The sequence below is a fragment of the Akebia trifoliata genome, chromosome 7, assembly GCF_017979445.1.
Source record: "Akebia trifoliata isolate Shusen 1 chromosome 7, ASM1797944v1, whole genome shotgun sequence".
Lineage (NCBI taxonomy): Eukaryota > Viridiplantae > Streptophyta > Magnoliopsida > Ranunculales > Lardizabalaceae > Akebia > Akebia trifoliata.
The window spans coordinates 20,373,373-20,445,461 of NC_141381.1; the positions used below are offsets into that span (position 1 = coordinate 20,373,373).

The 72,089-nt window shown below is 35.4% G+C and overlaps 3 protein-coding genes across 6 annotated transcripts; 2 read left to right on the plus strand and 1 right to left on the minus strand.

Moving 5' to 3' along the window:
* Positions 1-698: 698 nt before the first annotated feature.
* Positions 699-36,967, plus strand: LOC147398361 (ADP-ribosylation factor GTPase-activating protein AGD3-like). Of its 3 annotated transcripts, XM_086447541.1 has the most exons (20): positions 699-1,119; positions 1,332-1,404; positions 6,056-6,132; positions 8,224-8,324; positions 10,446-10,516; positions 13,677-13,739; positions 18,575-18,619; positions 20,613-20,678; positions 20,793-20,840; positions 20,960-21,055; positions 21,137-21,178; positions 22,341-22,556; positions 22,760-22,891; positions 23,005-23,232; positions 23,438-23,524; positions 23,654-23,995; positions 33,897-34,042; positions 34,130-34,223; positions 35,352-35,845; positions 36,386-36,967. In XM_086447541.1, the coding sequence occupies exons 2-20, from the start codon at positions 1,360-1,362 to the stop codon at positions 36,498-36,500; spliced, it is 2,508 nt and encodes an 835-aa protein (XP_086303667.1). In that variant the 5' UTR covers positions 699-1,119; positions 1,332-1,359; the 3' UTR covers positions 36,501-36,967. The 3 variants fall into 3 exon arrangements, with proteins under 3 accessions (XP_086303667.1, XP_086303666.1, XP_086303668.1); XM_086447540.1 differs by having other exon boundaries at positions 699-1,404; XM_086447542.1 differs by lacking the exon at positions 13,677-13,739 and having other exon boundaries at positions 699-1,404.
* Positions 36,968-42,736: 5,769 nt separating this feature from the next.
* Positions 42,737-46,064, plus strand: CRN (Protein kinase superfamily protein). The gene is made up of 2 exons (XM_086447543.1): positions 42,737-44,300; positions 45,525-46,064. The coding sequence occupies exons 1-2, from the start codon at positions 43,420-43,422 to the stop codon at positions 45,832-45,834; spliced, it is 1,191 nt and encodes a 396-aa protein (XP_086303669.1). The 5' UTR covers positions 42,737-43,419; the 3' UTR covers positions 45,835-46,064.
* A 19,521-nt stretch (positions 46,065-65,585) lies between these two features.
* Positions 65,586-72,076, minus strand: LOC147398363 (tRNA dimethylallyltransferase). 2 transcript variants are annotated; one of them, XM_086447544.1, is made up of 7 exons: positions 71,915-72,076; positions 71,665-71,782; positions 71,512-71,555; positions 71,310-71,420; positions 66,832-66,924; positions 66,625-66,743; positions 65,586-65,885 (listed from the first exon to the last, which is right to left on the minus strand). In XM_086447544.1, the coding sequence occupies exons 1-7, from the start codon at positions 71,995-71,997 to the stop codon at positions 65,752-65,754; spliced, it is 702 nt and encodes a 233-aa protein (XP_086303670.1). In that variant the 5' UTR covers positions 71,998-72,076; the 3' UTR covers positions 65,586-65,751. The 2 variants fall into 2 exon arrangements, with proteins under 2 accessions (XP_086303670.1, XP_086303671.1); XM_086447545.1 differs by lacking the exon at positions 71,512-71,555 and having other exon boundaries at positions 71,310-71,425.
* Between the last annotated feature and the right edge of the window lie 13 nt (positions 72,077-72,089).

The window sequence follows — 72,089 nt, forward strand, 5'->3', positions numbered from 1 at the left end:
TGTTTGGATTGAGAGAAGTGGAGAGAAGATAAACTCAATTTCTCTCCACCATGTTTGGATTGACAAGAGAGAACTTAGGACAATTTTAGAATTTTAAAATATCTTAAAAGAGATCTAGGGGCATAATTGGTATTATAAAATATTTTAGAAGGATTTCTTTCCATTTCTTTCAACTTCTAATGAAAACTCACATTTTTTTTTTATCCTCTTTTTTTTAATTCTTTTCTCTTGTCTCCCCACTTAATAATCCAAACAGGAAAAATGGAGAGAAACTCATTTATTTTCTCTTTTTATCATTTCTCTCAATCCAAACACAGTGTTAGTGTCAAGTCAAGTTCACTTGTTTTTAAATGTACCGTTAAGTTAAATAGGAAAACTTATGAATTATTTAAAAAAAACCCTCAATGAGGGTCTTTTAAATAATTTTCCCAACTTTCATCATCTTGGAATCGTTGGAGGTATATCGAATATCCACCAAAGCGTGGAGGGGGCATATCTAAATGACCATTTTTATCTTATGTGAGGAACTCTTTTTCGGATTAAGGAAAGTGGGTTTACGTTGTGCGTGGGCCCCATGTCAAAAGATAGAAGCCAAGTGGGCCCAAATGAATGATTTCGAGAGAGGGTATTTTGAGTGGGACCCACATAGTTGTCCTGTAAAGGTGCGAGCATCTCTATTAAACAACACCACCTTCTCTAGGTTGGTGGAGTTGGAAAGTGAGAGAGAGAGAGAGAGAGAGGTTGTATTTTGAGGGGGTCTTTTAAGTAACTAATGAAATTCGCAGAGGTTCCGATGTTTAAGAACAAAACACCGTCTAATCCGGTCAAAAACTAAAGAAAAAAAAAAAAAGAGCTTCATCTCTCTCTCTCACTTTTGGGGGTTCTCTCTCTTCTGAATACGAATTTAACTTGATTTATCCTTCCAATTCCCGAGAATCCATTAATGCGAGACTGATCTAGTTACCAGGTTCTGATTTAGTGCTTTTCTAGGGTTTTTTGTTCGATCTTCTTGATTACTGTTTAGGGTTTTTGAAGTAACAGAGGTGAAGAAGGTTTGATGGAACTTTCACGATCTTATAGATTTTATCGAATGACCTGAAAACGAAGGAAATCGAGCTGGTTAGTTATGTTTGTTGTGATCCTGGTTTCGAGATGATTTTCCCTTTAAATTCGAGAGCTTTTTTGGGTCAATGAGGTTTTTGATGGGGAAAGCTGCGTCATATTGTTGATTTTGAAAGCTTTTGATGATTCATGGATGCTGTGGAGGTTGATTTAGATTGAATTCTAGGTGATTGAACATCGGTGTTGATGTTAATGAGAATTTGTTGCAGAAAGTAGGAAAAAGAACGTGGTTTCATCATGCATTTCGCGAAACTCGACGATTCTCCGATGTTTCGGAAACAGGTGAGATTTTTCTCTCTCCATCTCTTCTTTTTTCTCGAGAAATGTTTGTGTTTTTAATGATTTGACGTGCTATTCGATGTTTTCGATCATTTACTAGTTTTTTTTTCCCTTTCTTGCATCGTGAGAATCTCCAAAATATCTTATTTTGATTGAAATTCTAAGAAAAAGCTCGTCTTGATTCGTATAATCTCATTGAAGTTTCTCAAAAGCTTGACAACAAAGATGCAAGTTATCCCATTGATTCTTAGCTACCTTGGGAGTTAAAGTTTAAATCAAATAGCTGTTCCAATACTTTCCAGTTGATTGGTGTTGTTTATCTATTATGAAAAGATACGCACAAAAATAAATGGGAAAAAATACAGAAAAACAAATACAACTTTGGTCTGAACTCTCTCTACTACCAAACCATCCCCTAAATGGTGACATCTTGGATTCCTATATAATATTTGATTATGTTATAGTAAAATACTTCTGAAGTAGAGCTCAATAATCATGATCCTAACCTAACTTTTATCAACGAACTTCTAAATATATCAATTAAGGTTCTATCCATTCTGTCAAGAATCAATTCTTAACCAAGACTACGTGGATTTAACATTTAATGGGTTAACTACTTTCTCTGTAGAACACTTGGTTCCCTTTATCAGATATGCATATAGGGTTTAGACCCATAGCTCAATTGGTTGACATATTGTAATACAACTTTGAGGTCGTGGGTTCAAATTCAGCTTATCCATATAAAAAAAGTTGTTCATATATGTAATATTTTTGTAAAGCATTGTATATGATTGTGGTATATATTTTGTATGTGCGAGCATTTTATTGGTTTTTTTTTTTCTCTTTTTCCCTAGGTTTCTATGGTGAATGGTCCTTATAAGACTCATTTTTGACCTTTATGCCAATCCTCTTATGAGTTTTGAGTGGGTTGTAGTTCCCACAAGTGCCATCTCCTAGTAGTTCCGACAATTATGTAATCGGGACATGAGATTCAAGCACTTGGTTGGTCAATAGAACCATTGAGTGAATGGAAATTTGAAGCCCAAAACTCCCTTTCCTTTTGATGGATAAGCTGGATTAAACCCATGATCTCGGAGTTACATTGATATATGTCAACTGATTGAACTAAGGATCCAAGCTCCATGAAGCCCAAAATACCTACTTGCAATGTTACTGTGTTATGCTCATTCATGAGCAAATGTAGACCCGTATACCAAAGAAGAAATGGATGAGTGGGATACACATACATGGTTCTAGCTATTGTTAATTTAAGCTTGAGGAAGGACTATAAGAGACCATAGACTCGGTGCCACCCACACTATGGCACACGACACTATGCTGGGTTGGACTTGAGCATGGTCATCGACAATGTTTTAAAGTACCTAAGGCGTACTTGAGGCGAGGCGTAAGCCTCAATTAATTTAAAAAAATCCTAAAAAATATATCTAAATTATAATAAATTAAAAAAAAATATAAAAACAAGTAAATAACTTTCAAGCATCAAATAAAAATTAAACATTAAAAATGTAGGGAAGTAGCAATGTAATATATTAGCAAAATAACAATGTATCATCACTCATAGGGTATCAAACATCAAATAAACAACTATTGTAGGCCTAGGAATGGAGTTTTAGACCCTATTATAAACTGGAGAAGAATTAAAACAACTAAAAATAGGTAGAATATAACAAAAAACAAAAGAATCAAACACAATATGAGTTTTTGAAAAAAAAAAAAAAAAAGGTAAAAAGTTCAAGAATGTACATAGAAAAATCACATACTTCAAAACCTTAGAAAATCATTGATTTCTTGGTTCTATTTGATCTCAATCTTTGTAAAAAAATTGTAGGAACCGACGGATTTGAATTCGGATGAGTATTGGAGTCTCTAGAAAGAAATCTTGGAGTAGGGAGACTTTAGGGTTTCAAAGAGAGATTTTGAGAGATCTCTTGATAATCTAAGTTTAGTGGACAAAAAATTCTTCTATTTAGTAGGGTTATGTAAATTAGAGACATGGGGGGGGGGGTATTTGTATAATAAAGCAAGAATAAAAAAACAAATTGAATTTTCTGACCCATGATTTTTGGGTTCTGCCAAACCTATTGAGGTGTGAGACGTACGCATCATACTTCTAAGGGGTAAGCCTTACTAATGTTTGATGAGTCTTAAGCCTCAAGGCATAAAGCCTACTTATGGCCTTGAGGCGTAGGTTTTTTAAAACACTGGGCCGGTGCTTGTCCACTTCGATGTGCTTGGTTCTGTCACAAAGGATTGGATTATGAGCAATGATAATGACTGCCTTATTATCACAATGAAGCTTTATGCTCCCCTCCCGAACAAGTAAACCTAACTCTTCCTTCAGAGTTCTAAGCCACATCATCTCACAAGAACTGTGTGCCATTGCCCTAAACTCTACTTCATAGCTCAACCTGACGACGATAAGTTGGTATTTACTCCTCTAAGTAACAAGATTACCACGTAAGAGGGCATCATAACTTGAGGTAGATTGTGAAAGCATCTATACGAAAGTGTCTATTAGTCTTGAAAAGAATGTCACGTCCTTGTGAGGCCTTCAAATGCCTAAGAATCCTCTCAACTTTCCTCCAAATGGCTAGTTCTTGGTGAATGCATGAATTGGCTAATGGCTCTAATAACAAAAACAATATTTGGACATGTGAGAGATAGCTAAATTAATCTCCCTTCTAACCTTTGGAACATACCAATGTCGTCAGGTGCTTTATCCTCTTTTTGTCCAATTTTCATTTGGTTTTCATAGGAGTGTTAGCTGGTTTTACACCCAACTTTCTTGTGTCCTTTAAAAGATCAATAACATACTTTATTTAGGAGATGAAGATGCCCTTTTTTGACTAAACAACCTCAATCCTGAGAAAGTATTTAAGGGGTAATTTCAAACTCTTGCAAGGAATTTCTTCAACTTAAGAATCTCATTAGCATTGTAGCTCTACACAACAATATAATCTGCATAAACCAAGAGGGTTGAACTATTGCCCCCATGATGCCTTACAAATGTAATATGGTTTGCTTGAAGTTGCTTGTACCCAATCATTGCCTACTAAATCTTTCAAACCAAGCCTGGGAGATTGTTTGAGGCCATATAATGACTTCTTAAGCTTGCAAAACTTTCCATCTTGTTTTGGAACACTAAATCCAGGAGGGGGTGTCATGTACACTTCTTGTAGATCCCTATGAAGAAAGACATTCTTTACATCAAGTTGATAAAGTGGCCATGATAGATTTGCCACAATTGATAACAAAATTCTCACTGAGTTCATCTTTGCTACTGGTGCAAATGTTTCTTGGTAGTCAATTCCATTTGACTGTGTAAAGCCCTTAGTCACTAGACGCACCTTGAACTTGTTAATCATCCCATCCTCTTTACACTTAATGTTGAATACCAACTTGCATCCAACTACTTTCTTCTCATTAGGAAGTGGTATAAGATCCCAAGTATCATTCTTCATTAATGCATTGCCTTCCTCCACCATGGATGATGAAGGGCCTCTACAATACTAGTAGGAATGGACACTGAAGAAAGAGATGAGATCAAAGATTGTAAACACAAAGGCAAAAAATAAGAAACAACATTAGAAATAGGATGTCTAGTGGTACAAGAATACTTCTCTTTGCGTAAGGCAATGAGAGGGTCATCTAATGGGAGTAAGGGAGTAGGATTACTTGGATATTCAGAGGCCGACTAAACAGGTAGCTCAGATGAAGTGGTTGGTACCTTAGGACGTCTCGAGTAACTTCTCAGCTCCTTACCCTCGTCTCCAGTAGTAGTGTTAGCCAAGGAGGGTGGTGAACCATAGAAGACGAACACGGGGAGATAGAGATATCAAACAAAGGAATTGGGAGAGGCACCTCATCACTACTATTTTCTCTCTGAAGAGGTATTGGAGTAGGACCATCAAAGAAAGAAGTCGACTAAAAAGATGTTACATCCATAGTTACAAAGCATTTGAGTGATTTTGCATCCAATTTGGTCCTCGAGGGACCCAACACATGAGCAAAACACACACATCCAAAAATACGTAAAGGAAGCAACAACTACTGTGGAGATCGCATATTCAACGGGACTTGAGCTTTTGAATTCAGTAGAAATTTCATCATGCTTACCTTTCTAAACGTAGGGTAGAAAATTTGTTTTCTTTTGGGTAATACTAGACAGAGAGAACATATTGTGACCTGAAGTAAGTTTAAAATGGTGCTCTCTAGTTGAACTTTGTTTTATAATCACCGGCATTCACATAATACCAATCTCAAGTGCAAAGATGGGCCCCATGAAGATGTTCTCCCAAAACTGTTACTCGAAAATTTTTTGGTGCACATTCGCATCTATTGGAACCGTTGAATGGGGGAATGGTGTGACCAAATCACAGTGGTTTAAGATTGTTTGGGGTCTTTGTGATTGCAGGGGATTTGTTTTCAAGAGAAATTGAATTCTTGGGAGAAGTGGAATTTGTTTTAAGATTGTTCAGGGTCTGTATCTTTTACTTGGAAACTTTTTTTTTCTTAGTTTTTTATTTTCATGTTAGATTCCAATGCATATGCATAAGTTTCCTTGCTTCCATTTATGAATTTTAAGTTTGTGCAGTAATATTGATTATTGATTAGTCTGTTTCTTTTGTCACAGATTGAGTCTCTTGAGGAAAGTGCTGAAGCATTGAGGGAGAGAAGTCAAAAGTTTTACAAAGGATGTCGAAAGTATACGTATGTCTACTACATATGTACTTTTTTTGCATCATGCCTTTCTCCATGACTACAGTTTCTCCAAATACTTGCTTTTGGAGAGGTGTTCCGCCAAGCAATTGGTTTAATCTGTCTATATATGCATCTCCATTTTTATTACTGGACATGTTCAATTCTTTTAAATAATTTATGGGAAAAGGTTGCATGGCGTGTTATAGCCAACCTTTGTTCTCCATTAAGATGGTTTTTTGTTGATGTTAAGGAGCCACATGTAAATTGGTCCGGCCATTTGATACAGAATCTCTGGATTGGTCACACGAATGGTGCCCTTGTCGAATTTACTGCCATTACCCCTTGTATTTCTCTATTCTCAGTGCATGCTGGCCTAGTATTTCTTATAACAAAAATACAAAGAATGAAAACAAGAAAAACCTCTCTATTTTCCACATGTCCTATGTAACAAATACGTGTCTCAATGTCTGAGATTGTTACAATGTGTCATACACAATGACCCCCACAAACCCGACTCACTGGCATGCCATTATGTTTATTCCTTATATTGAGAGGTATACTTTTTGCAATACTTCAGTTTAAGCATGCACTAAAGAAAGAACATATTTATATAAGTTGGTTGACATTAGAATCATACAAATAATTTAAAATGATAGCTGAAAAATATTTTAATAAATAAATTTTTTGGGACTGTAGTTGCAGATCACCTAGTACTTGGTTGCTCTCGATCACTTAAAAAATTCCCATTTTCACTCCATTAGTACAATTGTACTCTCTAAAAGTTGTACTCATTTTTAGTTTCCATTATTATTCTTGAAAATCAGAGAGGAATCCCTACACCAAAGCTTCATCAACTCTATATTCGATGTTCAAAGCTTAATGATCTTCAAGCAGGGTAAACATCTGCAAGAGCTCCTGTTAACGATGGGCTTGGTGTAAAATTTGCAGGAACACCTACTAATGATATTCTTTATCGTCATCTTTGGTTTAAAATTTTTAACTCTTCTTTTAACTAAAGAGTCAAGATTCTATCTCCTTGAATCTTTGGGTGGATGTAGCAAGAGATTTCATACCTACCAAGTAGGATAAAAATCCCGATCTTGAGCTCTTGCTTGATGGTCTTGAAGAAAGCTAATCTGCAAGAACTTCCCAAAAATGCAGAATCTAGGGGTTTTGCTAAATATGTAAGGATTTCTTTGGTTTGAACCTTGAATCTTGAAGGTTTAATGCTAAATTAGTTGCCATGGATTCAATTTGTTAAGCTTGATTGCTTGGTTTTTGAAGAATAGAGTTATCGATGAACTCTATAGTGGGGTACACCAAGTAGGGGTGGGATAATTTAAAAAAAAAAACTAAAAAAATAAGCATTTTTTTTGGTTGGAGTGCAATCAGGTATTAGGTGATCTACAATGGGTCGGTCCCCTTTTCTTTTTTTCCAGTGAAGTGTGTATGTGTCTGGCAAGTGAGTTGGGCTCAAACTTGCCATGTAGAGAGGGTAAGATGTGGAAATGGGTAAAACCCCTGTGGCCCTGCCACCTCTGCTGCCATGTCTAAAGCCTTTTCAGGAATTGACTCTGTTCTGTCATCCATGGAGTACTTGTACTCTATTTTTATTAACCTTCAGTTTTATTCCTTATCATTGTAAAAACTTTCATGATGGGCCTTTTCCCCATTGATTTTATCTATTATGGTGGTGTTGGATGCTAAGTTCTAAAGTTATTTTTATTATGGACATGAGCTCTGTTGATATGTTGTGTATATATGAAAACGTCTATTTTCTCCATTGATATTTTTATTAGCTTATTGGATCATATTTTGAACCAAAGAGTGGGTGGGGATAGCAATGATATTTTAATTTGTCACCTTATAGCTATGGATGTCAACTGAAATGCTTTTAAAATTTCACACTTCTTGCGCACAGTATGCACATTACCGGTAATTTTCCCTAATAACTTTTTTTGTGGAAAGTTATTCCAAAAAATAAAACCAGTAGTTACTTTGAGCTTGTATTTTAGGTTTAAAAAAAAAAAAAAAATGTTCTTGTACCTTTAGGCCTTGTACTTTGCGAAGATTTTCATTTACTTTTTGCTTTTTGAACAGAGAAGGGCTTGGGGAAGCTTATGATGGGGACATCGCTTTTGCAAGCACCCTTGAAACATTTGGTGGAGGGCATAATGATCCTATTAGTGTTGCTTTTGGAGGTAAGCCCCATGCTTATTTTCTCCCACCCACATACATGCAAGAAAATGCATTTTGTTCTGTAGGCAAGTTCAATAAATAAAATTTTCAATTGTTGGAGTTTCCTCCAAGAAAGGTATCATATACAATAATTTCACTATGCCAGGAAACCTGTAAAACAGTTAGAGAATGGGTTAAACTAGGAACTCAAACTCACTACTCCTATGGAATGCACAAATCACGGCAATAGATAATCATCATGAATTGAATTACTTTACCACCTAGAGATTTCACACATTTAAAGCATGCAATGAAAAACAACATTAAACTCTTCATCCATTTAATCAAATTTCAAAATAAGAATTGTCCTCATATTATAGGAATTTTAATACCTGAACATGAAGAGAGAGTCATCAAACCCTTATCCGGAAAATCTGGTGTTTCCAGAATGAATTGAATTCCTCCATTCAATTCTATGTAAATCCATGTCTTCTGTTAGTTCAAGAGTCTTCAAATCTGTTTTCACTGCTCAATTCATGCCCATTTTAGTATTCCTTTTGTTCTTTGAGAATCTTCAATTTGGATTTACCTTCTAATTGGTGTGGTTCTTGATACATGGCCAAACCATCTTAATCAGTTTTCCCTTAGTTCAGTGATCTACAATTTCAATGAACGTGTTCATTTTTAATTTATCTTTCATGGTTTTTCCACTCATGCATCTCAACACCTCTCTCTGCTAAGATCAATATATAAATATGTTGTTTCTTGATTGCCCAACTTCCAGCTCCATAAAGCTTAATTGATCTACTGCTGTCTTACATATTTTTTTATTTTTAATTTAATTGGGTTGTGTTGGACTCATAAACCCATAAGCACACCTCTACTTTAACAATCCAACTATACTTATGGGCCACTTCCTCCTCAATTTCTCTAAACTAGTGGATAACAGAACCAAGATAGAAAAATGTCGCTTTGGAGTATTTCCTGGCCATCAATTTTTAATGGACCTTCCACTGAGTTGTTACAAAAGTTGTACTCATGAACCATAAGTCCTTGAATTCCAAAGCAACTCCTCCAAAGGTCTAGTTTGTGTTGGATCCTTCTCTAGTCTCATCAACTGCACACATCATTTGCAAATAGCGTACACCAAGGGACACACTCTTACATTTCTCAGACTAGACTAGACAAAGTGTGGGATGCACACCATGGGCTTGATGAGTTGTAATGCCCATTACATGAGCTGGACAAATTATGAGTTCTATCTAATGGGGGTATTATGCACAACGTGGCGCACACCTGTGCCAATGGCTACAGGTGGTATTCTGAGGTCCACAGGCCCATCATCATTTTGCTTGTATTTCAATTCTGTTGCTTCCAGCATTATCATTGGCAAGAAATTACAAATGCTTAATTTTGCAAAACTTGATAGCTTCGTTGTAAGGTGGGATAGGGTGTGCAATCTTAGTGCGGAATGGTGCACTTAAGGTTGTGGTTGTTTTAGATGTTGTTGTGTTTGTTGTTTTCTTCTCTTTCTTGGGTTGGTCACCTCAACCTCCTTTTTTAATAAAATCATCTTTACTTATCTAAAAAGAAACTTGATAGTCTTTCCAAGCAGAAACCTAGGTATCATGGTAGGATTGCTGTCTTTAATTCATGGATGGACATTGGCTTAGTAGCGTGTATGGTGCTTTAGACTTCTTTTGTGGTTTATCTCTACGTTTCACCTAATGGTTTATGGGCTCATGAAGGTCACTGCTTCTGTCCAGAGGCACTTCTTAATAAGTGCACCATGTTGGAAATCTTATGCCTTTAGATAAGTTTGACATAATTGTTTATGCGGCAAACATAATTTCTTCCTCATGCATACAAACACAAATACATACATGTATTAACATTTGCTAAGAATTATTGCTACGAACCTACTTATAGATCAAAATATTGTATCTGATTGTAAAATACAATATGAAGTCATGTTTCCCCCCATTTCCTCCAAAATGGACGACACTTTAATATGACAATTCACACTGGATTGGTCCTGTTTACTTGTCATACTTTTATATCAGAGATAAATTTTTCCCTTTTCTATTTTAACTTCTAGTGGTGTAATAAGTTTGCAACTAATAATAAAAATTGTGTTTCTTTAGGCCCTGTTATGACTAAATTTACAATTGCTTTGAGAGAAATTGGGACATACAAAGAAGTTCTTCGGTCTCAGGTAAAGATTCTCTCGCTTTTATGTGCATAAAAACCTCCAGCTTCTCTTTTTGACAACCAATCAGCTGTGGTTTTATAAGTAAAAGCCTGTATGGTATTTACTAACTGCAATCACTGAAATCAGTACTTGAATAGACATTAATGAGTAATCTTGATGTTCTTTCCATCAAAGAGGAAATGTATATAGATTGGCCACCCGGGTAACAAATTGTATCTGAAAAGTAAGTCTTCAAAGAAGACATCCTTGAACTCCTCAAATAACTTACACCATACGAACATAAAACCTAAGATGGTAATAATAGTTTTTTGAACCTATTTATCATTCCCTATGAACACTTGATAGTTTCTTTCCTTCCATAAGCCCCAACTAACAATAAAAGGTTGTAGATACCATAGAATCCTTTCTGCTACTTGAAAGGCCTGACATTGCCAACTCTCATAAAATGAAAGGATTGATAAGGAGAAACATCTCGAAAATTGAGATAGAGGCATGAAATAAGGCCACATAACATATGCAAAATTGTAATGGATTAGGATGTGCATGGAGCAAAATTTAACTGAAATGGTTCCCAAATACATAAGATTATCGGGAGTTAGGATTTTGTTCGCAATTACAGACCATATAAAGAAGAGAACCTTGGAGGGTAATTTTTTTTTTACTCCAGAAGGCAGAACTGAGAATTTTGATTGGCTTGACACTTCCAGTTGGGATTTATAAGAGGATTTGACAAAACCTTATCCCTTGTGACTACCCAAATTAGCCGGTCCTTTTCGCTTGGGGTTATGGTGTCATGGGAAAATAGATCCTTAAGGTCAACAACAAAAAGTATTTCGCAGTCGTAGAAATATCTTCTAAAACCAAAATCCCATGAGAACCCCTTTCTTCTTTGCCTCATGAACCTCTTAATCGAATGCTGCTTCAAAGATGATATAGCGTACAAATTGGCAATTGTTCCTATAGGGATGACGTGCCATACCATCTATCTTACCAGAATCAGATTTCTTTTATTCATCTTATCTTTTATGATATAATTTTCCTAAACTTTGGGAGATTCTTTTGGGTCCCTTTCCAAATCCTGCACCTGAACGACGACCTCGGTTCTTCAATGTCTCAGCCATAGTTCTTAACCCCAAATTTGGTCTTGATAACTCTAAGTTATAGACATTGATGCTCCACCCTGAATCACAACTATATTTCCAACAAAGCCACATTCATTTCTTTGAGCTTATGGATACCCAATCTGCCTTCCTCTTTTGTTGATAAATATCTTTCCACTTCACCAAGTGGAACTCACGATTGCCAAGCTTGTTGCACCAAAGAAAGTCTTGAATCAGATTATCTATTATTATCTCTGCACTCATAGGGATTGTGAATAGAGATGGAAAGTAGATTGGCATACTGGCAAGGGAGCTCTGTATCAAGGTCGATTTTTCCTCTTCTAAAGGGTCTTTAACTTTCCACGTTCTTATATTTTCCACGTAATGTTATATATTGTTTTGTATGATTATAATGTATAGCAGATAGCAATATCAGCTTATCTGAATACCTTATATATATATATAATATGAAAAACTAGAGTTTTTAAATTGAGTATCTAAACGAATGGTATCAAGTATATGGGTGTGTTGGCATATCGGATTTGTTGAGATCAGTGTTGTCTACACTCCTTATCAGTGTTTAACACCGACAAGTTACATAGCTCAATAGAAAGCAGGAATTTACTCCTCTTTTCAAGGCTCTGAAATATCTGATGGATTTAATCTATGTGCTAAACCCGCTTTGTATGTACCTAGTTGCAAAGAATATATATGTTTTTGGTGGGGGGCGGAGTCTTATGGTTCATGATCCACCACCTCCTGCCCATCAAAGCTTGGCAATGGTTCATGATCCTGCTTGCTTTTAAGATTTGAATTTTACTGGGAACTGGAAGTTAGCGGTAAGCAGTCACTGGTTTCTCAAGAAATAGTGAGATTCAAGAAGTTGGGCTAAAGGTATTGCAGGTTCTGTATTGCTAAGGTCTGACCGGGTTGGGTAGTTATGTTGGGTGGCTTCCCTATCATGCAAAACCTTTCCTCTGTTTGAATGGTAGATCAATTACAGGCGTCTTGTTTCGTAGTGCAAACCACACAAGGATCATGTTGGACAATCCAACCAAGTGCCCATTGTGCAGAGACCGTGAGAACAAAAAGAATCAGCCCAGTCATAATTGTATTTATTTTTGTGTCTCCCCTGTTTTCAAAAAATGAATCTCTGATCTTGTACATGATTTTAAATGGCTTAATAACATGGCAATCTAGAACAGAAAATTCTCTCCTCTTCCCTCAACCATATTGCCTTTGGAGAGATGTCCTGTTTTGTAGATAGTGGTTAGGTCTCTCTCTCTCTCTCTCTCTCCCCTCCCATGAAGCGCTCTATGGAGTCTTCTTTCGCTATTTTTGGGGCCCATGGGAGGAAAGAAATGGCAGTTGATTCAAAGATGTAGAGAGTAGTATTCGGGTCATCATTTAACAGATCTTATATGCTCACGTGTTCCAACCATTTCAATGTGTAAGGGCCTTTCCTTTTAAGATTTTGTATTTAGATGGAAGATTCGTGTAATTGTGGTGTGTAGGGTTGACATTTAGGTGGAGGGGATTCTCCTTTGTAGGTCATCTTGAGCTCCTAGACCTCTTGTTTTTCCAATATATCTTCATTTGCTCTTTTGTCAAGAAAGTTTTTTTACTTCTCAAAATATAGCTGCTACTTATTGGATGTTGACTTTTACAAGGATTGTTTTATTTACAATCTCTTATACTCCATGCCTGTGCAACATGGGCACATACCCATGTTGTTCTCCGTTGCTTGTATGAAATGTCAAACTTACTGACCTAATAAACCCTACACCGACCTGTCCATGCAATCTATTCTCTATGTTGACAATATAGATAGGATGCATTTTTCTTGTAAGTGTGTTGGTATTTGTCTAAAATTTGAGATAAGCACCACATGATATTCAGTAAGACAATTTGTTAGGATATAGGGAGTCAATACATGGCTCCGTACCTGCATGTTTGAGCTCTTCTTTTACCATATACATATATATCAAAGAAATATATTAGCAAGTAATGGTAACATCTTCTAGCTGTTTCCCTCAGTTGACTGTTTCGATTGGCTTTGTCAGGTTGAGCACATGCTAAATGACAGGTTAATTCAATTTGTCAACATTGATTTGCATGATGTCAAGGTACCTTATCTTACTGCTAAATTTGATGTTCCATATATGATAGAACAAGGCCACGTCAATTCTTGGTGTAACGTGAAATATTTGAGTCATTTAGATAAATAATAAAATAGTGGAATTGCCACTGCAAGTTGCTTTTGTTAAATGATACCAGGCAAATTGTTTATCAGAGGATACAGCTAGTAACTATTTCTAATTGTTGGAGGATATAGTAATACAGCCTCTTTGTTATCTTATTTTTGATGAGTTATAAAGCTGAGAACTTGTATAAGGCAATAGAGGAAAAAATTTCCCTACTTAATATGCATTTCACCACTTTTTGAAAGAGAATCCACTACATCATGAGCAAACCAAAGAGGCAAGGGGAGAGGAGGAATAGAAAAACAAGAGAATATTATATTTTTAAGTTATTATAACATGTCGTAACTAGTATATGCACAGAAAAGTTGGACACTAGTCACATGGAAATTAGAATAGATATTTCTACACAAGTAGTCCATTGTTTTCAAGGTCTTAGTGGATGATTTGTGTCAAGGTAAAAATCGAGGCAGCCATCCATGCCATGAGATTTACACCTTTCCTTGAATCATTTGTATTAACACCTTACTCTAGAAACATGAGAGGTTCATACATCCAAAATTGGTTCGTATTAATACCTTTCCTTGGGAAAAGGATAAGTTTGTATTTACACCAGGGATCAGTTCGTATTAAAAACTTATCGTAGAAACGGGATTGGTTCGTATGTACACCTAGAATTGGTTCGTATTAATAACTTGGCCTTTACATGGGATAGGTTTGTATTTACAATCGGAATGAGACTTGTATTTGGTACTCCAAGACTCATATCTGTGCTTGTCGTATTTGCGCCTAACTTCGAGACTCGTGTTTGTGCTCAATTTTAGGACTAGTATTCACACTCATCTCTAACAAAAAGATGAGATGGGTTTCAATATACACTCATCCCTGGCAACAAGATGCGTTCAGATTTACACCCATCTGCGGCAAAAATAGAGGTTTTTAAGTGAAAAAGGATTGCATGCCTTGCTACTGACGATTATGATGCTCGAAAATAAGAAATGGAATTTTTAACAATGAAAAAAATAATGTTACCTCAAGCAACCTAGTTAAACAATGTTGTGGTATACAACAAAAAAAATGAACATCCTTGACACCAGACCATGATTACATAATGCTCACCTCTGAGAGGCGATTGACTATGGGAGTAATAAATTATATTCAATCTGGGCTGATCATGTGATACCTCGATATATGAGTCAGACCCAATAGTAAATGGACACAACCTGATTGCAATGTCGATAAGGCTTGAATCGACTTAATCCTTCTTGATATATGTACTTTCGGTACAAAGAACTTATAAACGTAGCAGTCCTTGGGTGGAAGACTATTTGATCTCGAGGCCGATGATTGCTAAAGTAGAGTTGGAAATCGGTTTAGAGATACTTTTCTCTCAGTAGGAGTTGGGAGTCATTCCAAGCACTAAATGTACAAAAATTGCAATTTTCAATTAAGGCATGGTGTAATTAGTCGGGTAACATCCAATTAATCTAGGAGCATGACATGATAAGACATTTTGATATCTCACTCTCTTGCATGCAACACTTATTTTAATATTTTATATATCCATCCCACTATAAGGAATGTAAGGGAAGGGGAGGGCTTCTGGGAAATTAGAGATTTTTAATTTGTAATACAATCTGTTCTAATGAAATTGGGTTTGAGATCCTAGGGATGTGGTCAATATTTGCAACAGACCCTGTCAAAAAGCTATGGAGAATGGGAATTTGTTAGGGTTCAAAGTGGGTATCCAGGGTCGTATTGTGTCCAATCTTCACTTAGTCGATGATACACTTGTGTTTCTTGGTCATTCAACCACCCAGTTGAGATTTCTTAGTGGTATCTTGGGTTGTTTTGAGGCAATATCGGGCATCCCAGTGAACCTGAAGAAAAAAAGAGTTTTTGGGGTAAATGTAGCTAGTGGTTTGGAGTTATTTCTGGCTTCAATTGGCTTTAAAATCGGTGTTTTTCCTACTACCTACTTGGGCCACCCTCTAGGTGTGCCTTGTAGGAGTAAGACAATCTGGGATCCTGTTTTAGAAAGAATGCGCAAGAGGTTGAGTCTGTGGAAAACATAGTATCTAACCAAAGGGGAACGTAATTTTGATTAAGAGCACTCTGGCAAGCATCCCCAATTACTCTCTCACTTTTCTCTATGCCTCGGATTGTGGAAATTCAGATGGATAAGATATGTAGGGATTTGTTTTGGCATGACAAGGATAATAACAAAAAGTACCATATGGTGAGATGGAAGAAAATCTGCTTACCTAAACAAAGAGGTGGCTTGGGCATTAGAGATTTTGGTTCTATGAATTCAGATCTATTGGCTAAATTGCTCTAGAGATTCAGGGTATAAGAAGATAGCTTATGGAAGGATGTGGTGATTCACAAATACGGGGTGAAAGAGTATTGGTGGGAAAGTGGCGAGGGTAGAGGCGCTTTAAGTTGCGGGTTGTGAAAGGGCATATTGAGGAGTACCGGCTTTCCATAAGAGAGTTAAGTTCAAAGTGGGGAGGGGCAACAAAATTCGCTTTTGGGAAGACAGGTGGTGCGGGGAGACTTCTTTGGAGGAACAATTTCGGGACCTTTTTGCTATTTCTACCAAAAAGGGTAGGCCAATAATGGAATTCTTAGTAGGGAACATGTCAAGGTTTTGGGACTTTGGTTTCAGACGGAATTTTAATGATTGGGAGATCATTAGTGTGGGAAGACTTTTGAAATTGGTCAAGACAACTATCATACGCGAGGACAAGGTTGATGTTATGCATTAGGATGGTACGAGAGATGAAGCTTATTTGGTGAGGCCTATGTATGCAATAGAGTGTCGTTCTCCTAATTTTACCTTCCCAACATCTTAGGTTTGGGGTGTAAAAGTTCCTTCCAAGGTTTTGGTCTTTGTGTGGCAAGCTTTGTTAGAGAAAATCACCACATTGGATCAGTTAATAAAGAGGGTCTTCATACTCCGAATGTATGCTTGTTATGCTTAAGGGAGGGGGAGACGGCGAACCATTTGCTTATTTACTGTGATCTTGCTCACGAGGTTTGGTAATGCGGAATGCAAATCAAGTCAATGGTGAAGGGTTCCGACGCAAAATTTGTAATTATTTAGGTTTTCACTTAATTGGGTCTAGATTTATTGTTTTGTCATTTAAGATTATTTCAAATTAGTTATTTTTTAGTTTTGAGTTGTTTTAGGGCTTTATTTTTATGTTTTTTGAGCTTATTTTCATGTTTTATTGGCCCATGGTCTTAGTATAATATTTAGGGGCAATTTAGTAACTTTAGTTTGTCTTTTATTAAAATTTATTAGGATTGAAAAATTAGGAGAGAGAAAGTTATGAAAATTAGGTTATTTTATTTGGTATTTTAGTTTTATTAGGACTCTTGGTTGTTTTTCCTTATTTATAGATTGTATTAGGGTTTATTGATATAAAATGAATAGAATAAACAAAATTATAGAAGTTTCTGTTTTCTTTTGAATGTTGTTGCATTCAACATGGTTAATGCCATGAAAATCATTGGAGTGATTTCAAGGTAAATATCAATTTTTTTTAAAAATCTTTTTCTTATCCTCTATCTTCTTTTGTTTATTTGTGAGAGATTAAGAAACCATCAAAAACCCTCTAATCCTTTCAAGATCCCAACCCATAAATTTTGTTTTCTTGATTTTTCAAAAAATCTTGAATTCTTGATTCTTGAAGTCTTGGATTCTTGAATCTTGAAACCCCTTTCTTAATTCTTAAAACCTACAAACCTCAACTCTTAATCCTTTCTCCATTCTCTTTACTTTTAATCATTTCCCTATAAAACTTAACCTTTAACCCTTTTCACCCATCCCGTCGTAATTGTGAGAAAAAAAATATTTTACTTTTCGGTTGACCCTATTCTAGCCCAAATCCATAACCCAATCCTAAACTAAAATTCTTTAAAACCCTTTATTTTCTTTTCTCCTCTCACCGTCCTGCATTATTCTCTAGGCCTTTTTGGTTTGAAGGGTTGTTTTCCGAGGACGATTGAGGAGATTTTTGAGACTGGGGAGCGTGGGGTAACTTTTTCTGAGGCGCGAAAAGGATCCTTTGGAGCCTCACCCCGATCACCATTTGTTGGGGTATTTGGAAGGAGAGATAGACACGTTTTTTAGGGAAGAGAATTAGTGATTATCGATTTTTTGCTGTCTATTCTAGGTCTTTTGTTCTTTTGGGGTAAATTGTTTAAAGTCTTTAAAGGAATATTTTTTTAAGACTTCGTTGTTTGGTGGGACATGGTTTGTAATCTAGTGGATGCCTAATTGGCCCTCACATCTTTTTTTTTTAAGTTTGTATTTCGAGGCCATCTTGGTCCCCTTTTTCTAATAAAATTCAACTTATCAAAAAAAAATAAAAAATTTATGCCTCTCTTTCATCTTCAATTTGTTGTGTTTGGTAAATATTCTCCATTAAATCGTGAAAGTGGGGTAGTTCGTGTCATGGATGGCTGCCTAATTTTTTACCTCAACAATTTGTATGCCTTTTAAGATTTTATGCTTTTTAGTAAGTTGATCAATGTTTATGCCCATGTAAGGGCATAAGCCTCAAATGCTTTTTAGAACACTTACTGTAGATTAATCAAGTCTAGATATTTATGGCTTGATGAGCCTTACTCTCCAATACATGTCAAACAATGATTCTTGTGTCCGAGTTCATGTGACACTGGTCCGTGCTACTATTGGGCAGCTCAAGTTAATTTTTAAGTTTTTGCTGTTAAGGATTCTTGGCTTGGTGCAGGAAACTCGAAAGCGTTTTGACAAGGCTAGCCTTCTTTATGACCAGGTATGTGTTCGTTTTTTTATATACTTTATTTTTGTAATTTAATGGTTACAAGTTTCGCATTCTCGTACATTTATATTCTGCAATTTCCATTTATATTCCTTTCATTAGTTAGATATGTCTTGGGACTTGGCGTCCCTTCGTTATAAGGGATTAAAAGTGGAAAAAAAAATAAAGTTAGGGGGTATTATTAAATTTTTTTGAGGTTAAGGGGTAAAATATGAAAAACATTAAAGTGGGTTAAAGGAGTAAAAAAGGAAATATACTAAAGTTAGAGGGAGTGAAGAGGAAAGGAATAAAGTGGGCCCCATAAAAACTGTAGTTGGATGGGATGTGTATCCTAGCTGGATGGATATATTTTGGGGGCGGTTCATGGGATAATAATTGTGACAAAATCTATAGCAATGGTTTTTTGTAAATCACTTTTGATGGGGTTAGAAGTTTCGGAATGGGCTGATTTTGGTGAGGATGATCTCCTCATCATAGAGATCATCCTCACAAAAAATCAGCCCATTTCGAAACTTCTAACCCATACATTGAAAAAATGTTTGGCTCTCTTTAGGGTGGCTGATTTTTTGTGAGGATGATCTCTATGATGAGGAGATCATCCTCAACAAAAATCAGCCCATTCCGAAACTTCTAACCCCATCAAAAGTGGTTTACAAAAATCGGATGGTCCACAATTCTTCAATTTGTAAACTAGGGTTAGAAGTTTCGGAATGAGATGATTTTTGGTGACGATGATCTCTTCACCATAGAGATCATCCTCACAAAAAATCAGCCCATTCCGAAACTTCTAACCCTTATTTTGAAAATTGTTTGGCTCTTTTTAGGGCCTCCGAACTCCACCCATATATATATATATGGGAATGTTAATGTCCAAGATCTCATGGGGGTGTTAGCATTTTCCATCACATTCAGTTTCTAATAATACCTCTATCCATTTTATCTTTTAGTGAAAAAGACAAGGGTATGTTGGTCTTTTACATAATAAATGCTAAGGACATTTTAGTCTTTGGATTTAAATGCTTCATTCGCAGTAAATGCTTTGACAATCAATGCCAACAAACATTTATTATGTAAAAGCCCAATATATCCTTGCCTTTTTCATTAAAAGATAAAATGTGTAGGGGGATTATTGAAAAGTGAATGTGGAAGAGAATGCTTATGTCCCCCCATGAGGTCTTGGACGTTAACATTCCCCATATATATATTGATGATTCCCTTAAGAATTGATTGTTCTAGGTCCATCAGAGTTCTGTAATTACCATTGATTTTGGAATATAACCTGTGGGTAGTGTTGACTTGGCTTACCTTAGATGCAGTTACTTCAAGCAAGCAAAGTAGGTTTGGCTTGTGAATAACATACTAATAGAGCAACAAGACATAATAAATAAACAGATCACATGCCTTTCTGGTTGACTTGTAACTGCTGGATTAACCTAACCATGAAAGTGAAAGCTGCATATCACGAAGTATCTTTGCATGCAAAACTACTATGTGACAAACTCAGCTGGATATAATAAACTAAAAGATTACTGGTCATTTTTGTTGAACTTTAATTATGGGATAATCATTCAAATAAAGTGAAAACTGTTTTATCTTGAAGATGTTTGGCATTCAAAACCACTGTGCAACCATGCCCTAGTAAAAATCCGTTCTTTTGCAAAACAAAAACTTATTATTGTGCATCTGTTCTTTGCGTGTGCTTCTCATAGTAGTATATCTCCACAAAAAAATTCCCCAGCTTGGTCATTGGTAGCCATGAAGTCCATTACAATGGTGCTTGGCATGTGCTACTTAAAATTGTACACCTCCATTGTGAATTTGAAATTTAGACCTTCAATTGGGATTGACAGGAACTATTCTGTAAAGAGTGTAGATATTAGATATAATTGGAAGCTGATTTGAATGGACGATTGCGTGGGTGTAATGTTATTTAAACAAATATGTAGGAGTTACATTTCTTCAATGCATTGTTCATTCTGTGCAACAGGCTCGTGAAAAGTTTCTGTCACTGAGAAAAGGCACTAAGATGGATGTAGCTACTGTCTTAGAGGAGGTATTGTCTAAAATTGAATTTTTAAAAGGCTTTATTTTTTCCAATGCACAAAATTATATTATAATTTACTATAATATCATTCTCTAAATTCTGATCTAGTTAGAGATATTCCAGGAACTTCACAATGCAAGGTCTACATTTGAGCAAGCTCGTTTCAATCTGGTATATGAGTTTCTTGCTCCCATATGTTTTGTCCTGTACCAATTTTTCCTGAGGAGATATACGAGATTCAGATAAGACACCATGAAGCATAGCTTAACTTAGCTCATCTTTGTATCCAGGTTTCGGCTATTTCTAATGTTGAGGCCAAAAAGAGATTTGAATTTTTGGAGGCTGTTAGTGGGACAATGGATGCTCATCTTCGTTACTTCAAACAGGTTGGTCATGTGATATCCTCTTCTCCTTTTTAACATACTTCATTGCTTATTTGCTACTGCTGAGCCTTGAATTTTATGCAGGGTTATGAGCTATTGCATCAGATGGAGCCATATATCAACCAGGTTTTTCAATTTATTTCTCTGTATTTTGTGGCAGATCTGGTTCATTTTCCTTGCTTATTCAGATTGAATGCATTGTCAACATCATTATTGATGTCATCATCATTGCATTATCCAATCTAGTTTGGGTAGGTTATTTAACAATTGAATTCATAGTTCGGTATTTTGTTCATGAAAAAGTCGATTCCTAAAAAATCCATCAAAATGACCTTAGAAAAATCTGAAAAGTAAGGACATTGCCAGAATAATCGGATCTTCAACCCTAGGTATTTTTTTGACCTAGGGTTTCTGTACCTCTGGTACGACTGCTGACTTCAACAGTACTTCTGAAACTTATCTCTGTGTTTTTTGAAGACTTCTTGTTGATCTGGATCCTTCTAGGCTCTGATACCAAGTTGTAAATCAAGGAATAAACCAGGAAAAAAATTAGAGAAAAGACAAGGAAAGAGAAAAGGAGAGAAGAAAAAGAGGAGAAATAGAAAACTTGAGTACTCACATAATTCATAACTTGATGGTCATATCTCAAAACAAATATTAAAATGGGAAGAAGATCAAGGAATAATCTGATTTGCGATAGATCGAACCTTCAATGCATCCCAATTCTAGTTGGCGGCAAGCCTCCAATATCTGTTGCATACTTATTTTCTAAATTTTTATTGCATGTTTTGTATTTTGTGTCCTTTTTGATAAGTGTAAGCAGGTGAAGGCGGTGGTTTTGATCCCAGATCTGTGTTATTACCACTCACAGGCTTTACCAACTCACTGTCTTTGTAGTTGTAATCTTATAAACAGTAAGCTTATCGATATGTTAAAACACAACTGTAGGACCCACTTTCGTGGGGGACAAACTTCCATCCAGCTAGGATAAACATCCCATCCAACTATGTGGGGCCCACTTTAGTCCTTTCCTCTTCACCCCCTCTAAACTTTACTATATTTCCTCTTCTACTCTTTTAACCCACTTTATTATTTTTATATTTTACCCCTTAACCACAATTTTTTTTTAATAATATCCCCAACTTTATTTATTTTTCTGCTTTTACCCCCTTAATCCCAAAGAGGATGCCCATGCCGTAGGCACGGGCAAACTCTAGTGTATCAATAATTCAGTATATTTGCCTCTTCAAAATTGAGACATAAAGTTCTTGTATTTGTTGCTTTGAAGGTATTGACTTATGCACAACAGTCAAGAGAAAGGTCCAATTATGAGCAGGCAGCTCTAGCTGAAAGGATGCAGGACTACAAAAGACAAATCGCTCGAGAAAGTCGATGGTCTTCAAATGGCTCGCATGGTTCTCCTAATGGGGATGGAATACAAACCATTGGTAGAAGTTCACATAAAATGATAGATGCAGTTATGCAATCTGCTGCAAAGGGGAAGGTATCTATGAAATAACTCTTTAATTATCAAGTAGCACCCATTACAAGTATAAGGTTTCATAAGAAAATTGCTGATTGATGAGTTGGCCAACTAGATAGCTCCTCTTTATAAAATTTATTTTCCTTAAGAAATGTTTCAAGTTTTTACAAATTGTTCTGGCTTTACTTGCACGGCTGAGGCAAAAAAAATTACATGATATTTAGGTTCAAACAATTCGACAAGGTTACCTTTCAAAACGTTCCTCAAACTTGCGAGGTGACTGGAAGAGAAGGTTTTTCGTTCTTGATAGCCGAGGAATGCTGTACTACTATCGCAAGCAATGGAGCAAACCATCTGTGAGTCATTTGCTGAAAACATAATGTGGGCTGTGGACTTCTTAAAATTCTTTTTTTCCCCTCTTGGGATCTACCTCTTCAATCTGTGGTTAAGGCCCAGTGTAATCATTTAGGGAGCTGGGGGTCAACTTTCCAGTCAAAGGAATAACTCCTCCGAACTTAGTTCTGGGTTGCTGAGCCGGTGGCTTTCTTCTCATTATCATGGAGGGGTGCATGATGAGAAATCTGTTGCTCATCACACTGTGAACCTTCTTACATCAACCATTAAAGTTGATGCAGACCAATCAGATTTGAGATTCTGCTTCAGGATTATTTCGCCATCAAAGAACTACACTTTGCAGGTATGATTTTGAAGGTCAGCATGAATGCATTAATTCGTTTATTTCCTTTATTTGATATGTAACATAAATTCATTGTATGGAATCCCTCCAAATACTCATTGGATTGTGAATCAATCTTTTTTGGAATAAATCTTTTGATTTTTACTAAAATTTTCATCTATCAAAAGAAAAAAAAATATATTGAGTATTTACTTTGTTGACACAGGCAGAGAGTGCAATGGATCAAATGGATTGGATTGAAAAGATAACAGGAGTTATAGCTTCGCTACTTAGCTCCCAGACACCTGAGCAAGTAAATATTACGAATGTTTGCATTACCACTGTTATAGTCTTATTTTAGCACTATTTTATTAAATTGGAAAGTATCTCTAGATTCCTTTCATTTATTAATAAATTTACCTATAGAAGTATCACCTTTCAGCACCTCCCTGCTAGTCCCATGGGCATTGGTTATCATCGGTCTGTTAGTGACAGTAGTTCGTTCGAGAATTCTTCTGATTTTGATCATCCAGCAATTGAAGAATTCACATCTGAGAGGAACCTCATTACTGGCCATCGTGAACGGTCATCTAGAAGTTTACAACAACAACGTTTGAGCATGAAAAGTGAGAAACCAATAGATCTGTTGAGAAAAGTATGTGGAAACGATAAATGTGCTGATTGTGGAGCTCCTGAGCCAGACTGGGCATCTTTAAACCTTGGTGTTCTTGTATGCATTGAATGTTCAGGTGTTCATCGTAATCTTGGTGTACACATTTCAAAGGTAAAACCAAGTTTCACCATTTTTTTAGTTGAAGGTTACAATATAGAAATAGTTCATTTCATTCAATTATTCATACACTATCTCTTTCTTACATACTTGTCAAATAAGAATCAGCCATGGTTGTTTCTGTTACATATTATGGCTTACACCTAATTTTGAGAAGTGGCATAGGCCCAAATGTGATATATACTAGTGATGAGCTGTAAATTTAATTAGGGTAAAATCCAGATATAGCAAATAACTTCCAGTAGCAATATTCTAGTTCACTCCGTATAAAATAGTTGGAACAACGCTAAGGGAGGAGAGTTAGAACTGAATTAGGGTTGAAGGATAGTGCTGGGTAGTTTTAGGGGGTTTGGTTGGGATTTTAAGGTTGGTTAAGGTTTGGCTGTGTTATAGGGGCTGGGGTTCAATTGGCTGGTGTGTTTAGGGAGGTTGGGCTGAGATATGGGTGTTGTAGGGAGGTTTAGGGAAACCTAAGGTGTTAGGTTTAGAGGAATCTAGGGTGCTTCGGCTGGGGCAGTTTTAGGTTTAGATCAGGTTTCAACAGGGTTTGGGACGATTTGGCCAGATTTAGGGTTCGGTAAATCCAAAGTCTTTAAAGAAAAGAAGATTAAGAAGTGGAGGGAGAAGAGAGTAATACTTAGAATCAAGAAGAAAACTAAGAAATCTTCCTTGGACTCGCACCAAATTTGGCTTCACACCCATCCATTATCTAGAGAACTCAAGAAACATTTGTAAATTTTATTCATCAATCTCTAAAATAAAGTCTTAACATACGTGCGCACACACATACACATGTTAAATCTATCCTATTGGTCAAGATTCAAATATTATATAACCAACAAACAAGTAGTTAATTAAAACTCCCTAACCCACCCATGATACTAAATAATCACATGGTTGAAAAATAAATAATAATAGGTCCCTAACTGAGAATAATTAATGAAACATAAATTAATCTTAAAATGTGGCCCAATGGGTTCTCAATGCTCAATGAAAGGAGTCCAATGTATTTTTCCATGAGGAGTTTTCCTAGTGTTATGCAAATGAGATCTTTTATCTCTAATGCTCCATAAAATCCCAATTTAAGCCCAAATAGAGATCATCCATCCACAATGATTGTAGCGGGGCTCTCCTCCTCTGGTATACCCTATATTGTGTATTCTGATGTCGTACTCAATTCTCTCTTTGACCTATTATCCTAGGTCAGAGTAGGTCAAAGAGAGAATCCACAAGCTTCACAATTCACACTAACAGTAGTAACCACCTTCCACTACATAGAAACTACCATAGAACTTACCTGGAACAACACCAAACCACTAAAATTCTGTCGAAACTTGATCACTTGAGGGTATATATGCAACCATGACTAAAAATGATCATCTATATTGAGGCTTTAAACACCAATAAAATCGCAAGCTTCAATCAAGTCAAGAAAAATTGATCCTTTAAAATCAAAGGAAAAAAAAAACGTCAAAAAGAAGGGAAAAAATTTACCCCTTTATTACATGATGTGCCTTGATATTATGTAGTTTAAGAGTTTAAGGAAGAGAGAATAAGAGAAGTGAATAGTGAAAATGGGGAAAAGTTAAAATGACTCCAACCCTAGCCATTAGCCCCATATATGTATATGTGTGTGTGTGTGGGATATGGATGAGGTCTTAGATGGTGACGTTGATAATAATCAGGGTAGAGGGAAGATGGTGGCTAAAGATGAGAGAAGGAAATGAAATTAGGTTTGTAGAAGTGAATCCCCCTCCCCTTTGTGGCCTTAGTTTCTTATTTATAATCAAAATGGAAATGAAATGACTTAAATGCCCTCTCCTCATTTTGCACCATCTACATTAGCCCCCTGTACGATGTAGAGGTTATGAAAACCTCCACAATAGGCAATCCTTGGTGAAAATTATGGCAACGTGCATGAAACGAAGAATGCTCTTGAGAATGTGAGAGGCATTGTGCTAGGGTGGTTGTACCTGAAGATAAATCGCAGTAGGGAGGCATTGCGTTGAAGGCATCATTGCACTAGGGCGGCATCATGTTGGGGCGGTTTCGCATTGGGGTGCATTGCCTGGAAGTGTCATTGCTCTAGGGCAGCATCGCCTGAAGGCGTCATAGCACTACGGCCGCATCACACTGGGGTGCATTGCCCGAAGGAGTCATTGCACTAGGGTGGCATCGTGCTGGGGCACATTGCTCGGAGGTGTCATTGCACTAGGACGGCATCACACTGGTGCGGTATCTCATTGGGGTGCATTGGCCGGAGGCATCATTGTACTAGGTCAGCATCGCACTGGAGCGAAAAATTCTTAAAGATATGGGTTTAAGGATGTGCTCAAACTTGAATTTTAGTGCAGTCAGGCCCAAGCTCATCGCTTGGGTCAAGACTTGTTATGTTATGTTGAGTTTGGACTCCATGTATATCAAGCTGCCATGGACCATAGAGTTCCAAGAGATGGAATCTCTTTGAATCATTTTGTTGAACACTTAGCGGGCTTCTTTGATTATTTCGAGTTTGCCCAACTCTAGAATCCTTGAGTTTAAGAGATATTGTTTGTTCTGTGGGGTTCAATGAATCAAAGAGTGGAAATAGAAAGAGACCTAAAGTGGCGAAGGAGACGATGATTACACAATGATGGCATATGTTGTCTTAACAAAGGATGCCTAGAGCATGCCAGCCTCACATTTAGAATCCTGAGCAATAACATCAAAGTCCATTTGTTCCACCAATGATTGATTAGTCCATTTGAGCCTAGATATGTCACACACTTGGTCAAGTTCTTCTTAGTTGTTGTGCTCGAGGATTTGGCCTCATGTATTGTTAATAAATCAGAAGTTTTACCCTTATCTAAATGGCATTTGTGGTCCCCATCCAATAATTGATTATCTTGAACACGTAGGGCCCCACTAAGTGCATTACCAAGTTCTGCCATAGCACCATCTTCAATAAAAATGCTCTTACTACAACAACATGGCTTGCAATTTGCGAATGATTGCTTCAAGTCACGTTGGCAAATTAAATATTAAGGGATAGAGTTATCATAAGTAGCAGAGACATCCATTGATGATAATGGGCCCCAAGGAGATAGCTATGTGAAGTCAGTCTCCACAATACCAGTAGAAAGAACCAGTAATGCCTCCAAACAAATAATGAATCACACCAAAGCTGTGAAAACCACCACGAATTCTAATTTCCTCAATTGTATCATGTATTCTAATTATCTAAACAACAGACAAGACCAATCGATGTTTGATTTCTATATCTTTAATTTCTTAATCTTGTTCAAATGTTGAAACAAAAGAATAATACAAGATGAATGGTCATAAACGTCCTTTACATAAACAAGAATGGTAAAGTAGAAAAATAAAGACATTTCCTAATACTCTGTCTCAAGCTGGTGCAAATATCAACTAAGCCCAACATGATAAGATAAGGGTTAGTGATTGAAAGACCAACATACTTCGTAAGCATGTCGACAAGTTGATCTAAAGAAGATATGAATACTGTTTGAATGGCACCAGATCGAATTTTCTCCTTGAGAAAGTGAACATCAACCTTTATATGCTTGGTTCTTTCGTGAAGCAATCATAATAACAAATTTGTTGTCACAAAACAGAGTTAAGTAATTAGAACCAAGAAATCCTACCTCCGTTAGTAAAGATCAAAGCCAAATAAGCTTACATGTGCCTATGGCCATAGCTCGATACTCAGCTTCAATAGAAGAACGAGAAACCACTTTCTTCTTTTTGACGAAATCAGGTTACCGCCATTGAAAGTACAGAAAACAGAGGTAGATTTTCTATCCATAATAAAACCAGCATAATTAACGTCAGTGAAACAAGACAAATGAGATTGAGCAGTGGACGAATAAAAGAGCCCAAGGCTAGAACGTGACTTCAAGTAGTGAAGAATACGACAGCAAGAGCTGACCACTTTTATCCCTAAGAAGTACTTAAGAGGACCTAAGTCCTTGACTTCAAAAGCACGACCTAATATCATTTTTACCCTGTCAATCCACTAGGCATCATCCCTAGTAAGGATAATATCATCTACATAAACCAGAACAATAACACAATGATCATTCAATCATCGATGAACTAAACATGTATGATCTGAGTGGCATCTGAAAAATTTCATAGATAAGATAACCTTAGAAAAACGTTGAAACCAGGCACGCAAAGATTGTTTCAACCCATACAGAGATTAGAGAAGGAGACAGACCTTCCCAAAATACTCCCTTTGAAGACGAAACCCAGGAGGGGGGTCCATATAAATGACCTCAGTTAGATTGTCATTCAAAAAGGCATTCTTCACATCTAGTTGGTGAAGAGGCCATGAGTGACATGCAACCAAAGAAATGAGGAGGCAAACAATAGAAAGCTAAGCTACATGAGCAAATGTAGCACCAAAATCCTTTCCTAGAGTTTGCATAAAGCCCTTAGCAACGAGACGGGCCTTGTAACGACCAACAATGCCATCCGTGAGATACTTAACAGTGAAAACCCATTTACACCCAACAGTCCGCTCCCCAGAAGGAAAAGGAACAAATTCCCATGTATGATTCTTCTGCAAAGCATCCTTCTCAGTAGTCATGAATGCAGTCCATTGAGGGTCTTGTAAGGCCTTTGAAAAAGAACGAAGAACTTGAATAGAAGCAGTGGCAACAAGGTTGGCCTATAAGAAGGAGATAGACCCTGATAAAAAACAAACTGGGAATAGGGTGATCAATAACACAATGCCACTTACTTTTGCGAAGTGCCATAGGTCAGAGTCAGAAACAAGAGGGATAGGAGCAGGGATAAAAAATAAGATACCTGAGTCCAAGGAGGAGGTTGGTAAGTCTTGAGAAGGGCAATGCAACGAGCGTAAACCCGAAGCGTTAATGAAGATGAAGAGAAGACCGGAGAAGGGAACATTATAGAGGGTCCTGCAAAGAAGATGTGATACAAAAATGTGCAACATTTTCTAAAAAAGTGACATCAAGAGGATGTATAACACGATGAGAAACATGATCATAACAGCGATACTCCTTTGACATAGATGAGTATCCTAAGAAAACACACCGAATGACTATCATTTAATTTCGTGCAATGAGGACTTCGGTTTTGAACAAAACATGTGCACCCAAAGACTGCGTATAACAAGAAAAAAAGTGCTATCAGGGTGAAGGATATGAAGAGGCATTTGTCCCTCCTAATGCGCGACTCGGAACACAGTTAAAAAGAAATGTTGCAGTGAGGGCTGTCATGTTTTAATATAGCTTAACACACATTCCTCGAATAAGGCAGTGGACAATGTTTATAAAGTGGCGATTCTTACATTCTGTCATCCCGTTCTATTCAAGAGTGTAAGGACAAGTCAACTGGTGAAGCATACCATGAAGGTGACAATGAAACCCATTAGAAATATATTCCCCTTCATTATTTGACCGATGAGTTTTTATAGTGATGTTGTACTATATCTGAATCATTTTAAGAAAATTAACAAAAACAACGAGCACTTCAGAACGATAACGAATCAAATAGACCCAAGTACAACGAGAATAGTCATTTATAAATATAACCTAATATCGATGACCAGTTAAAGCAACAACAGGGGAAGGTCCCCCACACATCAAAATGAACTAAATCAAACATTGTTTTAAATGGATGCATGCGAGGAATATAGTACACGTGTTTTAGAAAGCTCACACACAGAGCACTAAAACTTATGTCCACTTCAAGAAGCTTTCAAAGTGAGAAATAAATTACATAAATGCTGAAAATTAACATGTCCTAAGTGAGCATGTCACAAATCTAAACATTGAGATGAAAAAGTATGACTCCCAGAGGGAGGTAACGTAGAATTCGGAGAGGCAGTATGCGAAGATCTAAACAGGTACAACCCATCCCGCTCATACCCTCTGCCAAAAATCCTCATCGAAGTTAGGTATTGAAAAATACAATGAGTAAGAAAGGTCACTGAGTAATTCAGAGATTTAGTAATACTACTCACAGACAAAAGGTTAAGGGATAGGTGAGGAACATGAAGCACAAAATCAAGAGAAATATCAGAGGACAAAGAGATGGTACCCTTGCCGTATATAGGTGTAAGGGACCTATCAACAATGCGAATCTCTCTGAGTAGCAAGAAAACCAGATAAAGTAAAGTGGTTAGACTCACCAATCATGTGATCAGATGCACCAGAATCAATAACCCATGTCAGGGGAGTAAGACCTGACTGGTTGATATGAAGTGCAGAGAACGTACTTGGAGGCATGGTAACTGAGGCCATATTAGAAGATGATCGAGTATGAGCATGGATTTGATCACGAACAATGGTGGCAATCTGGGTCTGAAGCTGTTGCAAATCAATAGTTCTAGGAGAAACAAGAGGATCATTGGTAGGAACTGGTGATGAATCCACAACACACAACAACAGCACGGGGAGCAGAGGGCCCCAAAGAAGAAGTAAACCACAACAAAGGAGGATAAAGTTAAAAATATCGGGCCTTTTCATGTCCAGTTTTCCCACAATGATTGCAAATAAGGCTACTCTCGCGATCACGGCCATGACTCCCAGATCCCTGGGCACGAGAGTGAGAAAAATCCAAATTGATGGTTAAGAGTCATCTGATATGTCGTTGGAACAGAAAGAATACCAGGAGCCTGAGTCTGAGATGGAACTACACGATGACACTCCTCACTATCAATAGTCATAAAAGTCTCAAATAAGGAACGCAGAGGAGATGTGTTAAGAATTTGGGTCAGTAGTGCCTAAAACTCAAGACGTAAGCCCATGAAAAACTGTATGCTTGATGTAGAGCAATCCTCTTAACCACATACCCAGTTGTCTCAGTAGACAACTCAACCATAGATTCAAAATGAGAAAGCTCCTCCCATCGAGACTGAAGAAATCCAAAATAATTAGCGACACTCTGAGTCCCCTGAATAGGCTGGACAATGTTTCGATAGAGCTCATAAATCCTCGAATCATTCATAACATACACATATGTCTACGTGAGAGTTGATTACAAAGATGAGATGGTCTCATGATACATAAACATAGTATAGATATGCTGTTCTATGGAATTAAACTACCATCCAAGAATAGTACAAGTGTCAGTCTTCCTTTGTTTAAATTTGGAATTAGTAGTTGGTAGCTTTTTAATAGTGCCCAAAAGTCATCCAGATTTACCTTTACTTCCAAAATAAAGTCTCACAGACCGAGACCAAGATTGAAAATTTTGGCCCTCCAATAAGGCACTAGTAATATGTTGGTCTGAGGAATTTTGCCCAAGAATGGTATTTGATTCCTTGTTCTCTTGGTTTGACGTCATATCTCACAAAAACAAATTGATAAAAAATTGATAGAGTAATAATCAAATGTAGGAAGATTACTATTTACTGATACAATAGTGTAGGATCAAATCAACATACACTTGGAGTGCAAAAACCAATAGAGAGCAAAAAAAGAAGAAAATCAGTTGAGAAGGTCTAATACATCAACTCCTCACCAGAAATCTGGAACAAAGAGAAAAACGTGGCATAAAAGTTAGCTCCTAACAGCCACAAATAAGAAATAATAAAATTGAAGGGGAGATCCTCCAACGAAACTCCCTTTAGGGTTTTGTTCTCAAAGGTCTAAAGAGATGGATGGGAGGAGAAGAGAGGAGGGTGGTGGCAACGGTGATTCTTCAAGAGCTGGAAAACAATGAAGAAAACCCAAGGAGGGGCTGTCGATTGGTCTTCTAGGTCTCTAATACCAAGAAGAATAGTAAAAGATGATTGATCATAAATATGCCCTTACGTAAAGAAGTATATAAACTAGAAAAATGAAGACATTTCCCAATAGAATCAAGAAAAAAGAAACCCTAAAACAACAGAAAATACATTCTTCAACTGAACGTTAACTCAAATTACCACGACGATTGCATTTTGCAAGATGTTGGAGGCGATAAGAATAAAAATCATGAAAAGAGGTATCTAAATGAATCATTGTTGCATCATCCTTGTTGAGGAAATCTTTGAGCATTGAAATCATGATTGATGTTCTTCAAAACCCTAGACACAAGAATAACAAACCCTAATCAACTTCTTGAGATGTGCAGAGATCAGCCTTGAATAACATAACATGGAACATCGGTTTCAGAGGTTTGAAGAGGGGTGATTTACACATAGATGAGGTCCGAACACGTCAAGGGCTGGTGGTTGCAATAAAGGCGTAAATTTCGATGAGTTCACCCCCAACGAAGTCGCCAAAATGTAAGTGGGGAAGATGGATAAGGTCCTAGATGGTGACGTCATGATAATCAGGTTAGAGGGAAAATGGTGGATAAATATGAGAGAAGGAATTGAAATTAGGGTTAGAGAAGTAAATCCCCCTTCCCCTCATGGCCTTAGTTTCTTATTTATAGGCAAAAGGGAAATGAAATGACTTAAATGCTCTCCCCATATTTTGCACCGTTTACAATATGTATATATACCATAACATAACATGAAATTGCACATATACCCTAGTAGTACTAATTACGTATTGCTCCTAAGTCCTAACAAACTTGAATTTTATTTTTTATTTTTTTAATTAGGTTTATATTCGGTCTTCGTTGAACATGCTCAACGAATAAGGCCTAAAAGAGGCCCCATTTAGCTCAAGTGTAATTGCTTGTGTGCAACTTGATCAATCTTCCTATTTTTAGCATTTGAACCTTCTATGATCAAGCTCAACTTAGCTTGTTGAGTCCTAATCAAAGCCATGACCAAAGATCGAGCCTACGTTGATTAGACATTGAGCTTGTTTATTGGTCCAATGAAGAACATTTGATCATTAAATCATTTTTTAGTTAAAATCCATCTGGTTTTTGTCTAGCCCAAACTGATCACGGCTCTATCTAGGAGTTGTATTAGATGTTCCTCCTCCCACTGCACATCAGAGCATGTAGTTTCTTCTTTTCTTGGGCAAACAATTAGGATGCAACTCTTCATTTCATAAATGGTGATCTCTCCATCAACTTTTTTGCAGCCATCTTTGTAAAGTTTGATCAATGAGATCAAGGGCTGATATTAGTTGATACCAATGACATGCTACTTATCCAAGGGAACTTGCCATTGTGGGAGGGTATTAGAGTATCAGCTTATGATCGATTGTATCATGGTGCACATTGATGCACAAAATCATGTTTTATGAATATTAGGATTAGATCATAGGGTAGTTATGCAGTTATGCAAGTACATTGTTTTTTCCAAAAAAATATAAATGAATGTAAGTTCATGTAGCTATCTATTCTTTATTTAATGGAAACTCACGCACAAATTATCCTGTCAATTGCATTGTCTCAAATTCTATCAAGCCTAGTACAAATGCTATCGCCACCATGAAGGGATTTGAATGACCATTAGAAAAAAGATTAAAAGAAGGAACAGTTGCAACATACCACTTCATCTTGGCACCCCATAAAATACCAAATAATAGCAATTTACAAAAGATTAATCTAACAGCTATTTAGAACAAATTTCTCCTAGAGAAAATTTAATCGAATTAGCAGCTCACTGTTACGACTTTAGACCACTGCATAGGTACACCATTAGAGTAAAATGTATGCTGCACTAATATATACATACATACACATATATGTGGACATGATCATGGTTTAAAATGTTGTATCGATTGAGTGTTTCGGTTAATGAAAAGACTGATATGGTATCGGTTGATACAAACCGATACATACGTGATACATTCCCGAAACATTGAGTCAATGTTTCATTTAGGTCTTGGCCGATACTGATACGTATCGACCAATACATTCCGATATTTTAAACCATGGATATGATATTGTCAAAATGAGTGCTACTAATTCAGCTCCAGTAGTTTTTACCTCAATTGCAAAATAATATTTACACAATGATGTGTATGTGTAGGTGAGGTCGCTGACACTTGATGTGAGAGTCTGGGAGTCTTCTGTTATAACTTTGTTTCAGTCACTGGGTAATACATATGCTAACTCAGTCTGGGAGGAATTACTGCACTCAAGAAACACTTTTTTGGTTGATGAAACTCCTACAAGGTAAATGATGCATAAATGAATATATTTGTCTCCAAATTGAGTATTTTCACAAGATATTACTGAAATTAACATATTATTGTGTTGCAGATTTTCTAAGTCTGATAAATACCAGTTACTTCCTATCAGCAAACCTAGTCATGTTGATCCTATTTCAATGAAGGAGAAGTTTATTCATGCGAAGGTATTTACCTGGACGAAGCTATCCATCTTTCTGGTGTCTTTTGGTTGGAAGTGACTGTACATGGCTTGGTCTAGAGAAAACTCATTTTTCCTTTAAGTATGAAAGACATTCCATTTTCTAAGAATTTTCCTTGTCGGACATCGTGTTATACTATTATGTATGACACATGCTTCTCACCTTTTCGAAACAAATATGAATTTGTTCAAACATTTTGTTTTCAACTATTATTTAGGTGTCATATAGAGCGTTCCAACATGTATTAACATGTCTAAGTGTACTTGTTGTATGTTCATCTTTATACGAATTGAAAGTCATGTTGTGACCCTAATATTTAGATTTTAGAATAAGGCACAAATGATGATGATAATTAAGTAATATTTTTTTAATTTATTGATGTATTCCATGTGCTGATATGTATAGTGTCTTCAAGACTATATTATTGGACACTGATATTGCATCCATATCTTTGTTGCTATCGGATCCCACATCCAAAAGTGCCATATGGCACATTCTTTGATGCCCACTGATCCCATGAATTTTTACACACCCCTTGGTGGACCTATGCATTGAAAATCAGCCTAATCTCATGGTTATGTTCGAGTCTATGTCTAGGGAGTCCGCCTGTACTGGCTTTGCCTAGGAAATCTTGTAAATAGTTGCATATGGGCTTTTTGTCCAGCTTGGCCCGCCCTAAGCTCAACATGTTTCCTTTTATAGATGCCCAAAAGGATTAGCATTGTCGAGGGACTGAGCAATTGCCCTATCATCATAAAAGCCCTCTTTTAAGCATTTTCTCAAGGTTATTGCCTTTTGAATATTCTATTGGCTTAAGTTGATTTCTAGTTGTTGGATTGGAGAATTCTTCACCATGAACCAGGACCATGAGTTAACAGGATTAGGCCTTCAAGTGCTTGATAAAAAATGCTCAATTTAAAGTCTAGAATCGTAAATCAGGTAATCTTTTTCAGTGTGTAGGTCCATCAATAGGTCGACCAAACATTCATAGGAGAAGTTGGTAGGTCCATCACCTGCTCTAAAGATCTTTACTATTTTAGATGTGCTTTGAATTCTGTTTTGGTGTTCTAATAATCTTTGGATCTGTAATTGAAGTCTATTCACATGTTGCAGTATGAAGAAAAGCTTTTCGTGTGCAAGTCAGAGGATCAACATCTCCTTTCTGTGGCCCATCAGATGTGGGAGAGTGTTCGTACTAATGACAAGAAAGCAGTGTACCGCCATATTGTTAACTCTGACGCAGATGTCAATGCTGTGCATGGGCAAGCATCAGTGGGCACGTCATTAACTTTAGCAAAAGTACTGTTGTTACATGAGCAGCCAAGCCTTAGCCGCCACTCCAGCTGCCTAGAAGGGGATGCTCTGGACAAGGCTTCTGTGGCAAGCTCTTCAAACTCATTAAGTACGAGTGAAGACCAAAATGTGGATGAATGTTTTGATGGATGCTCGCTGCTTCACCTTGCGTGTCAAAATGCAGATATAGGCATGATAGAGCTTCTTTTACAGTACGGTGCCAACATAAATGCTCCTGATTCAAAAGGCCAAACACCACTCCACCATTGTATTCTAAGAGGCAGATCTGCTTTTGCCAAACTACTTCTCTCAAGGTGACGTTTATGATCCTTGCCCTCATCATGGATATGAGTTCGATATTTTTGTTAGCAAGGGAGGCTCTTTCCTCCTTTTCCCCATGTTTGCCTCCTGGCTTTTGTGTACCCGCCGATATGAATTCAGTATTTTTGTTTGCCAGAGAGACTCTTTCCTCCTTTTTCCCAGGTGTGCCTCTTGGCTTTTGTGTACCCACCGAAAGATTTTTCATTTAATATTTTTATTTGGCATTATGGTTATCTGAGAAAATGTTGGATTTCTGTAAAAGTCCTTTAGCACTGTGGGGTCTTGACTTGGAACTGACTCTGGGCTCACACTAATATGTGAGAGAGGCTGAAATGTTGTTCAACATGGTGGTCTCACCCCACTCCCTTCATGTGTATCACTTGTAGAGCTGTGCTTGTTTCCTTTGGTTCTACTCGATCTCTTTGACTTTTCCTCGATATGAAACGAGTGTAAATGGCTATTCAATTGGCATGAAAAAAACTATCCACTATTATCAATTGAATGGCTCTTAATGAATCCCGGTATGATTGCAGGGGAGCTGACCCGCAAGCTGTAGATAAAGATGGTAAAACCCCTTTACAAAGTGCAGCGGAGTCAACCTTCACTGACAATGAGATCCTCACGCTGTTAGCGGATACAAACAGTTAACATCTCTAGACAGGTCATTGAAAAAAGCCAGCACAGGAGGGGCAGTTTGAAGGTATGATTTATGTATTCTTTTAGAAATTTGGTGGTTGATTCCCCCATTGTAGGGAACATACACAACTGGTTTTGAGGTTTAGAGGAGTGGGCAGATTGGCACGTGCCCATACACAATGGATGTCAGAATATTAGTTAAAATATCCCTGGTCTTTCTCGAGCCCAAAAGGCTTCCATGGGCTCTTTCTTGGGGTGGGGCTTTGTAATTTAAGGTGGTGTTTTTTATTCTCTATTTATCTTGGTTGGCTTGTTTATTTAATTTTTGGAAGGGTTTTGGGGAGGTTGTAGTTGCAGGCTTGATGTGGTGGTTGTACATTCGTTTTTTGTAGTCCTTTTTTCCTTTTTGACCTTGGGAAACTTTGTTGAGACACTGAAAAATGATACAAAACGATGATAATGAATAGTTTGTTTGCATATTTGCATATCAAATACAAACCATTTCTTTATCCCAAGAATCCGCATTTTCTCTGGAGTTTCTTCCATGTCTTAGAAGAATTGTGCCAGACATTATAATAGGTCATAGAATTTATATCATATTAAGTTTCTATCCATGTTTCTTTAGCAAATGAGCAGATGAATATTACTGTTTTTGGTTTTAATGTAAGCATTTGCTGCACTTGAATGGATCCAACAGCATTCATAGTATTATTAATTGCCGATTTCTTGTAACTCGAAGAGAGCCGGCAACAGCAAGCAAGGGATGTTGTGCTGATCACAGACTCGGCTGTTTTTATTTCTTCTGAGATATGTCATCCATGATAAAGTCTCATTGGCAGTTAAATTTGTCTTGAGCTCAATTGCTGCTCACCTCTCATATCATAGGTGATGATGTACTTACCTAGACAAGATCCAAAGTGGTCGTTCCTTTGAATTCATACAGCGAATCTATTTATGTATGATACCTAATGTGATGTCAGATCTTTCCAGCTTCAACCTGTCTATCTATAGCTCTGTGGCCTCTGTGATTGTCTCCTACGATCAAGTTAGTAGAAATTTTTTGGAGTACAGGGGTCCTTTGTTCAAAATTATATATCTCTGCCTGTGTGTGTTGTGTTTATGTAGTTGTTTCCAAATTTCTCATGTCACATGTGTGCTGCCCATATTGTTTTTGAAAATGTCAACGTCTATTTTGGAGCTTGTGTACAGTCTGTTCTAGATCATGAGCATGCATCAATGTCACGATCGACACGCACCTATCGCTGTTTTGCACTTTGAATTTTGAGTCAATAATTGTTGTATAATCTCGTTAAAACTCTTAAGTCACATGTTGCGGACTCTAGAGCGCTAAGGGCGGGTTTGTTCCAGACTCTAATCTTCGGGCAATAACTTTCACTTTAAGATCCAAGGATGGATCGTTGTAAATGCAGATTAGAGAAAAGAAAAAACCCGGAAAAGCGGAGACGATGGAGATCTTTGAGAATCCTGTGACATTTATTTATTTTTGCCTCAGGTGATGAAACCTTTGAGGTGGAACGACAAAAACACCATGATCAACTGGGTCTCAATATATCTTTGGGATTTCAAATATTTAATGCTACCCCACACCCTATTATTTTCATTTTGGGACTATCGTCAAGGGTATTAGTTTCAAATAATTACAAGTATTTAATGTAAATTCAACTGTACGATACGGGTATCTGGCATGGTTTTGGTTACTTTAGGGCCAAATTGCTTTTATCGTGATTGACAATTACAAAATTACCATAATATAGCAATTGGCATTATTGTTTTGTTTTAAATCAGCCACACGTTTACCGAAATCATCATTAGGAATTTGACATGTTTATTTGCATTTTAAACAATTCAATTTCTTATAGTTATGCATTACTATTTTAAATTTAAAAAATCAAATAAAATAATATAGCCAATGATTGGTTATTAACATAATTAAATATATTCAATAATTTCAACCCCTCCAAAATGAATTTATGTCAACGTAAAAAAGCAAAAAATTGATTGGTTACATTTTCTCCTTTTACTACTTTGATCTTAAAAGTCATAATAAGTCTTTTTCTACTTCATAACCATTGAATATTATTACAATCAAATAGTCACGAGATTAAAAATATGCAGAATAAAGTTGACAAATATGTGTAGAAATGTTGATAAAAATGTTCTACAGGTTTGATAAATGTTAATAATGATGTTGACTAATCTGTATCATCCCCTTTTAGCAAGTTTTCCTCGATACAAAATTTTGACAAATATAAATAGTACAATGCATTATGCGATAAACAATACACAATATTAATAATTTTCAGAATATCATATAACTATGAATTAATTCAATAAATCATAAACAATATCAATAATTTCTAGTGGTCAACATAACGTATTACTCGAACAAAAATGATATTCGATACTGCATTGCGATGAGTTTGATAGAATGTAGGGAAGAAAACATTGATCTGTAAAACATTAATTTGTGGTGAACGATGTTTTTTCTTTGTTTTGTTATAATTTAATTTTAGTATTTTATAGTGGATGACATTAGAAATAATTGTTAATATTGATAATGTGTATGGTTTGTTGACGTAATGTAGGGTACTATAAATATTTGTAAAAAATTCATATTGAGAAAACTTGTTAAAGGAGAATGTTACATATCTGTCAACTTTTTTATTAACTTTTGTCAACCTCTAGTGTATTTTTGTCAATGTTTCTATACATGTTTATTAATCTTATTCTGCATATTTATAATTTCATGGTAATTTAATTGTGATATCTTAAAGTAAAAATATTATTACAAGAATTAAATATATTTTTCAGCAAAATATCAACACGATTGTGTATCAAGAATTGATATTGAGCAAATTATTGACATTGTGTATGGTTTATCGAATTAATGCATAATTATATGCATGTTTGTCAAAAATTGATATTGTGTATGATATGTTGACATAATGCATGGTACTATGTAGGTTTGTCAAAAATTTGTATTGAGAAAAAAAAGATTATAGATCTGTCAAAGCCTGTATTAATCTTCGTTAACCTCTAGAGCATTTTTGTTTTTTTTTCTAAACATATTTTTCAACCTTATTTTGCATATTTGTAATCTAATGTCAATTTTATTGTGATCATTTTAATTTGAGATAAAAAAAATATAATTTCAAAAATTAAAGTAAGTTTTACATCAAAAGATCAATATGACAATATATTAACAATTGATATTGAGCAAATTATTGATATTATGTATGTTTTTCGAATTAATGCATAATTGTCAAAATTTGATATTAAGAAAATTATTGATAATGTGTATGGTTTGTCAATGTAACGCATGATACTATTTATGTTTGTCAAAAATTCATATTGACGAAAACTTATCAAAGGAGAATATTACAAATTTGTCAACACCTTTATTAATCTTTGTTTGTCTTTGGAGCATTTTTGTCAATGTTTCTACACATGTTTGTCAACCTTATTCTACATATTTGTAATCTTATGGCATTTTGATTATGATCATTTTAAATGATGGGCATGTTGTAGATTTGCAACGTTTTAAATGAAATTGACATTGAGAATATAATATTTAAATTTGAAAGAAAATCATAAATTACATGGAAAAAAGATTTTTTCAAAATAAAATATTTTAATGGATGAAAATCAAAATAAAAATTTTCATCACCTTTAATTTATTCTTTAAATGCTTGTAAAGGAAGATAAATTTGAAGAGTGGAGGAAATGAAAATCAAAATGATCTTTTTCTTTTCTTTTTGTAGACGATGAAGGAAGAAGAAAATGATTACAATGAAGAAGGGGAGGAAGCTTATAGAAGAAGACAAAAATGTCTTTTGAGCCTAGGTTGTACAGTCACTAGCTAGACCTGCTAATATGTTAATCAACTAGTCTCATGTTAGTCTATTTTTTAGGGCATTTTAGTCAAATACAAGAAATACAATAACCTTTTGGTAATACAACAAAACATGTAACACTTTGATAATATTTGATATTTATTGTAATTATTAGAGAATTTACTCTATCATCAATGCTCGAAGGAAAATTATTATTCTCCAATGATAGTGTGTTTGCACCGATGAGATGTGGAAGATGTTCGTAAAGGATGCTGTAAAATTGACACAGTCTGTACATGTTTATGTGGCAAGTGCACAAAATCGTAGATCTTTTTCCTTGTGTATCCCGAAGAAAATATCTATGTTATGTGAAATAATCATGGTCAACTATGTACAAATTGCATAAGTTTGAGCTCATCAATTTATCACGACTCATTTTCCTCTCATTGCAATAGTACATTGGAGATTAGAAACTGTTGCATATCCTGTTGTGGTGGAGGTCAAGTGCCTTTTGTTCAGTCACAAAATTCTCCGAATTTTTAAAAAAAAAAAAAAAAAAAAAAATGTAAAATTCTCTAAATGAAGAAATAGCTGATTATTTTTATGAATCGACTAATTAATCAATGACTTGTTGATTGATTGCGTAATATGGTAAAAATTTTACCCTTCAACCTTAAAATTTCATTTGCTTTAACATTTGAATCTCAAGAATAAGATTGGATTTGTTTAGGAGGTTGAAGATGTAGGAAACCAAAACTAATGTTTCATATGTCCCAAAAATTTCCCATTATTATTATGAAAGTTCTACGAATTAACTAAATTGATTCCTCACCTATTCTAGTTTCAACTAGGAACATTGATAGTTGATGGAGTAGAAAATGCCAAGTCGGATGGCCCACTTGTTGTCACCTTCTCTACTTTATCCATGATTGGTTGGTGAAGAACAATGACAGTTATTAGGGCTTTTTAGATATACCCCTCCCTATTTTGTTGAATATTAGAGATATACTTGTATTTTCAAACCTTTGAAGATCCCCTTTGACCTTGGTCTTCTCTTATAGATTAATGAAAAAATATCAAAAAATCATCATCTTCAATCACTTGTAAGAAAACACCCCTTTCCCCCACCCACCCAAAAAAAAAATCAATTAGTTTCAAGTGCTTCAACCTCGTAATCAATCAATCCTTTTCAACCAAATTAGAAGGGACTTTTGATCAAAAAGATTAAAATAAGGACATTTAGGTTATTTTTTCATTAATCTAATAAAGATGAACAAAGTCAAGAGGCAAAGTAATCAATTTGAAAACATAGGGGCGAATACTCAAATAACCATCAAAACTTGGAGGGGTTAATGTCGAAATCACCCTAATTATTGGACTTTAGCATCTATAAACGTCCATATCCTAATGACTCCGACGCATCTACAAAAAGGAAAGCAGATTAGGCTAACATATTATATTAATTAAGTGGGGGAGCATCAATTCTTCCTTTTTTTTTTTTTTCTTTCTTTCTCTTATCAAAGACTTTTTTTTTGAAAAAAAAAACTAACATAAACGCACGTGCGAAGAGATGATACAATAGAACCGTACTACCATAACAAATCTGAAGAGTAAAAAGATGAGTGGGCCAGGGCTTCCATCGTACTGCGCTTCGTAGAAAAATATCTTACCGACAATCCATGACCATGATCCATACAACCGCACGTGACAAGTAGCGTGCGAGAAATGCTAAAAAGCGCCTCGCGTGCGCACCATCTTTTCCTTTGCATTCATGCTCCCAAGGTAAAGAGAACCGAATATACCGATCCTTTATATATATATTTTTTAAAGTTAATTTAAAAATAAATAAAGAAACAAAAAGAAATTCCCCCAACAAACACTTTAAATAAGACAGCTAATTTTTAAAATAAGAAAAAGGTAATTTGAATATACCCCCCTTCACATTTTAATAATATTTGATATACCCTTTTATATTTTTAAATTAATGAGATGCCCCTTAACCTACACGTTCTTTAATATATAGTATACAAATGTAGAATGATTTAATTACATTTATCTTTAAAAAAAAATATTCACTAAAACGTGGAGGGACATTTCTCTCTCTCTTTCTCTAGCGTACAAATTCACTGATTCGCATCCAACGGTGGAGAACGCATCTAATGAAAATAGACGAAGAATGCTAGTTGCTTCTTTCACACATTTCTAGGTATCGCTTTCGGCCTCGTGATGGTGACAGAGCCTGATAGGACTTGCGAATGTGGGCCCATCTGTACGGGAATGAAAAAGGTCGGGAAGTAGAGAGAGAAAGTGAAACCAAAAAACGTACACGAGAGGCGAGCCTCTCTCCACATTCTCCGTTTTTAGAAAAAAAAAAAAAATTAAGAGTTGGTTTTTTCGAAAAATCTGATTTTGGAGATTTTGATATATTTTTTTTGTTTGTGGTTGGAAAAAAAATTGTGTCGATTTTTGGGAGATTTTGATTTGTAACGATTTCTACTTGTCTATAGGTAGAGTTTCTTTTTACCGATTTTGAGTAACTTTTTGTATCTGTGAGAGAAAAAATTGCATTTTTGTTTACATGTTAGAATTACAGGTTACGAAAGGATGGTTTCAGGTAAAAGAGCTCAAAATGGGTACTGAAATTCGCTTTTCCCCCTCATTTTTGAAGGTTCTGAGCTCAAAATCGTTCTGGCTTCTGAAATGGCCATTTCTTTGGATGATTTGGTTTTTATAGTTTTGGATTTGGAGACTGGAGTTGAGCTGAAGATTCTCCTGTGTTGAAGCTTAAAATAATTATAAATAAATGCTGAAATGGGGGTTTTGTTTGAGACTATAAGAGGATTCTGAGCTTCAAAAAGTCGATTTCTATGCGATAATTCGTGGTGTTTCAGCTGCTGAAGCTTCTGTTAATGTTACTTTTGAGAAAGATTGCTTTTAGAACTTTTGAGAAAATCGGAGTTTTTTGTGTGTATTTTGAAATTTGAAATCAAGGCTATGATTTGATTCTATTTAATGAGGTTTCGTTTGTCTTCAATGATTTCTGAGCTATTTTGAAGTGTTTCTTCTCATCTTCTTCGATGGAGAATAGAAGCTGTTTGAACACCAAAACCCTAACCCTAAGCCTGACACTCCTTTTCTTGATTCTCTTATGCTCTTACCATACTGTCCAATCTGTAGAAATGATGACTGAACACATGCTTGCTGAGTCTCCATCTCCATCTAGGGTTCCTAACTGCAAGAACAGATTAAGGAGGATTTTACTAGGAATTCTGTTTGGATGTTTAACAGGATCCATTGCAGCAATTCTTCTTGCTTGTTTGATCAGATTAGTCTTTATTTACATGAACAGAACCCCAATTCTCAAAGGTCCAGTTATATTCTCCCCCAAAATTGCTCCAAGAACACTTCAGTTAGCCCTCTCAAATGAAAACCAATTGCTTGGGTCGAGTGCGAATGGGAAGTATTACAGAACCGTTTTGGACAACGGGCTCATTGTTGCTGTCAAGCGGCTTGAGCCCTTTGACCATGGTTCGTCTGAGGCTCAAAATAAATCAGTCAAGAGAAGGATGCAACAAGAGCTGGAAATTTTGGCCAGTGTGAGACATCGAAATCTGATGAGCTTACGAGCTTATATTCGTGAACCTGATCGGTTTTATTTGGTTTATGATTTTGTGCCGACGGGCAGTCTTGAAGATGCCATGAATAGGGTCCGGGCGAATCAGCTGCAACTCAGCTGGGAAATTCGGCATCGGATTGCAGTTGGGGTGATTAAGGGGCTTAGATATCTCCATTTTAACTGCACCCCAAGAATTCTGCACTACAATTTGAAGCCTACAAATGTAATGTTGGACGCAGAGTATGAACCAAGGTTGGCTGATAGTGGGCTGGCTCTTATCATGCCCAATTCGGGTAGAACGGGGTCTGTCTACACTGCACCAGAGTGTTTTCAGAATTGCAGGTATTACAGTTCTTTGAGGTTTATTTCTATGAAATTGCATTGAAGGGAGCTATAGATTATTTTTTACGACTTGCAATTAATTTATGAAGTAGAATAATTAAGTCTAGATTTCTCTGTTTATTTGCATAAAATCTTCTAATGATAATGCACCGAAGTGAATTTCTGCGCCTGCGGTTTTAGTTTCGGAAGATAGATGGAATTCTAGTTCTTGGTATTGCTTTAAAATGTTTGTTCTTGGCTTATCTGTGTATTCTTTTATTATTCTTAGCCTTTAGTTTTCTCATTTGTGGCTTTGTTATGGGGATTACCAACTTAAATGGGTGGAGGAGGAGGGAAAGCTCTCCGTTTCTGATTCCCCTATAGCTGGATTCTCACAAAAATCCTTAGAACAGGTTTCCAACTCAGCATCTTTTGAAGACTTCAGAATGCAGATTTGCTCACCAATACAAGTGCTTGGTATGAATTCTTGGTGGGCAAATCATGCTTCTCAACCTCTCATTTGTTCTAATTTTGGGGTGAGTGTCAATTATGTTATGTCCACTGGAATATTACTATTGTTTAATAGAGATTTTTCCCAGTTAAGATACCTTTAATGGATTTCTTCATTGAGGAAAGAATTTGAACTGATTGCTATAACTTGAGCAATTGGGACTGTCTTCTAAAAGGAACAGTTTCTAATGCTCGTGTCTTTTTTTTCTTTTATGTGCTGCATTTGAAGTTTTAGCCGGTATGATCCTAGAGAATGCAATTATTATTATTATTATTTTAAAATGACAGAAATACACTATTAATTCATGGGAAAAAGCACTGAAAGGAACATTAGATTGCTGAAGTATTAACTAATGGTGACCCACCTTTTATTTTCTTTATTTTATTTTATTTAGGATGGGGGATGCAAACTACCAGGGGGTTGTTTAGCAGTAAAAATGGTTTTGTGATTGATTGGTAGATTGGTAGATCTCAAATAATTGGATTAGTTGAGAAACTAGGTTCTTGGTTTATTGTAGGGAAGGATCCAGAAAATTTACTAAAGTTCCTGAAATATTATTTGTTAGTATTTCTCCACCAAAGAGGGGCTTTCATGGTTAATATATTGGAATGAAGAATTTGCGATTGGTTATGAGCGTAGTGTTTCTCTTGATGTATCAGTTTATTTCCTATCCCTTGTTTAAAGTTATGTACTGTTCTATGTATATTAAGTGGGTTTTCTTCCACATTCAACAGATACACCGAAAAGAGTGACATCTTCAGTTTTGGGGTGATTTTGGGTGCTCTGCTAACTGGGAGAGATCCCTTGGATACTTTCTTTGGAGAAACATCAAGTGGGGGAAGTTTGGGTCGGTGGCTCCGCCATTTGCAGCAAGCAGGGGAGGCACGGGAAGCATTGGATAAAAGCATTTTAGGAGAAGAGGTAGAGGAGGATGAGATGCTTATGGCAGTGAGGATAGCTGTTGTGTGCCTGTCGGACTTGCCAGCTGATCGACCTTCAAGCGATGAACTCGTTCCAATGCTAACGCAGCTACACAGTTTTTGAAGGCAATCAACGTATGTAAGTCTTACACACCTACATGTCCAAACTTTTCGAATTTGCAAAATTTGGTGTTCGGTTTTCCTGATTTTTGGTTTTCATGGGTTGGTCTGCATTCCCTTTCAATTTGGTTGTTCTACTAACTGTAGAGGTGATGTTTAATTGTTGTATTGTTGTGGTGTATAAATGGTGCTGCATGTGAAGAAGTTAATTTATGGGAAATATTTCTTACTCAAGGAGCTGTTCAATCAAAGTGGGACCGTGGGGAAGACATCTGCATTATTGTGTCTTTTCTTTGTTTGGGTTGTCTTTACTTATAGAAACTTTTGAAATAATGAGGACCATTTTCTCAGGTCTTTCACATGGGTGGTGAACAAAAGGGGTTGGTCCAGCAAATGAAACCTCCTCAACAAACTTTTTCTTTACCACACCTAACTTAAACCTAAAAAGACTCTAATATGGATATATCTGCAAATATTAAAATCCCAAATCATTCTTTCTTTGATATGTAAATCCCAATTTATAGTGCATTCAATCATTCAATGTAGTTATTGCCCAAGCCACATTTTTTATATTGTTTTCAAGTTGGACACATGTTGATTTCTGGCTTCAAACAAGTTATTACCCAATTTAGACCAATTTTGGTTTTTTAGACCAATCAAATATTGTCGAAACATTCAATGTTCTTAGGTCGATGGTTTGTTTACAAAACTTTAAACCATGGATTGTCATTATCTTTTTCTCACTCACTCGCTCATTATTTCCTTTTTTTTTTTTCTTGGAAAATCTATAAAATTTAAATGTAATCTAACTTTAATGTATCCATCCTTACGTACTCACTCTTGTATGCTTTGGGTAAAAGCTGGAAGAGCATGTCAAGGATCATTCATGCATTTGTGGCCAAAGTAGTAGGCTCCAAAAGGCAGAAAAGTATGGGAATAAGGACACTGAGTTACCAATTACAGCTGTTTAACCGCAGAAAATGCATCATCCATGACCCTGACCTTTCTTCTTCTTTACATGTATGTTGTGGATCCCATACCTAACTTGCCCTCCTACAAATACAAATACCAAAAAAAAAAAACTATTCACCATACTTTCTATTGCAATTTTTTTTATTTTTGTATGAAATCATTTTCTTAAAGACCACTATTTTCTTGATGGGTCTGGCGAAATTCTATTTCTATTTCTCCTTAAACCTAAACTGACTCAAGAATCATTTTCTTCAAAAATCGATTTCCCAATAAATCTCCCTCAACATGGTTTCAAAACTCAGTTTGACGTATCATCTTGTCCATGGACAAGGTCAAATTGTCTCGGATGAGATAAATCATTTAACTCGGTTTACAATGATTTATTCATGTATATAAATAATTATAACATATTTTATAAAATAAAGTAGATTAGAAGATGTTTATTGATAAAATTATATTTTATTTGGATAATGAATATTTAAATTAAAATATACAAAATCCTAGGTGAGTGGAACGAGTATTATTAAGGTGCTGTTTGTTAAACTGAACAAATAAGTGCTGAATGCTTATAATTGCTGAAACTGTATAAGCACTGAATTTAAGTGCTGAAATTGTTGTTTGTTTACCGATCTGAATTGTGCTGAACTGATTTAAATTAAGTGCTGTAATCACATAAATTTGTTTGTTACTTAATGCGGAAAACTAGTAAATTGACTATATTACCCTTTTCAACAATTGTATGTTTAAGGAGAAATTATTAATAAATTTCAAAAATAAAAATTATTTATTAAAAAAATACTAAATTTAATGAAATTCGTTTTGGGAATCTAGCCGAACAAATTCTCTCTCCTCCACATCATTTAAAAAGTAAATTTTAAAAATTTTTAATTCAAATTAAAAAATAATATTAATTCAAATTAAAGAGAGAGAATATTAAATATAAATATTTCGTTAAATATTAAATATTTCAAAAAAATAAAAAGGAAAGAGGAAATTTCTCTCTCCTCTTTTATTTTTTCGAAATATTTAATATTTAATATTATTAAAATGTATGGAGGAGAGAGAAAATTTCGACCCTTTAAAGGGTCGAAATTTTCTCTCTTTAATTTGAATTAATATTATTATTTTTAATTTAAATTAATATTATTTAATTTGAATTAATATTATTATTTTTATTTGAATTAATATTATTATTTAATTTGAATTAATATTATTATTTTTATTTGAATTAATATTATTATTTAATTTGAATTAATATTATTATTTAATTTGAATTAATATTATTTTTTTATTTGAATTAATATTATTATTTAATTTGAATTAATATTATTATTTTTATTTGAATTAATATTATTATTTTTTATTTGAATTAATATTATTATTTAATTTAAATTAATATTATTATTTTTATTTGAATTAATATTATTATTTAATTTGAATTAATATTATTTAAATATGTAGATGAGAGAGAAAATAAGAGAGATAATATTGGTGTGAGTTGCCTTATTAATTTGTGGGGTGCTTATAGCATTATCCATAGGACATAAGAGGTAATATCATTTCAAGTATAAGGGTATACTTGTCCGTGTTGAAAAAGACCGGTGCTTATCGCTTCAGCAAAAAAATTAAGTGATCCAATTTCACTTAATGCTTTTCACTTATTTTTCAGCAATAAGTGCTGAAAATGTGGAGTAAACAAACGTGCTGATTGCTGAAGCTGAATTGCATTCAGCATTAAGTGCTGAAATCAGCAGTAAACAAACACCCCCTAACTTGATTGAGATTTTCAAAATATTGTCTAAGTTATCTTGTTTGTTTCATGATATTTTTGCACTAGTGAGATGACTTCTGCGAATCATATCGGTCTCGAATGAGATTTAAAATCATACTCAACAATGATCCCACTGTTGTCTTACCTTTAATATTATTTGATAAATTAATAGTAAGAAACATCATTTTTAAAAATTATGAGATGATTCAGTAGATTCAGTATCAAAATAATGGATGAGCAATAAAATGGTCCTTCAAATTGAATTGCCAAAGATCCAAAATTACTCAAATTTTATAATTTAAATAGAATTATTAACTTGTGACTTAGCAACTTCTAATCCATCATATTTCATAAAAATATAAGATTTTAATATAAAATTATAAATATATAATAACAAATAGATACAAATTGAATTGAATGATTTATTTCGTACAAGACAAGATAACTCGGATAAGTCAACTTCGTGAATGGGGAATGAGACAAAATACAAGTTATAAAACCAGTGACAAATCAACCCATGACGATGCCTTAGTCCTTACTACCAATCGATCTATATTATGTTTGGATTGAGAAAAGTGGAGAGAAGAGAAATTCGTTAAGAGAAGAAAAGAGAAACTCGATTTCTCTCCATCATGCTTGAAGAGAATTTGGGAGAACTTTGAAAATTTAAAATATCTTAAAAGAAATCTAAACGAGAGTAAGGAATTATAAAATATTAAAAAAAATAGAAGGGTGTCTCTCAATTTCTCTTCTCTTTTCTCTACTTTTGAAGATAAAAGAAAATTGACCTTTTTTTTCCCCCTCTCAGCATCTCTCCAATTCCTTTCTCTTCTCTCCCCACTTAACAATTCAAACAAGAGAAATGGAGGGAAACTTTTTTATTTTTTCTTCTCTTCTCTCCATTACTCTCAATCCAAGCACAGCGATGGCACTTGATTTTTAAGCACAATTTTTTATCTCGACCAAGATTTCTCAGTTGATTCCAACTCATCTCGGACTAGTCAAATCTTCTAACCCGATTTAGTATCTTCTCTTCTCCTTCTAAATTACGATCTTTCCTTCCAATTAGATTTTCTCATCTTCAAATTCATCTCAGATATTGTCAACATGTTTGGTGGATTTTATATTGATTTTTCCTTAATTTGGTGTGCATGATTTCAGATCCCCTCTGTCATCAAACCCATCTTGTCCCAAGCATGGGGTTTAAATCTTCTTCCTTTGGTCTGAGTAAATTTTATTGATACAACATAAATTACTAGGGGCCCTCATATGGCTAACTACTAAGGGTGCCTATAAATTTAAAGGATAATATTGAAGTAACATGGAAGTGTGTAGGAACCATAGATGATTTTCATCGAGATCTCACTCTCCCATGATGTCCCCCACAATGTTACTCCAGCACGACTCAAATTTAAAATAAGAAAAAAAATATTTGGGGCACTTGATGTCAAAGGAAACCTGTCTTTTAAATTTCGTAAACCCTCCTCTTTGACATTTTAATTATAGTTGGGTATAATGGTTAAGGACTATCTTCAAAATTGAGAGATCTTGAGTTCAAATCACAATTTGACTATATTTTAACAATTTTATTTGAAATATCTTGAAACTGTTTGTCACTATCCGGCCCAAATCAATTAATTTGACAAATTGGATATGGATTTAATGCAAATAAAATGGGTCAGAAATGATTTTAACTATTAGGATCCTTGTTGGATTCGGATCCGTATATGATTCCAGATAAAAAAAAATTAAGATATGGATATGGACATACTCATATCCAGACCGAACCCGACCCATTTTAAGCCCTAGTTTTACCATAAAAAAACTCTCTATGTCGGATGTACCCTGTCGACACATACAAAACTGTGTGTTGGATGTGCATTGAGAGGCTCTTATTGACATTGATTTTGCCTTGAAATAACTTTATGTTGGATGTGCCTCGTCGCTATACATAAATTGGATTGATTGCTTGAATTCATTCAAGAAATGGAGTAAATATGCAAAATTGGAAATCCATGTTGTGTTTGCATCCATTTTCTTAAATAAATAATAAATAATAATAATAATAATAATAATAATAAAAGATGGGTTGCATCCATCTCAAATCAATGAATTGTATTTCTAATCATCAAACACTATAACATTGCATTCATTGCATCCATTACAGTTAGAGATGAGAAATATAGCCTAAACATTTGAAAAAAATGAATTTAACTTTATTTAAGGGATTTCAATAGTTTATTACCAAAGAATCAATCTTAGGATTGAGATTTTCCATCTTTCTAACGAAATGGAGTTTTTCTTCGATGGGATTCAAGTTTTCGGTGATTGGTTATATGATTTGAACTTCCTCCTAGCATATGGTTGGTTCTATTGGAAAAAATTGTATGGAAGCAAAAAAGAAGATTGACTCTTCTTCGAGGCACGTTGTAACTACGCTTTCTTTAAATGTTATTTGTTCATTTTCAAAATTAAATTGAGAATGAAAAAAAAGGGTTCTAACAAACACGTTCTCAAGATACAATGAAGCCCAGTCTCTCTGTTATCTCCTACTGTTTTTGCACTATCACAAAAAAATCCGAACTCTAAGATATTATGCTCAAGATGAGGAGAGAGAGAGAGAGAGATTTTAAAATTGCAAGAAATCTGATTTTTCAAATGACCATAAAAAAGTTTTAAAATCTAAATTTAAAGAGTGATTGTATCTCTTTGAATAGGAACCATGACTGTTAAGGGTTCCTGTTAGATAATCACACCCTTCTGGAATAGACACCAAAAATTGTAGAAGCCTTGTTGACCCGTAGTCAACTCTATTTGATTCATGGTCATACTTATTGGCAAGTCATTGTGTGGTCAAACCATGTTGACCCGTAGTCTTGACTACAATCAACTACTTTGAACCACCAAACATCTTGATCATCTATCCAACGATCAATATCGAACTTTGATGGTACACTTAACAAATAGGAAAGAGCTCCCCAATACTCCTCGTGACGATGCGTACGTGCGAAGTGCGTTTCTAAAGCACCCTAAACGCCCAATCGACCTTTTGCACGTCACGCGCGTGAGCGAACGTGATGGTGAGCTGTCATTACATACAACAAAGTCTTTCTACTAAACTAACAAATATTATAAATGACGAGTCATTTATAAGTTTGAGGTGAGTCTTACTTCTATTTCATGTGGGATTAAAAAATATCGGTGTAAAGTTAAGTCCCTGTGTGGATACACCTCTCCATGTAAGAGTAGAAGCCCAATCTCTTCATGCAAGAGCAAAAATCTATCCAAATGTTTCCTAGCTCCCCACAGGAGCGTCGTCAAGAAGCTCTATCCAAACGTAGTGTAAGTCTTCACAATACTAAATTTTTCAAAGAAATTTGAATTCCCTCCAAAACATTTGAAATTTATAAAACTACAAAAGTAGTTTAATGGTACAACTACTTTTAAACAAACCTTTTTTGAATTTCAAACTTTTAGAAATTTTAAAATAAATCATAAACAAATAAATTACTTTTAGGTAAATAAATCAAAATTAGATAGAAAATTTCTAACAATCCCCCACAATTTTTGAAATAATTAAAAAAACCTTTAGCATAAGAAACAAAATAAGCTAAAGTGCATAGATGAAGGCATCTTTCTACATTTGAGCCTTCATTTAGTGTAAACATTTAAAAGTTCATCAGGATACTTAGTGACATTTAGTCTTGAACTAAGGACCCTATTTAACAAACTAGAAACATAACACACAATAATTTTTTACAAATATTTAGTGTTCTTTTGCAAGCCAGCACATTTAAGGCCATATGCTTTATCCCAAATTCATTAGTGCTCTAGGGGAGTCTATAAACCCATGGGAGGCGACCTTACTTCCACACTCAAATAGGTAAATCTATTAAAAGATTTCCCTGTAGTAAAACTTCAACCAAATAAATTATAGATTTATTTAGAGAAAAAATATTCTCATCCTATTATCTTATAAGGTTAACACTAGTCTGTCAAACAACCAAGAATGAGCTAATTAGACCAAAGATATTCTAATTGTACTAGTGTTTAAACAATCATTTACACATAACTTGTTTTTCCCATTGAACCTTAGTGATGGGTCATAAAACTAGGTTAGGTTCCTATTGTTGATGATTTTAGTTTATAGACCTAAAATCCATTCCTTTCATTGTTTTATAAATATAATCTCTTACAAGTCCCTTAATGTAACACCCCGGATTTTTAACTCATATCTCGAGGAAATTAAATGGTGAGATTTGGAAGAAAATATCGAAGGAGAGACTTAGAGTAAAATACTTGAATATTGTTATGATTAATTTCAAGGAAAAATCGACTTCGCCATTAGATTCAAAAAGATCGGAATATATACATTAGCCTGTAAGCAAGTTCGAATTCGAATTCGGATAGAGAAGTTATAGAATCCTCGAATTTCGTGTTAAGTGGGACCCAAAATAGTGGAATTTCGTTAGAGCGAGAATCGAAAAGATTTGATGATACCATTAGATCCGAATCGAAAAATTATTCGAAATGGTATATTCGTTTGTCGTTTTCCGAGTCCGAATAGTTAAGTTACGATCGAAACTAGAAATAAGGGAAAAATTACAAGTATGCCCTTAGCTGTGTTATAAAAGAAAAATCTGATTTTCTTTTATTTCATTTTTCTCTCATTCTCTAAGAAACCCAAACGACAGCCACTTTCAATCCAAGGGTTTCGACCCATTGTCATCAAGTTTGTACGCAAACAAAGCCGAGTTGAACATCGACGAAGAAGACAAAGTTGTCGGCCACGTCGAGAACTACAACTTCACCATCTTTACTTACCCATTCTTGTTCGTTTTCCCCATCCTCCATCAAAACCAGCAGGGTAGCTCAAGTAAACCTCAACACATTCCATCCGAGGGCTTCATCGAGTTAGGAGCTAGGTCTATACTTCATTTTAGAGGAGAAGGAAAACGTCATTGTCGGATACCTTGCAAACCCTCGCTCGTTTCACATCCAAGTCAGCCCAACCTCGACTCTTGAGCCATCCAACCTTGAGTTGTAGTGCTAGCTTGTACCCTTGGAGTTCACAACCAAGTAAGGGACTTCCAATTCTTATTGGTAGCTTTAGATTTCCGAAATGTGCATTTAGGATTTTGAAACAAAACTTATTGTTTGCATTTAAATCGTAGAAATTGGTGTTTGATTTCAAATTCATGGTAGAAGTAGGTGTTTTGTTTATGATTTATCGAATTTTGATAACAAAATCGTGGGTGGGTCGAATGGTTCGAAAAATGGAAGAAGAAATCGAAAAAGGGATCGAAAAATCCAAAAATCGCGAGTGAGGTTCAGGCTGTAGGTGGGAAGGGTCGGTGCCACCGGCACCTACCGAAGGCATTCTGTCGGTCCCACCGACAGAATGTTGCTTCTGCCACCGACGAAATCAAGAAGCCGTCGAAAATTTTATACTGTCGGCAGGACCGTCGGTCCCACCGACACCTGCCGATGTGTATTCTGTCGGTTCCACCGACAGCATATTGATTCCGCCACCGACAGACACAGTTTTGATCAGAACAGTGTTCTGACTCTTGGCTTGACCTCCTCACACCTTATACACTATTTCTCACCCTTTATTTCATTAAAAACATTTAAGTAAATGTTCTTTAATGAAATTAAGGTTTTACCCCCCATTTCGGAACAATGGAAATGGTTTTAAGATCCAAATCTCAAATGATCAAAATCCAAATTTTGGTTTTAAGAACAAAACGTAAATTTCGACGTTTTCGACAAGTTTTCAAAATATAATAATTTTCACATTACTTTGAATTAGATTACAAAAACTATATGGTGTCGAATCTCGTAAACGAGACTTTCATTTCGAAAAACCCATTTTCAATTTCGAGAACTTTGAAAAATTGAGTTTCCGACACTTAGCCAAATTTTCACCAGCTTTCATTATTTTTAACAGCTTTTGCCCCGTACATCATCGGGACCTTGTTTGTGAATAAACTTTGAAGGTTTTCAATGGAAAGATCGAAATAATGACCTTGAAAGATTGGAAATTGATGGTTGATTTGAAAAGATGAAAAATGAGAATGTTGAAAGAATGGGAAAGGGATGAAACGGTAAATTGTCAGAATCACACCCGAGGGGTGATGTCTGCCTTTTACATTGTATGTTGTGTGTAGGTTGGTGAAAGGATATCCAGGTTATTAATGAAAGGGTTGCATGTTTATTTCCGATTATGTTAGCGCGTGCGTTGAGTACTGTTATTTATTTTAGGCCGGGTGGCCACGGTTGCATGGTAGGAACTGGATATCCGTTCTCAACCCTGTTCTGTTAATTTCTCTTTTGTTTTAAATGAAAAATCATATATGTACGTAGCTATTTTGTGAGCTGTTAAAGGGTTTGTGAATGCCTGAAGGGATAGTGTGTCACATCATCCGTAGGGGTACACTATCCTGGGATGTACGGTAGGGACCACCAAACTCATACGTGGTATGGGACGCGTATGAGAGTGGAGTCACAACTGGAATCCGGGTCCATTCCTTTCTTATCTTTAACAGTGAACGTGTATTGTAAAGGTGGTCGTATACGAGTGGAGTGTCATTTGGGAATCACATGCACGCCTGATAGGCATAGACGAAGATGATTAGTCAGTGATCACTAACAATCTAGTAGTAGTCGAACGTTCTGACACATCGAAAAGAGACCCATTGCTTACGGTCACGTCAAACGGCCAGCCTGAGCCGGATAAATGGTTCCGCAAGCGTGGTAGACACGACCAGCCACAAAATCAGGAACTACGATGTTATTGGGGAATATCATGTCCTGACTGGGAGCGATCCAGTCGTGAATCCCAACTCTTTAATTCCAATACTCCACCACTTGTATTATGTATCTGTTGTTATATTTCGAATTACAAACTGAGAAGCATGTCTATTATTTTAATGTTGTCAACATTATTTGCATAAAATGGAAAATGTATAATGAGTATGGATGATTGATGTTATGTGTAATTTTTAAACTGTTTAGTTGCTCATCCCTGGCTATATGTACCAGTTGATCGTATTTTATCTTGTAAAACCTTGCATGTATTAAAATGTTCAGTATGCTTTATTCGATCATGCTTAGGAAGGGTTATTAGTAGGAATTGGCTGTGGACTTACTGGGTAACCATTGTTACTCACCCTTTCCTTCCTATTTTTTTAGTTTCAGCACTTGCAGCTGTCGAGGCAGGCGTAGAGGCAGTAATTGAGGAGTATCTGGTCGTTCAAATCGACGATCAGATTTTATTGCCTGGTGAGCACTAGGGCCACATCCCTTAGTGTTGTCAGTTTCATCTAGGATGTATGTAGTTTTTGGATTTGAGAGTTTAGGCCTATGTTAGAGTGAGAGTGTTTTGGTAAGCCTGTATATTGATAAATCTTCCGCACTCTGATCTACTTACATGTTAGACGTAATTATTCTCCCGCTGTTATTTTCCTGTATCTACATTTTTATATACAGGTTTTGTTATAAATTGGTTTATCAGGTTTGAGTTCCGTGAAACGCTAACATAAATAGAGGAGACCATGCCGAAATTTCGAGGTGCCACCTAGTACCTTGGGATTTGGCCTTGGGATTTGTGTTTGCGTTCGGCGGGGCGCCACACTTAATAAGAGGATAGGCCAAGTTCTTTTTAGACCTTACGAAGATTAATGAAACTACTCCATCTTTGAGTAGACTTCTGACATAATTATGTCGATTCTTACCATTGTATGTCTTATTGTTAGTCATCTTCAAACTAACTTCACCATCACAATAAATGGTAAGTGCAGGAATTAGCTTATTAACAAAATGCAAGTATGTCATTAAATTTCTAAGCCATTTTGCCTATTTACATGTTGCAGCAAGTGCAATGAACTCAGCTTCCATAGTAGAGTGAATAATGCAAGTTTGCTTTTTTGATCCCCATGAAATTGCACCACTTGATCCAACTAGTCGTAGACTTTGATTCTTCACTATTCACATTTCAACTAGCATCATTGTACCCTTTTATTACATTAGAAAAATCATTAAATTTTAAGGCATAATTAACAGTTCCTCATAGATATTTCAAAACTCAAAGTATTGCATCCCAATGTTCCTAACCAAGGTTACTAGTATATCTACTTAGTTTACCTATAACATATGCAACATCTAGTAGACGAGTGCAAGACATAACATACATGAGACTGCCAATTATCTTTAGCATAATCTAGTTGGGAAATACACCTTTCGGTGTTCTTAACTAACTTATTGTTAGGATCATAAGGGGTAGAAACAGATTTGCAATCAAAATGATTATATTTTCTAAGGAATTTTTCAATATAATAAGATTGAGTTAATGATATACCATTATTAGTTCTTACTAATTTAATTCCTCGAATTACATCCGCTACTCCCATATCTTTCATAATGAAATTAGAAGACAAAAATATTTTTGTTTTCATTATGCATTTTATATTAGTACCAAATATAAGCATGTCATCAACATACAAACAAATAATCACACCAGAACAATCATTAAATTTACTATATACACACTTATCTGATTCATTAATTTTATAACCATTAGACAACATTACTTTATCAAATTTATCATGTCATAATTTTGAGAATTATTTAATTCATACAAAGATTTGACCAATTTGCAAATCTTATGTTCTTGTCCTTTCATAATAAAGTCTTCAGGTTGATCTATGTAAATTTCCTTAGTTAACTCTCCATTTAAAAAAGATGTCTTAACATTCATTTGGTGGATGATAAGTTTATGAACAAATGATAAAGCTAACAAGAGTCTAATAGTAGTTATTCTCAGGGGTGGATTTAGAGTAAGGGCCGTGGGGGCACTTGCCCCCACAAGAGTTTTCAAATTCTATGAATTAATGTACTTTTGTGATAGGTTCTAAGAGTGGAGAAACAAATCTGTTACTATTGCCCCCACAACTATGTTTTTAACTCTTGGCTGCTCCCACATGAGCAAAATCTTGACTCCGCCACTCACCTAGGATTTTGTATATTTTAATCTCCCTCAACATGGTTTCAAAACTCAGTTTGACGTATCATCTTGTCCATGGACAAGGTCAAATTGTCTCGGATGAGATAAATCATTTAACTCGGTTTACAATGATTTATTCATGTATATAAATAATTATAACGTATTTTATAAAATAAAGTAGATGAGAAGATATTTTATTGATAAAATTATATTTTATTTGGATAATGAATATTTAAATTAAAATATACAAAATCCTAGGTGAGTGGAACGAGTTTTACTAACTTGATTGAGATTTTCAAAATATCGTGTAAGTTATCTTGTTTGTTTCATGATATTTTTGCACATGTGAGATGACTTCTGCGAATCATATCGGTCTCGAATGAGATTTAAAATCATACTCAACAATGATCCCACTGTTGTCTTACCTTTAATATTATTTGATAAATTAATAGTAAGAAACATCATTTTTAAAAATTATGAGATGATTCACTAGATTCAGTATCAAAATATTGGATGAGCAATAAAATCGTCCTTCAAATTGAATTGCCAAAGATCCAAAATTACTCAAATTTTATAATTTAAATAGAATTATTAACTTGTGGCTAAGCAACTTCTAATCCATCATATTTCTTAAAAATATAAGATTTTAATATAAAATTATAAATATATAGTAACAAATAGATACAAATTGAAATAAATGATTTATCTCTTACAAGACAAGATGACTCGGATAAATCAACTTCGTGAATGGGGAATGAGACAAAATACAAGTTATAAAACCAGTGACAAATCAACCCATGACGATGCCTTAGTCCTTACTACCTATCGATCTATATTATGTTTGGATTCAGAAAAGTGGAGACAAGAGAAATTCGTTAAGAGAAGAAAAGAGAAACTCAATTTCTCTCCATCATGCTTGAAGAGAAGTTGGGAGAACTTTGAAAATTTAAAATATCTTAAAAGAAATCTAGACGAGAGTAAGGAATTATAAAATATTTAAAAAAAAAAGGGTGTCTCTCAATTTCTCTTCTCTTTTCTCTACTTTTGAAGATAAAGAAAACTGACCTTTTTTTTTTCCTCTCATCTTCTCTCCAATTCCTTTCTCTTCTCTCCCACATAACAATTCAAACAAGAGTAATGGAGGGAAACTTTTTTATTTTATCTTCTCTTCTCTCCATTTCTCTCAATCCAAGCACAGCGATGGCACTTGATTTTTAAACACAATTTTTGTTCTCGACCAAGATTTCTCAGTTGAGTCGAACTCATCTCGGACTAGTCAAATCTTCTAACCCGATTTAGTATCTTCTCTTCTCCTTCTAAATTACGATCTTTCCTTCCAATTAGATTTTCTCATCTTCAAATTCATCTCAGATATTGTCAATATGTTTGGTGGATTTTATATTGATTTTTCCTTAATTTGGTGTGCATGATTTCAGATCCCCTCTGTCTTCAAACCCATCTTGTCCCAAGCATGGGGTTTAAATCTTCTTCCTTTGGTCTGAGTAAATTTTATTGATACAACATAAATTACTAGGGGCCCTCATATGGCTAACTACTAAGGTTGCCTATAAATTTAAAGGATAATATTGAAGTAACATGGAAGTGTGTAGGAACCATAGATGATTTTCATCGAGATCTCACTCTTCCATGATGTCCCCCACAATGTTACTCCAGCACGACTCAAATTTAAAATAAGAAAAAAAATATTTGGGGCACTTGATGTCAAAGGAAACCTGTCTTTTAAATTTCGTAAATCCTCCTCTTTGACATTTTAATTACAGTTGGGTATAATGGTTAAGGACTCTCTTCAAAATTGAGAGATCTTGAGTTCAAATCACAATTTGACTATATTTTAACAATTTTATTTGAAATATCTTGAAACTGTTTGTCACTATCCGGCCCAAATCAATTAATTCGACAAATTGGATATGGATTTAATGCAAATAAAATGGGTCAGAAATGATTTTAACTATTAGGATCCTTGTTGGATTCGGATCCGTATATGATTCCAGATAAAAAAAAAATAAGATATGGATATGGACATACTCATATCCAGACCGAACCCGACCCATTTTAAGCCCTAGTTTTACCATAAAAAACTCTCTATGTCGGATGTACCCTGTCGACACATACAAAACCGTGCGTTGGATGTGCATTGAGAGGCTCTTATTGACATTGATTTTGCCTTGAAATAACTTTATGTTGGACGTGCCTCGTCGCTATACATAAATTGGATTGATTGCTTGAATTCATTCAAGAAATGGAGTAAATATGCAAAATTGGAAATCCATGTTGTGTTTGCATCCATTTTCTTAAATAAATAATAATAATAATAATAATAATAATAATAAAAGATGGGTTGCATCCATCTCAAATCAATGAATTGTATTTCTAATCATCAAACACTATAACATTGCATTCATTGCATCCATTACAGTTAGAGATGAGAAATATAGCCTAAACATTTGAAAAAAATGAATTTAACTTTATTTAAGGGATTTCAATAGTTTATTACCAAAGAATCAATCTTAGGATTGAGATTTTCCATCTTTCTAACGAAATGGAGTTTTTCTTCGATGGGATTCAAGTTTTCGGTGATTGGTTATATGATTTGAACTTCCTCCTAGCATATGGTTGGTTCTATTGGAAAAAATTGTATGGAAGCAAAAAAGAAGATTGACTATTCTTCGAGGCACATTGTAACTACGCTTTCTTTAAATGTTATTTGTCCATTTTCAAAATTAAATTGAGAATGAAAAAAAGGGTTCTAACAAACACGTTCTCAAGATACAATGAAGCCCAGTCTCTCTGTTATCTCCTACTGTTTTTGCATTATCACAAAAAAATCCGAACACTAAGATATTATGCTCAAGATGAGGAGAGAGAGAGAGAGAGAGAGAGAGAGAGAGAGAGAGAGAGAGATTTTAAAATTGCAAGAAATTTGATTTTTCAAATGACCATAAAAAAGTTTTAAAATCTAAATTTAAAGAGTGATTGTATCTCTTTGAATAGGAACCATGACTGTTAAGGGTTCCTGTTAGATAATCACACCCTTCTGGAATAGACACCAAAAATTGTAGAAGCCTTGTTGACCCGTAGTCAACTCTATTTGATTCATGGTCATACTTATTGGCAAGTCATTGTGTGGTCAAACCATGTTGACCCGTAGTCTTGACTACAATCAACTACTTTGAACCACCAAGCATCTTGATCATCTATCCAACGATCTATATCGAACTTTGATGGTACACTTAACAAATAGGAAAGAGCTCCCCAATACTCCTCGTGACGATGCGTACGTGCGAAGTGCGTTTCTAAAGCACCCTAAACGCCCAATCGACCTTTTGCACGTCACACGCGTGAGCGAACGTGATGGTGAGCTGTCATTACATACAACAAAGTCTTTCTACTAAACTAACAAATATTATAAGTGACGAGTCATTTATAAGTTTGAGGTGAGTCTTACTTCTATTCCATGTAGGATTAAAAAATATCAGTGTAAAGTTAAGTCCCTGTGTGGATACACCTCTCCATGTAAGAGTAGAAGCCCAATCTCTTCACGCAAGAGCAAAAATCTATCCAAATGTTTGCTAGCTCCCCACAGGAGCGTCGTCAAGAAGATCTATCCAAACATAGTGTAAGTCTTCACAATACTAAATTTTTCAAAGAAATTTGAATTCCCTCCAAAACATTTGAAATTTATAAAACTACAAAAGTAGTTTAATGGTACAACTACTTTTAAACAAATCTTTTTTGAATTTCAAACTTTTAGAAATTTTAAAATAAATCATAAACAAATAAATTACTTTTATGTAAATAAATCAAAATTAGATAGAAAATTTCTAACAATCCCCCACAATTTTTGAAATAATTAAAAAAAACTTTAGCATAAGAAACAAAATAAGCTAAAGTGCATAGATGAAGGCATCTTTCTACATTTGAACCTTCATTTAGTGTAAACATTTAAAAGTTCATCAGGTACTTAGTGACATTTAGTCTTGAACTAAGGACCCTATTTAACAAACTAGAAACATAACACACAATAATTTTTTACAAGTATTTAGTGTTCTTTTGCAAGTCAACACATTTAAGGCCATATGCTTTATCCCAAATTCATTAGTGCTCTAGGGGAGTCTATAACCCCATGGGAGGCGACCTTACTTCCACACTCAAATAGGTAAATCTATTAAAAGATTTCCCTGTAGTAAAACTTCAACCAAATAAATTATAGATTTATTAAGAGAAAAAATATTCTCATCCTATTATCTTACAAGGTTAACACTAGTCTGTCAAACAACCAAGAATGAGCTAATTAGACCAAAGATATTCTAATTGTACTAGTGTTTAAACAATCATTTACACATAACTTGTTTTTCCCATTGAACCTTAGTGATGGGTCATAAAACTAGGTTAGGTTCCTATTGTTGATGATTTTAGTTTATAGACCTAAAATCCATTCCTTTCATTGTTTTATAAATATAATCTCTTACAAGTCCCTTAATAAGAGGATAGGCCAAGTTCTTTTTAGACCTTACGAAGATTAATGAAACTACTCCATCTTTGAGTAGACTTCTGACATAATTATGTCGATTCTTACCATTGTATGTCTTATTGTTAGTTCTCTTCAAACTAACTTCACTATCACAATAAATGGTAAGTGCAGGAATTAGCTTATTAACAAAATGCAAGTATGTCATTAAATTTCTAAGCCATTTTGCCTATTTACATGTTGCAGCAAGTGCAATGAACTCAGCTTCCATAGTAGAGTGAATAATGCAAGTTTGCTTTTTTGATCCCCATGAAATTGCACCACTTGATCCAACTAGTCGTAGACTTTGATTCTTCACTATTCACATTTCAACTAGCATCATTGTACCCTTTTATTACATTAGAAAAATCATTAAATTTTAAGGCATAATTAACAGTTCCTCATAGATATTTCAAAACTCAAAGTATTGCATCCCAATGTTCCTAACCAAGGTTACTAGTATATCTACTTAGTTTACCTATAACATATGCAACATCTAGACGAGTGCAAGACATAACATACATGAGACTGCCAATTATCTTTAGCATAATCTAGTTGGGAAATACACCTTTCGGTGTTCTTAACTAACTTATTGTTAGGATCATAAGGGGTAGAAACAGATTTGCAATCAAAATGATTATATTTTCTAAGGAATTTTTCAGTATAATAAGATTGAGTTAATGATATACCATTATTAGTTCTTACCAACTTAATTCCTCGTATTACATCCGCTACTCCCATATCTTTCATAATGAAATTAGAAGACAAAAATAATTTTGTTTTCATTATGCATTTTATATTAGTACCAAATATAAGCATGTCATCAACATACAAACAAATAATTACACCAGAACAATCATTAAATTTACTATATACACACTTATCTGATTCATTAATTTTATAACCATTAGACAACATTACTTTATCAAATTTATCATGTCATAATTTTGAGAATTGTTTTAATTCATACAAAGATTTGACTAATTTGCAAATCTTATGTTCTTGTCCTTTCATAATAAAGTCTTCAGGTTGATCCATGTAAATTTCCTTAGTTAACTCTCCATTTAAAAAAGATGTCTTAACATTCATTTTGTGGATGATAAGTTTATGAACAAATGATAAAGCTAACAAGAGTCTAATAGTAGTTATTCTCAGGGGTGGATTTAGAGTAAGGGCCGTGGGGGCACTTGCCCCCACAAGAGTTTTCAAATTCTATGAATTAATGTACTTTTGTGATAGGTTCTAAGAGTGGAGAAACAAATCTGTTACTATTGCCCCCACAACTATGTTTTTAACTCTTGGCTGCTCCCACATGAGCAAAATCTTGACTCCGCCACTGGACTTATTCTAGCTACTAGAGCATAAATATCAAAATTGTATGGAAGCAAAAAAAGAAGATTGACTGTTCTTCGAGGTACGTTGTAACTACGCTTTCTTTAAATGTTATTTGCCCCCTTTTGGAATTAAACCTAGCATGCAAAAAAGGGTTCTGACAAATACGTTCCCAGGATACAACGACACCTAGTCTCTCTGTTATCTCCCACTATTTTTGTACTAATAGAAAGAGATCAAAACACTAAGATATTATGCCCAAAACGAGGAGAGAGAGATTTTAGAATTGCAAGAAATCTGTGATTTTTCAAATGTCCACAAAAAATGTTTTAAAATCTGAATTTAAAAAGTGATTGTGTATCTTTGAATATGCATCATGACTGTTAAGGGTTCCTATTAGATAATCACACCATTCTGGAATAGACACCAACAGTTGTAGAAACCTTGTTGACCCACGGTCAATTCTATTTAACAACTCTCCTCGCGACAATGCATACGTGCGAAGTGCAAAGTGCACCTCTAAAGACCAACGCGTCTTAAATGTTCAATCGTCCTTTCGCACACCGCGTGCTACATACAACAAAGTCTTTCTACTAAAATAACAAATATTGTAAGTGATGAGTCCTTTATAAATTTGAGATGAGTCTTACTTCTATTTCATGTGAGTTTGAAAAATGTAGGTGTAAAGTTAAGTCTCCACAATACTAAATTTTTCAAAGAAATTTGAATTCCCTTCAAAACATTTGAAATTTATAAAACTACAAAAGTAGTTTAATAGTACAACTATTTTTAAACAATTTTTTTTTGAATTTCAAACTTTTAGAAATTTTAAAATAAATCATAAACCAATAAATTACTTTTAGGAAAATAAATCAAAATTAGATAAAAAATTTCTAACAGATTCAACATAGAAGGATATTTAAAAGGAGGAGGTGTAATCGATGGAGATGCCCTTAGAAAGGATTTTTTTAAATTTTAATATTAAAGTTTGGCCTGATCTCAAAGAATAAGAGAATATCAACATAACTTCCCTCTAATTTTGGATATGTTTGGATTTATTTTTCCACTATTATAACACAATGTTTTAAATCTCAGAAATATTGAATGTCGATTGATTTTTCTTCTTAGTTTGCTTCAAACCTTGGAACCCTTTTCTTCGTTCCAGGCATGAATTTAAATTTCAGACGTGATCGAGATAAGTAACACTTAGATTTTCAAAATCTTGGCTGAGATAACAAGTGACCGGAAATCTCGCTCGAATGCGTCAAAGACCAAGACGAGTAGGCACAAAATCATGATCATAAGTTCCTTGCACATACCAAGTGATCAGGCCCTTCAAATTAATGGATCCCACACCAAGGCGATCTTGGAAACCAAACCAACTCGATTGATCACGACCATCGATTTAAGGGGTATTTGTCTTGAACATGTACAATCATCCAACTGAGCTGGAATCCAATCCGTAACGAGTATGCCACATGTACAGTGATGCCATTATAGACTGACTACCTTAAGATGTTTCCAACAATAAAATAGACAATCATGTCTTTCCTAGAGCTAAAAATCTCACAAACATATCTTTAACAAGCCAACCTGTCGTTATAAATGGGATGAACTCACTCATCATCATATGCATCCCGCCACTAAATTTAGAACAGAAACTCATCATCAAAATGCAGCCAGCTGTGTCCTTTCCACCATCCTTCCCCTCCCTAACACCCACTACTGCCTTGGCTAATCTGTTGAGAACCCCTCCAAACCTACAAGCCACACTTGTTTCTCGATGTCCTGCCATCAAAGCAAACTTCTACTATTGATTACAGCTCCAAAACCTCATAAATCATTTTCTCCATCCCCTTTGATTTCTACCTTGATACTTACCATCTAAAACTATGTCAAATATGAATAATTTGTCTATATTTTCCAGTGTATTTCCTACTGAAGCTTGTGAGACAATTGGGGGAGAAGCTTGCGATGCACAAATGTATCCTGAAGTGAAACTTAAACAGGAGGAGAGATGCACAATAGGCAGGATTGCTCAAGAGTTGGTTGATAGAGAATATTTCAAGCATAACGAACCCAAGATGTAAGATCTCAGGATTGCTCAAGACTTATATTACATTTTGATATTTCGAGTCTAAAGAAGACTTGGACTAACTGCAATTTTGTTGATGAATGTTATAGGGTGTTTCCAGGAGAGGCTTGTGACAATCTACTAAATGAACTATATTGTTGTATATAACTACATTAAGTTTCAGAAACTAATCTCCAAAAGACCCTATTTAAGATATTACAACTACAAGAGAAAGATTAACTATTCTGTTTCTTCAATAATCTCCTCCAATATCAGATACTGGAGAGCTATGGAGTACTTTGCAGATTCCTTCCTTCCTGATTTGCTCACCGATGAGCTATTACTCCTCAGAAGAAACGATCCCGGACAATCACCTTTAATAAACAACTCAATCTCATTATATTTATATATCAATCAAGGAAGAATTAAAACCAAATGTGGCAAACAATCAAGAATAAATTCTTTATAATTAAAAGTTGGAATGCTTATGATCATCAAATTGCAATAATTTGTGAGAGTTTATATTGCCACACCAACTTTTGTTTATCACACTAAAAGTGATAAAATGAGAGCTTATATACCACACCAAATTTTACTATGAGCAACCCAAGGTGTGTAGTGTTAAATTTCGACATATTTCCATGAAAAATTTCCATTTCCACAAGTTCCGACATGGAATTTAATCGATAGTTTTTTTTTTTTGTATATATTTCGGTGGAAATCACTATTCATTTTGTGAAATATTTCAAATAGGTGTGTGCTAATTCTTTGGTGATTTCATATGAATTGGGGTGCTCTTAGCAAAAGTTGCTGTGGCAATAGAATCCCTCTAAAATTTCATATAGCACATCAAATAAACACACCAGAAAGGAGCTTTAAAACAAAATGGAAAAAAAGAAGACGGGAGCAGCTGCTATGATAATCCGATAGCAGCATCAATCACTTGTAATCAGTCTCTTTGCAGCTTTTTATCTTTGGTGTGTTGCAAAAGAAAAGTTGGTATGGCAATATAAATGAGTAAGTTATAACCTATACCAAATGCTACAATGTTTTCAAGGGAAAATTGCAGATGCCAAGCTAAACTTTTGATCAATCCTTAATATTAACACTAACCTTTAATTGTAAAAATTGAAGGTATCCATCTCTTGTAGATGAATAACAATCTTGGTGTGTCCCCATGGTGTGTATCAGAAAGCAACAGCTTGCAAGGCCCTCCCGAATCCAATTTTTCACTGTGAAGTATAAATGAAACAGAGATTGGTGATAATGATTAAAAATAACAAAAATAGAATTGCTACAATTCAATTTGTTGAAACTTACTTTGAATGGGTTATGGCATCACGACATAATGCAAGACTTCGAACCATTGCTATGTCTCTACCCCTCTGATTACTGTATCTCTCTTGACATTTACTGCATAAAAATAAAATAAAATATACTCATATGGAGTCACTGATTTTCTTTGGATTGTTAATTTAATTCACCATATCTCATTCAAGAGGCGGATAACCTGATTACATGACTGCAATCAAATTTATAGAAAAAACCTGTCTTATGAAATATATTCTCTTTTTGTACCTCGGTGAGGTAGTAAAGTCTATGTCTGGTAATACCAAAACTGGTCTTCAAACACTAATTATAACTCTTACCCATCAATGTGTATCGTTTTTTTTCCGGCTATTGTGGGTATCCCCACCCTTCAGGTGAGACTAATCCCATGGTCACACGCACCGCCCCCTCGGAAAGTCCTACGTGCAAATGGTTGAGTCGAGGGTCAACCGGACCCTGGACTGAACACTTGACCTACCCTTCCTAAGGATCTTATCAAGGCTCGACTTGCCCATCAATGTATATCGTGCCCCGTTGCTAAGTTTGTTAAAGTCTATGAGTACTGATATTGCAACCTGGTAGAGTCATCACCGACCTACAACTATTGGATTAGTGGAATGATTCCTAGATTAGATTAAACTTTAAGTTATATTAGAATTCTATTTGTGTTAGATTAGGATTGTTTTTAATTAAATAGAGTTAGATTAGGATTCTATTTGTATTAGATTAGGATTGTTCTTAATAGAGTTAGATTATTTTAAGAATTCTAGTTGTGTTAGGAGTTTAATTTGTTTTCTATATAAAAAGACCCATAGCCATGAGTTTTTAAGTGTAATGAATTTTGCTTAGGAGAGAATAAAGTTTTATATTGTTTTATTTTTCTCTCAACTTCTCTCCTCCATCTTCTACATGTGGTGTAGCGTGTGACGTGTTTCGCTTTGTTTTATGTGTCCGCAATAATAAAAGCTCAAGAAAATTTCAGCTCCGCTGCGTAGAAATCTTAACAATTGGTATCAAAGCAGGACAATTCATTGGGAGAAAGTTTTCGGCACGGCTACACAACGAGTTTATTGAAGAAGAAGATGACTGGTAACTCGGGTTTCTCGTTTTCCTGAAAGCTTAACAACTCCAACTATGATTTATGGAAATCATATATGGAGTCGTACATGATGGGTCACGAGCTCTGGGACATGATGTGTGGAGACAACACAGTGCCGCCAGAAGACCCTACATCGAAGACAAAGTGGAACGCCAAGGCTAGTAGAGCTCTTTATGCACTGGAGTAATCCGTGGATGACGACATGCTAATTCGTATTTCAGATGCAAAAACACCAAAAGAGGCATGGGATATTTTTACAGGTCTGTTCTCAAAGAAAAACTAGGAAAACTCTTGGTGGTAGAGTATTTCCTTCGCATGAAGACTGTGCAGGGAATTGGCCCTATTGGATCTAAAAAATAAAATCTCGGATGCCAAGATGAGGAGACTCTTGATCAACGGTCTACAGCCAGATTACGCGGCATACGTGGCGACTATTGCCAGGTGGGCGACACAACCTTCTGCGGATGACTTAGAAATTTTGCTCATTAGTCACCAGATGGTACTCATCAAAATCAGTAACTTGAAGACTGAAGACAAGGAAGAAGCTATGTTTTCTAAAGACTCCAAAAGTAAGTAGTGAGGCAAATTTAAATCGAATCACAATAAAGGCGGATCAAAGAACGGGGTAGATACCAACATCAACGGAAAGAACGACAAAAAGACACAGGATAAGCAGACTAAAAATTCATGTTATCGTTGTGGAGAACTAGGGCACTTTGCACGTGATTGCAGAGTGAAGTTGATTCATGCAGAAGTTAATGCAGTCACTAAAGATTCCCGACATGTAGAAAGCTAGTAAGCGAGGGGGAGCTAGTGATGAGAAAGACTAGGATCCACAAGCAAACTATGCATCAACTACTGAAACGCAAGGTTTATCTGCACCAATTACCACCGAGATGATCGAAGAGCACGCCTTCCCAATTGTGGTGGAAGATCAACATGATAAAACTTATCTAGCCTCAGTGAATTGCACATCTAGGCAGAGTGCATCAATTAACTATGCCAAAGATTGGATCGTGCACTTGGGTTGTTCAAACCACATGACGAGTGATGAGAAGATGTTTAGAACCATGCATTCATATGATGGAAATTGAATAGTTGTAATAGCTGACAACTCACAACATTTGGTAAAGCATGTGGGTGTTGCGAAAATTGTAGCGAGATTTGCCGAGGACCAATTACTACGAGGAGTCTACCATGTTCCTGGCATGGCAAAAAATCTATTATCTATTCCACAAATAACTGGGACGGGATGGTATGTCTTATTCGGACCCCAAGATGTGAAGATCTTTGAGAATGTTAAAGTAGATGGCATACCTGTGATGAAAGGAATGCAAGTGAGTCTATGTACGTAATGTTGGCAGAAGAGGCATACATAGAAAAGACCAGAAAGATCAAGACACCGGACCTTTGGCATGCATGGTTAGGGCACACAGGATACAAAAAGCTCCATGAGATGGTGAAACATGAACTTTTTAGAGGACTTTCAAAGCTTGATTTTCGTTTAGACACACTATGTGCAGGTTGTCAGTTCGACAAAACGCATCGACTACCTTTCGAAGAATCAAAGTTTCAATCGAAAGAACTGTTGAAGCTTTTGCACACTGATGTGTTTGGTAAGGTGAAGTGCTCATCAATAAGTGGTAAGCACTACATGATCACTTTCATCGACGACTTATCAAGATATGTTTGGGTGTATTTCTTGAAAGAAAAATTTGAAGCAATCGAGAAGTTGAAAGAATTTCGCATAGAGGTAGACACATTGGTTGGACATAACATCCATCGTATACGGTCCAATAATGGTGGAGAAAATACCTCAGAGGAGTTCGACGAGTACTTGAAACAACACAAAATTATAAGGCAACTCACTTGTGCAAATACGCTGCAACAAAACGGAATAGCTGAACGAAAGAATCAACATTTAGGTAACATGTGTCAATGTATGTTGCACTCTAAAAATGTGAGACCACAATTTTGGGCTGAGTCAATGGCGACAGCAGCGTATGTGATCAACCGACTACTGCAAACTCTACTCGGGTTTTTTTCTCTGTACGAAAAACTACTTGGATAGAAACCATCAGTAAAACATCTCCATGTTTTCAGGTGTGTTTGTTACATTTTTCTCACAGGAAATCTACGATTAAAACTTGATAAAAGGACGTTGAGGTACATCTTTGTGGGTTACGATTCCAAGAGAAAAGGTTGGAGGTGTTGTGATCCGCCGACAGAGAAGATCTATGTCTAATGGGATGTATTTTTCAATAAAGCATTGTCGTGGTGGTCAAACGACAATATTTTGTTACCAAATTCATTAGAGTTTAAAGATGAAGTTCAAATTTATCTCAATAAAGATGAATCAAAGTAAGGGGAGGTTGATCAATCCAAATCTAGATTAGACACTCAAGTGACCAAGGTTGGTAATGCTATTAAGCCTGAAAGTTCTCCAAGAAGACGTAATGACCCTTGGAAAATTGGAATCAATTCACTAAAGAACATGACATTATAAGAAAAACGTCCTTCACAGCTTGAGACCGTGGAGGAAGATACAGAACTAAAACCTTGAAGATCTTCACGTATGAGAAGACCTAACCTAAAATACGCAAATAGTACTTTTGCATAAATCATTATGGGAGAGAAAAGTTCTTGCAACAACTTGGAAGCCCACAACATAAAGGAACCGACTTCTTTTGAAGCAGCACAAGGAGTCAAGGAGTGGGAAATCACAATGGGCGAAGAGTTCACTACCTTGATCAAGAATGAAACATGGGAATTGGTCCCACATCCTCAAAGAGTAAAACTAATTATATGTAAGTGGGTGTTCAAGGTGAAGAGACTGTCAAATGGAACAGTAGATCATTACAAGGCACGTTTGGTGGCACATGGATTTAGTCAACAATATGGAATTGACTTTGACGAAACATTCAGTCCAATTGCGAAAATCACTTCTGTACCTAAGTTGATTGCAATTATAGCAAGTAAGTAAAGGGTGGAAGCTTTGACAACTTTTACTTATAATACACCAATCCTTGTGAAAGTACATTGTTATTATTTATACGTAGAGTGGTGTGTAGTAAGTAAAAGTTGGTGTGTTAATACTATAGAAGCTCTCTTTATATAGCAACCCCAATAAATGAAATCAAAAATAGAAACCATCTGGGATGGAAATAACCATTGTTTTCTTTTAATCACCGAAGACCTCCTTTTATTTCTTCTTATGCTCCCAAAGTTGTCAACCAATAAGAGGAGGAGGAGGAAGACGACTTCAGTCCAATGTATATTTATATTTTACATTAACTGATGTGTGTCTATAACCTTATTTGGTGCGTGTGAAACATAAAAATCATGTAGAGAGAGGATTTATTATTTGTACCTCTCATCAAAGAAACCTCCAAAATCATCGACTATGACTGCTGCTGGAAAGTTAAGGTGCACGTGAAATGCAGCAAAGTATCTGTTGATCCCCTCTTCATCTTCTACATACCTACCCTTCCAAAGTCCAAACATATAATAATCAAATTATGATCGATCAATGAATTTGATAAAATATCAACCGTTTTTTGTGATTTTCTTACTTCATATGTATTCGTTGAAAGACATCTGAAGATGGATCGACGCCCTGAATTCGCTCTCATCCATATTTGCAAAATAAAAAAATTAGAAGAAAAAATAAAGAGAGAGAGAGAGAGAGAGAGAGAGAGAGAGAGAGAGAGAGAGAGAGAGAGAACCTGAGACAAGTAGGGGGGTTTAGTGTGTAATTTGCGGCGATTGCAAAGGAAGACCACATCAGAGTTGTTGTGAAGAGCGATATTAAATGCAAATTGGAATAATAGAGACGTCTTTCCGCTGAATAAGAATTGAGAAAAGAAACAAAAAAGGATTTAACTTCACTTCTCTCATCTCATCTCAGCTCAGAGGACCCCTACAAAATACAAATTAGAATACGAATACGAACGAGAGAGAGAGAGAGAGACTTACGAGGAAGGAGGGCCAGAAAGAAGCATGATTTGGTTCTGATTCAGATCAATTTGATTATTACTGGAAAAGAACCTTCGCACCATTTTCGTGGTTTGGGAATTGTTCTAGCCTCAACCAAGCCAAAAACTATTCTATTCTGTTTTTTGAGCTATTTTACTGCCACCCACTCCATTTT

Bases quoted from the DNA above. Each gene is read 5' to 3' on its own strand.
- LOC147398361 (XM_086447540.1), top strand. From the start codon at position 1,360: ATGCATTTCGCGAAACTCGACGATTCTCCGATGTTTCGGAAACAG. The intron at 10,517-13,676 runs GTAAAGATTCTC...TGGCTTTGTCAG, and splicing joins AAGAAGTTCTTCGGTCTCAG to GTTGAGCACATGCTAAATGA. The intron at 22,557-22,759 runs GTATCTATGAAA...CATGATATTTAG, and splicing joins AATCTGCTGCAAAGGGGAAG to GTTCAAACAATTCGACAAGG.
- CRN (XM_086447543.1), top strand. From the start codon at position 43,420: ATGGAGAATAGAAGCTGTTTGAACACCAAAACCCTAACCCTAAGCCTG. The intron at 44,301-45,524 runs GTATTACAGTTC...CACATTCAACAG, and splicing joins GAGTGTTTTCAGAATTGCAG to ATACACCGAAAAGAGTGACA.
- LOC147398363 (XM_086447544.1), bottom strand. From the start codon at position 71,997: ATGGTGCGAAGGTTCTTTTCCAGTAATAATCAAATTGATCTGAATCAG. The intron at 66,744-66,831 runs GTAAGTTTCAAC...TATACTTCACAG, and splicing joins GATGCCATAACCCATTCAAA to TGAAAAATTGGATTCGGGAG. The intron at 65,886-66,624 runs GTTAGTGTTAAT...TGTTTATTAAAG, and splicing joins TTCAATTTTTACAATTAAAG to GTGATTGTCCGGGATCGTTT.